Here is a 72,089-nt window from a genome sequence, read left to right on the forward strand (position 1 = left end):
TGCTTGCTCCCAAATGCTGTGCTTCTCCCACCCTGCTGTTCACTCCTTGAATGGGCCAGCAGCACCATCAGGGGCTCTGAAGCAGGACTTAGTTCCCAAAAACAATGGGGGAAGGGGTGGTGGAATTCAGGAGAAATGGGATCTGTAGCTCAGCTAGTAGGAAAAACAGATAAAGAGAGGACAAAGACAGGAAATTCAGGGGAGAATGTCTGCATGGTACCCAAAATTCACTGCACTTCCAATAACAGTTTTTTTTTTTTTTCCTCTGCTACTCTTTCTGTGAAGGGATCATTCAAGGTACTTTCCAGCAACTGTTTCAGATTCTTGTTTGAAGAGCTGAAGCAGTAGTGGCTATGTCAGTGGTGGGATGCCCCTTTTTCACTTTTCTTTTCTTTTTCCTTGTCCTAAGCCCAGGCACAATAGGTCACTCATATAACAAACAAAGAGTGTGGCTGGCCTGGGCAATTCCCAGGCTTGAGCTATCATTGTTTTGTAATAACTACTCAATGTTTCCTGCCCTTTGACAAAATGGATGTTGGTGCTTCAGGGGAAAGGCAAGTACCTACCAAACCAATGACACCTTTGCTCAACTTTGACCATCAAATTGGGTTTTTGTTTGTGTCCACGGTAAGGCAGTCAGCTTGAAAGCAGATTTCTGTTGAGTGAAATATTTTTCTCAAATCTTTAAATAGGCCAAAAACCAAGTTAGATGAACCAGATCATAGACTTGTTTCCATATGGGTAGAGAAAATATTTCCATTCTTCAATGACAGCTAAACCAACAGGCAGTAATCCTTAGGCAGAGGATGTTGTAACAGAGCAAACGAAAAACCCTCAGCCTGCTTCTTCTGGAACTGAGGGGTTGAGGAAGGAATGGAGAAAAAGATAGATTAAAGAGGACCAGTTTAGTTTATACCCTCTCTGGAGGCCAGCCTTTGAGCAGGGGGAAAGTTACTTCGGAAGCACCCGTATCAGCAAGAGGAGCCTGAGAATCTCCAGGTTGACAATCCACTTCTCTGGGTGCTCAGAAAGTTCCAGCCTTTAGCACAGCATCACATTCAAAATGGCACAAGGCAAAGGCTCGGAGGAGCTGAGGGCCACCGGGTAATAGGTCAACCTAAGGCAGGGCTGCCAGATGCTCGGGGCCTACAGGCGGCATACTGGAGTCTAATAGTTCCCATATACAAAAAAAAAAAAAAAAAGAATGCAGCCATGCTGAGAATGACATCAGCCAACAGAGACCTCAGATTAGCTCAAAAAGGACTTGGCGAATCTTGACATCAAGATCAGGAAAAATGGCTCCCAGAGAAGCTGCAGCCTGTCACCACGAGAGGCCAGGTGAGACCAGCAGCACCTCAGAGGGCACTCACGAAAGCAGGAGCCCAAAGCAGTCACTCTGTTGCGCAGACTGGCAAGCAAATAGAGTACACAAAATGGACCTGATTTCCGCCTCTGCCCCTGAGGTTGCTTATCAAACCCCAACCATGTATGACTGTTGTTCTGGCATAATTATGAATAGTGCGCCCTTTCTCTCTCAGACACACCCTGGACTGATCTGACCGGCATGGTTATGAAATAAATATAGGATAAGGTGCATAGTATGATTCTATTTTTAGTTAGAAAAAACTAACCTATAGGTGTAAGGTTTGTTTGTTTGGATGTCTGCAGAAAACATGTGTTGAAAGATACTGTTAACAGTGCTGACTTGGGGGTTTGTAGGGGCATGGAAATTGTTGCATTAACTTTACATGTATTACTTGTTGCTTGTGAAGAAAAGTGGATCTGCCAGAGGAAAGCAGAGTAAATCGTTCTCTGTGTTATTTGAGTATAGTGGGAGAAGTTTTGTGACTACGGCTACAGTTGAACTCTGATGAGTAATTTTGAAAGTTTCGTTACTCATTTCTTCCAATACACAGGAATCATGCCTTTCTTTTTTGAGAGCATGGCCTGCTCTGTTTCTCATTTTAAGTTTTGCTCTTGCTTCCCAAACGATGAGAGTGCAGCAGCACCCTATTGACCTGTAGATGGGGTACTGGGTGTGGGCGCTGTCCTTTCAGTCCTTGGGAGGCCAGGGATGACTTGGGTGGCTGCAGCCCCTGGCCAATCACTTCCATCTTGAGAAACTTCTCTGACCCAGTTGACTGGATAACGTTGTCATTTGCTATGTGTGCTCTAATAATGGTTGGACACACTCATGAGCAACGCTTTACGACACTGAGGTTGTGGGAAGTATCACCGCTCTCAACATTGCAATGTCAATAGAAGCAACATTGCATCAAAATCTAAGAGCACCTGGTAAAACCTCCTTCCTCATGTGCTCTTGAGAACATTTTCATGATTTCATAGCAGCAGGTGGACCTTGAAATTTTCCTCCTGCCCTTTCAGATAGTGGCCCACAGAGCTAATAATAAGAGGGCAGTCAGAATCTATCATTGACAATTGGGAAACTCTTAGAAGAAATAAGTTTTTTCTGGTGCTCTGCATTCTTCTCCCTAGGAGGAAGGTGTACTGGTGATATGGCACATTTTGGAAGAGGGAAAGGGGAGCTAACGTTTATTAAGGATCAACAATATGTGCTACATATGTGCTGTGTACTAGACTAGCCTCTCAGTTTAACCAATCAGCTACGCCATGACATGCTGTATTTCATCAGCCCTAAGACACAGTTCTCTTTTTTAATATTTTTTTTTACTGTACTTTAGATGAAGCTTTACAGAGCAAATTAGTTTCTCATTAAACGATTAATACACATATTGTTTTGTGACATTGGATGCCAGTCCCACAACATGTCAACATTCTCTCCTCTTCTTGACCTTGGATTCCCATTATCAGCTTTCCTGTCCCCTCCTGCCTTCTTGTCCTTGCCACTGGGCACCCCTCCTGCCTTCTTGTCCTTGCCACTGGGCACCCCTCCTTCTTTCTTGTCCTTGCCACTGGGCACCCCTCCTGCCTTCTTGTCCTGGTCACTGGGCTGATGTGCCCATTTAGTCTCACTTTGTTTTATGAGTCTGTCTGATCTTTGGCTAAAGGGTAAACCTCAGGAGTGACTTCGGTACTGAGTTAAAATGGTGTCCAGGGGCCATAATCTAGGGGTTTCTCCAGTCTCTGTCGGACCAGGAAATCTGGTCTTTTTTTGTGAGTTAGAACTTTGTTCTACATTTTTCTCCAGCTCTGTACAGGACCGTCTACTGTGGTCCCTGTCAAAACAGTCAGTGGTGATAGCTGGGCACCATATAGTTGTGCTGGACTCAGTCTGGTGGAGTCTGTGTTAGTTGTGGTCCACTAGTCATTTGGACTAATCTGTCCTTTGTGTCTTTGATTTTCTTTGTTCTACCTTGCTCCAGGCAGGGTGTGACCAGTGAAGTAGATGGCCACTCTCAAGCTTTTAAGACCCCAGATGCTACTCTTCAAAGTAAGATGTAAAACATTTTCTTCATAAAATATGTTATGCCAATTGAGCTAGATGTCCCCAGAGACCATGAGCTAAGATACACTTTTCTTTTCACAATTTGGCATTTCTGAAATTGAGAATACATTAAAATCAACAGCTTCTTACAATTAATTTTTGACAAGTATCAGTCATGACGCAATTGACATTGCCTTAAAATGTTAAAACAGAAGTGCTAGCAGCAAACTTACAGTGACTTGGGTGAGTGTCCTAGAGATAGTAGTGTAACACTCTTTTAAGCCATAGGAACCAAATGGTTATAGGCAGGAGGTGGGAGAAATGATGCATCAGATATGTTCAACAACATTTCTGAAGCAGGAGACAAAACTTGGTTGATTCTACATAATCGTAAAGCCAGCTTAAGGACCAGAACAAACGGTTTGGATTCTTAATGAACTATTTAAGAAATGCTGACTCACCAATGCTTTGAAAGCAATGCTGAGAAAAATTATCCAAAACTTGGACATAAGGCAAAGGGAGAGCATATCCTTTCAATGTCATTTTTGCAGTTGCTGTCAAATTGACTAGGACTCATGGTGACCCCATGTGCGTCAGAATAGAACTGTATTCCACAGAGTTTTCAATGGCTGATTTTTCAAAAGTAGACTGCCAGAATTCCCTTCCAGGGGGCCGTGGATGGACTTGAACTGCCAACCTTTAAGTTAACAGCTGAGCATGTTAACCATTGCTCCTCCCGGGGACTCCTTGATCCTTTATGGAATGTACTTTGTTTAACTTGCTGTCTACTACAAGGTGAAAGCTCATACTCTCTGAAGTTACCTGTTAACTTACAATTTTTGTCTGGTAGTGATGTTATTAATTTCTGCCTATTAGAAAAACCAATAAAGCCAAACCTGTTGCCGTTGGATAGGGTTTCCAAGGAGTGGTTGGAGGATTCAAACTGCTGACCTTTTGATTAGCAGCCAAGCTCTTAACCACTGTGACAGTATGCTTTATTGCCCTGTAGGACTTTAACCTGTTTTGTTCCTAACCTAGCAATCTTATTACAACAATTTTTTTCAATGCCCATTTAACCTTTGTTCCCCTAATTCTCGTTCAAATCAACTTTATCATCCTTCTGGCTACTCATTAATCTTTCATATGTGTTCATTCTATATATGTATGAGAGTCTTCTATTTTAACTTTTGAAAAGCATACACATCAAGAACTAAATTGAAAAGTGGTTCAAAAGAGTTACACTTTGACTGTAAAGAAGTTTTGGGAATATCTTAGCCAATTTATTTTACATTTACTTTCTTTTCATGTTTGTAAAAAGTTGATGATATAGTTAAATATATAACTAAGCCCAAAAAGGAACTTTTCAGTAAATTTAAAATAAAGACTCTAAGTCATAATAAATCCTTGCATCATAAATTAATTGGCAGCAGTACACAAGAGAGTCAAAGAAATGCAAATCCCACTGAAACAGAAAAGAAAACCAACTTAGTTGATCTTAGTGGGGATTGAAGATGTGTGGGCTGGAAACTTTGGTGGAACAGTGGTTAAGAGCTACAGGTGCTAACCAAAAGTTTGGCAGTTGGAATCCACCAGCCAGTCCTTGGAAACCCTATGGGGACTTCTACTCTGCCCTATAGAGTCAGCATGAGTCAGAATAGACTCGATGGCAAAGAGTTTGGTTATGGGTTTGGGCTACTAGACCAGATAATTTGAAGGGCACAGACTTATTGGTATAGTGACTAAATTGGTGGTGGAAATGGTTAATGTACTTGGCTGCTAACCAAAATTTTGGAGGTTTGAGTCCATCAGAATAAAGGCCTTGTGATCTACTTCCAAAAAATAAGCCACTGAAAAACCTATGCAGCACAGTTCGGCTCTAACACCTGGGGACAGCCATGAGTCAGAATTGATTTGATGGCAACTGGTACTGGTCCCATCAGTGTCACATGCAAGAATCAGCAAGGTGGCCCCAATACGCTGATGAGTAACCTCGAGAGCATTGAGATAGAAACACAATGGGCTTGGGTTGGGTTGACATAATAATTTCTTTATAGGATGAGCATCATTTGTTTTCCATTCTTTTTTTTTTTTTCATTGAAGTGAAAATATACACAACAAAACATATACCAATTCAACAATTTCCACATGTATAATTCAGTGATATTGGTTATATTCTTCAAATTGTGCAAACATTCTCACTATCCTTTTCCAAATTATTTTATCACTGTTAACATAAACTTACTACCCACTAAGCAAAAACTCCTCCACCTCCCTTCCTTCCAACCTGGTAGCCACTAATAATTTTTGGTTTCTATATATTTGCTTATTTCATATAAGTGAGATCATACAGTATTTGTCCTTTTGCAACTGACTTATTTCTTTTTTTAAAGTACCTGTCTTAGTCATCTAGTACTGCTACAACAGAAATACCACAAGTGGATGGCTTTAATAAAGAGAAATTTATTCTCTCACTGTCTAGTAGGTTATAAGTCCAAATTCAGGGTGTCAGCTCCAGGGGAAGGCTTTCTCTCTCTGTCAGCTCTGGAGGAAGGTCTTTGTCCTCAATCTTCCCATGGTCGAGGAGCTTCTCAGGCACAGGGACCCCAGGTCCAAAGGATGAGCTTTGCTTCCGGTGCTGCTTTCTTGGTGGTATGAGGTCCCAAACTCTCTGCTTGATTCTCTTTCCTGTTATCTCTTAAGAGATAAAAGGTGGTGCAGGCCACACCCCAGGGAAACTCCCTTTACCTTGGATCAGGGATGTGACCTGGGTAAAGGTGGTGTTACAATCCCACCCTAACCCTTTTAACATAATATTACAATCACAAAATGGAGGACAACCACAGAATACTGGGAATCATGGCCTAAGCAAGTTGATACATTTTGGGGGGGGGGACATAATTCAATCCATGACAGTATCTTATTGTTTGTTGTTTATATTTGATTGTCGTGATTTCTTAGATGCTGAAACGAAGAGCCTAGTTTCAATAGCAATTAAATTTTGGAAATTTATGGGGAAGTATAAAGCAGTATACAATTTCAGAGTAGCATTATTGTGAGTTTGCTATTTGGCTGAAGATAGGTTGCAAAACTAAACAATTTTATTTAATGCTTCTTACAGGCAAAGCATTCATTGCACATTTAGTTACTATATGTAAAACAAAGCCTGGCTATAAAAAATGGTTAAATTATGTAAAGCTTCATCAGAGAACTAATTAATTTTATTCTCTTAGTTTATTATTTCCCCTTCCATGTAAATGGATATTCAAAAATTACATTATAGACATTGATACAGAATTTGGGTGACATGGAATTTTAAACAGTAGCCCTTCATATTTGATGTTTGCAAAGGGAATGTTTTTGTATTTATAAGTAAATGACCCTATTTGAATGCTTAATCAGTGATTGAGAATCACTCAAAATAAGATCTTTAATTAAGAAGCTTTTTCTGGATATCTACCAAATTCAAATTTATTACTTTTTCTCTCATTTCCATAGTCAATTGCATCTGCAGACATGGATTTCAACCAGCTGGAGCCATTCTTGACTGCTCAGCCAAAAAGCAAGGTGGGATCATATCTGATCAGGTGCTGTCATTTCCAAATTCTGGATGAGTCAACAGACAACAACCTGAGAGAGCCTCGTGAACTAGAGCCACTGGGACAAAGGGCTTCAAATGAATTGGAGAGTCGATAGCAAGCTGTAGTCAAGGCATTTTATTGCCATAGTGGAGGTAGAATTAGGGAAAAGTGGACAGGCAAATTTTACTACAATCAATTTCCCTTAGTAAGTTATATTTTCCATCATTTATTAGAGAATGCTACCCAGTTTATTCAGATTGATTTTATCTAAGTCATCTTTGCAGAGAGAATCAGAATAAGCAGAGGTAATAGGGAAAGGCCCTCTTTCATAGATTGCCTTTTCAGAGACTCATTTGAAAATTTGGATACTCCCAATTGTGGACAGAGTCTGGAAACCAGCTTCAGGGTCTTTTTTTTTAGTAGTTTTATTTTTGTTGTTGAAAATATACACAGCAAAACATACATAAATTTGACAATCTCTACACGTATAATTCAGTGACATTAATTAGATTGTTCCAGTTGTGCAACTATTCTCACCCTCTTTTTCCAAATTATTTCTCCACCATTAACATAAATTCAACTGCCCCCTAAGCTTACTGTCTAACCTTTTGAGTTGCCTTTTTCAATTTGATCCCATATAGTTATTTAAAAGTACACAACGTTCAAGCCAGACATTCTTCACTAATTAAGCTACACTACTGTTTGGTTTAAAGAAGACCTCAGGAGATATTTTTGGTTTAAGATTTAAGGATTATTTCAGGGCAATATTTTTGGAGGTTCATTCACCCTCTACGGATCCAGAAAGTCTGGATTCCATGAGAATTTGAAATTCTGTTCTGCATCTTCTACCTTTTAATCAGAATTCTTCTACAGAATCTTTGATTGAAATGTTCATGATGGTAGTCCGGCACCATCCAATTCTTCTGGTCTCATGGCAAAGGAGGCAGTTGTTCATGGAGGCAATTAGCCACACATTCCATTTCCTTCTCCTATTCCTGACTCTTCTTCTTCCTCTGTTGCTCCAGGTGAATATTGGCCAATTGTTGTAACTTGGATGGCCGCTTGCAAGCGTTTAAGACCCCAGACACTACACAACAAACTAAAAGGTAGAAGAGAAGCACTAGAAGCAATATTCGGACAATTAACTAAGGTGTGCCCTGAAACCACAACTTAAACCTACAAACCAAGAAAACAAATCCCATGGTTGCATATAAGCAGCATCAGGAGTTGTTCTTCTTTGTTGTTGTTGTGGAAATACATATCACACAGCATTATCCAATTCAATTTTTTACAAATGTACAGCTTAGGTTAGGTGTCGTTGAGTTGGTTCCAATTCATAGTGACCCTATGTACAACAGAATGAAACATTGCCCAGTCCTGCACCATCCTCTCAATCGTTGTTATGCTTGAGGCCACTGATGCAGCCACTCTCAATCTGTCTATTTGATGGTTTTCTTCTCCTTCACTGACTCTCCACTTAACCAAGCATGATGTCCTTCTCCAGCGACAAGTCCATCCTGATAACATTTTCATTCAAGCAAGGTTTTCAACAAGCAAGGTTATATCACCTGCATATTGCAGGTTGTTAATAAGTCTTCTTCCAATTCTGATGCCACATTCTTCATATACTCCAGCGTCTCTGATTATTTGCTCAGCATAAAGATTGAATAAGTATAGTAGAACAACACAACCCTGACAAATACGTTTCTTGGCTTTAAACCATGTGGTATCCCCTTGTTCTGTCGAAATGACTGCCTCTTAGTCTATGAACAGGTTCCTCATGACCACAATTAAGTATTCTGAAATTCCCATTCTTCTCAAGGTTGTTCATAATGTATATCTTAGTGACATCAATTACATGAATCAGCTGTGCAACCATTACCCTCGATCAATGCCAGATTTCCCATCATCATAAGCAGAAACTCAGTGCTCTGTAAACAATGATTCCCTCTATCCCCCTCTCTTTCACTCCTGGTAACCACTAATAAACTTTGGTTCCTATACATTTGCCTACTCTTGTCATTTCATATCAGTGAGATCATACAATATTTGTCCTTTTGTGATTGACTTATTTCACCCAGAATAATGTCTTCAAGGTTCATCCATGTTGTAACATGCATCAGGACTTCATTTATCTTTCTGGCTGAGTAATATTCCATTGCGTGTATATACCACACTTTATCCATGCATTTATTGATTGAAATTTCAGTTGTTTCTATCTTTTAGCTATTGTGAATAGTACTGCAATGAATATTGCTGTATAGGTGTCTGTTTGACTTCCTGCTTTCACTTATTTTGGATATGTATCTAGAATTGAGATTGCTGGGTCATATGGTAGTTCTACGTTCAAGATTTTGAGGAACCACCAAGCTGTTTTCCACAGTGGCTGTACCATTTTACATTCCCACCAGCAATGGTTGAGGGTTCCAGTTTCTTCACAACGAGCCAACATCTAGTGTTTTCCTTTTTATTTTAATCGTTGCCATTTTAATGGAGATGGGATGGTATCTCATTGGGGTTTTGATTTCCTCTCCCTAACAAGGTTGATCATCTTTTCGTGTGTTTGTTGGCCACTTGAATATCTTCTTGTTGACATGTTTGTTCAAGTCCTTTGACTGTTTTTTGATTGTGTTGTCTTTTTGTCGTCAAGTTGTAAGGATAAGTGTCTTTAACATCAGAAGGATTCAAATTAATATGTAAATCAAGCCCATAATATTAGCATTATTTTTGTTACGTTTGGGGTAATCTGTGCTTATTTGACTTTTATATCCTGACAATGTAAAGACAGCCTGCTTTATTGAAGGGTCTAACTCATGAGCTTTGTGATTACAATTTAAAATGTGTTTTTGTGTTGTTTACACTTAAGGTTTTAAATTAAAAGGAACAAGATGATTTTCAATTTCAAAACAACATTGGGTCATCTCAGCAACTTAACAAACTGCCCTATTTATAAATTTCTTTTATCTGATTTAAAAAAGTTAACCGAATGTTTGGAAAGTTTTGACAGTTCAAACCAAACCAAACCAAATCAAATCCATTGCTGTCAAGTGGATTCTGGCTCATGGCAACCCTATAAGACAGAGTAGAACTTCCCATAGGGTTTCCAAGGCTGTAATATTTATGGAGAAGGCTTAGCGGTGCAGTGGTTAAGAGGTCGGCTGCTAACTAAAAAGTTTGCCGCTCAAATCCACCAGCCACCACTTGGGAACCCTACAGGGCAGTTCTACTCTGTCCTACAAGGTCACTATGAGTCAGAATTGACTCAAAGGCAACAGGTTTGGTTTTTTGGTAATCCTTACATAAGCAGACTGCCACATCTTTCTCCCATAGAGCAGGTGGTGGGTTTGAACCACCAATCTTTCTGTTAGCTACCAAGTGCTTAGACACTGTGCCACCAGGGTTTGAAAGTTAGATGTGCTTAAAAAGAAATCTGAATATCATAAATCTAGAAATGAAATTCAAATGTTTGAGGGGATCCTTTGACAAACTTAATTAGCTCCCTTACACATTTCAAGTGCATTTTTACATTTTTATTAATATATACAGTTTCTTTTAACTATTTCATGTTCTGGTTGACAAACTTTCCCATATAGTACTTAAACACAACTGTTGAGAATGTAATTTAGTAATAAAATAATAAGATTTAGAAGTTAACTTAAAAACTTAAAGAGCTACTTTATTTTTTTAATTTTGTAACTTAGATAAATTGAATATTCATTTACAAAATCAAATACTCCCTGAGTAATATTTTCTGTACATGAAAGGACTCTCCAGAATTCACACTGACACCCACATTCACATTTGAGTGGGACAAGCTTGGTATAAAACAGAGCAAGAAGAGGACTAACTTAACTAGCTTATAATGACTTAACACAATCCACCCCTTCTCTGAGCCTCCTTTCCAGGCAAGGGTCTGCTTCTTAGAAAACAAACTCGGGGCTTGGAATTGTCAGTCCCTTTTTAGGGTCCATATGAGTCAGAATTGACCTGACGGCAGTGGGTTTGGTTTGGTTTTTGTCTCATGCTGATTAAGAACTTCATGCAGGTGTAAAAGCAGGAGTGAGGAGACATTTAAAGGCAGTTAAGGAAAAATGGACAAGGAAAGAAATGGTTGAACTCACAGGTTCGCCATGTCTGGAATCATTCCAGGCACTTGATTTTTACCTCCAGCATGAGAAGTATTTCTTCCCTGTTTTTTCCCCTTTTATTCTTCTTCCACTATGTCTCCAAACACATGTAAGAGTTTGGAGCTTTTTGTTTAGTTGCTTATTTTATTTCATGTTTTTAACACAACTGCCTAGTGCTTAGAGCAGAGATTATTCTCCACGGGAGTTTCCAGTTTTACTGTCTACTCTGCCCCTAGGTCCCTGGATAGCACAAATGGTTTGCACTCTACTACTCAACTAAAGGTTGGCATTTGGCCTATGAGTGATTGGAGTACCAGAACAGGGAAGGATAATGGAAAATACAGAGAGAATTGTTGAAGATTTGTTGGCAAAAAACTTCCTAGATATCATGAAAGAGGAGAAGATATCCATCCAAGATGCTTACCAAGCTCCACATAAGGTAGATTTTAAAAGAAAGTCACTAAGACATATTATGATAAAACTTGCCAAAACCAAAGATAAAGAGAGAATTTTAACAGCAGCTAGAGATAAAGGAAAAGTCACCTGTAAAGGAGAATCAATAAGAATAAGCTGGGACTACTCAGCAGAAACCATGCAGACAAGAAGGCAATGGATTGATTTATATAAAAAACAGAAGGAAAAAAATTGCCAGCCAAGAATCTTATATCCAACAAAACTGTCTCTCAAATATGAAGGTGAAATTAGGACATTTCCAGATAAACAGAAGTTTAGGGAATTCGTAAAAACCAAACCAGAACTACAAGAAATATTAAAGGGAGCTCTTTGGTTAGAAAATCAATAATATCAGGTATCAACACAAGACTAGAACACTAGGCAGAGCAATCAGAAGTCAACCCAGATAGGGAAATAAAAAAAATAAATTAAGATAAAAAAAAACACTCAAAACAGGGACATAGCAATATTATTATGTAAAAGAAGACAACATTAAACCAATAAAGAAGGAGTAGGAAAAGTAGTCATAGATCTTCCATATGGAGAGGAAGACAAGGCGATTCAGAGAAATAAAATTTAGCTTTAAATTGAGAAAAATAGGGGTAAATAATAAGGTAACCACAAAGGAGAAAAACTATCCTACACAACAAAATAAAATACAAGAAAAAAAGACTCAGCAGAAACAAAATCAACAACAATGAATATGAGGAAAGGACAATATATAAAGATAATCTACTCAGCTCATAAAATTAACTGGGAAAAAGAAACTGTCAACAACATACCAAAAAAAAAAAAAAATCAAAATGATAGCACTAAATTCATTAAAAAAAAAAAATTACCTGCCCATAATTACCATGAATGGAAATGGACTAAATGCACCAATAAACAGAGAGTGACAGAATGCATTAAAAAAACAAGATCCATCTACATGCTGCCTACAAGAGACATACCTTAGACTTCAAGACAAAAGCAAACTAAAACTCAAAGGATGGAAAAAAGTATATCAAGCAAACAACAATCAAAAAACAGCAGGAGTGGCAGTATTAATTTCTGAAAATGTTCACTTTAAAGTTAAATCTATAAGAAAGGATAAGGAAGGACACTACATAATGATTAAAGGGACAATATACCAAGAAGATATAACCATATTAAATATTTATGCACCCAATGACAGGGCTGCAAGATACATAAAACAAACTCTATCAGCATTAAAAAGTGAGATGGACAGCTCCACAATAATAGTAGGAGATTCAACACACCACTTTCAGTGAAGGACAGAACATCCAGAAAGAAGCTCAATTAAGACACGGAAGATCTAAATGCCACAATCAACCAACTTGACCTCATAGACATGTACAGAACAGTCCACCCAACAGCAACCAAGTATGCTTTCTTTTCTAGTGCACATGGGACATTCTCTAAAATAGACCACATATTAGGTCATAAAGCAAGCCTTAGCAGAATCCAAAACATTGAGATATTACAAAGCGTCTTCTCTGACCATAAGGCCATAAAAGTGGAAATCAGTAACAAAAAACACAGGGAAAAGAAATCAAACACTTGGAAACTGAACAATACCCTGCTCAAAAAAGACTGGATTATAGAAGACATTAAGGATGGAATAAAGAAATTCATAGAGTCCAATGAGAATGAGAACACTTCCTATCAGAACATTTGGGACACAGCAAAAGCAGTTCCCAGAGGTCAATTTATATCAATAAATGTACACGTACAAAAAGAAGAAAGGGCCAAAATCAAAGAATTATCCCTACAACTTGAACAAATAGAAAGAGAGCAATAAAAGAAACCCTCAGGCACCAGACGAAAACAAATAATAAATATTAGAGCAGAACTAAATGAAATAGAAAACAGAAAAACAATTGAAAGAATTAACAAGACCAAAAGCCGGTTTTTTGGAAAAATCAACAAAATTGAAAAACCATTGGCCAAACTGACAAAAGAAAAACAGGAGAGAAAGCAAATAACCTGAATAAGAAATGAAATGGCGATATTACAAGAGACCCAATGGAAATCAAAAGAATCATATCAGATTACTATGAAAAATTGTACTCTAACAAATTTGAAAACCTCGAAGAAATGGTTGAATTCCTAGAAACACGCTACCTTCCTAAAATAACACAAACAGAGGTAGAACAGCTAAATAGACCCATAACAAAAGAAGAGATTGAAAAGGTAATAAAAAAAACTCCCCCCCCCCCCAAAAAAAAGCCCTGGCCTGGATGGCTTCACTGCAGAGCTCTACCAAACTTTCAGAGAACAATTAACACCACTACTACTAAAGGTATTTCAGAGCATAGAAAAGGACGGAATACTCCCAAACTCATTCTATGAAGCCACCATAACCCTGACACCAAAACCAGGTAAAGACACCACAAAAAAAGAAAATTATAGAGCTATATCCCTCATGAACTTAGATGCAAAAATCCTCAACAAAATTCTAGCCAACAGAATTCAACAACATATCAAAAAAATAATTCACCAAGAACAAGTGGGATTCCTACCAGGTATGCAAGGATGGTTCAACATCAGAAAAACAATTAATGTAATGCATCATATAAGTAAAACAAAAGACAAGTATCACATGATTTTATCAATTAATGCAGAAAAGACATTTGACAAAGTTCAAAACCCATTCATGATAAAAACTCTCACCAAAATAGGAATAGAAGGAAAATTCCTCAACATAATAAAGGGCATTTATACAAAGCCAATACCCAACATCATCCTAAATGGAGAGAGCCTGAAAGCATTCCCCTTGAGATCGGGAACCAGGCAAGGATGCCCTTTAACACCACTCTTATTCGACATCGTGCTGATTAGGCTAGATAAATAAATAAAGGGCATCCAGGTTGGCAAGGAAGAAGTAAAAGTATCTCTATTTGCAGATGACATGATCTCATACACAGAAAACCCTAAGAAATCCCCAAGAAAACTACTGAAACTAATAGAAGAGTTCAGAAGAGTATCAGGATACAAGATAAACATAAAAAAATCAGTTGGATACCTCTACACCAACAAAAAAGAACATCAAAGAGGAAACCACCAAATCAATACCATTTACAGTAGCCCCCAAGAAGATAAAACACTTAGGAATAAAGCTTACCAGATATGTAAAAGATTTATACAAAGAAAACTACAAAACACTTCTGCAAGAAACCAAAAGAGATCTCCATAAGTGGAAAAACATACCTTGCTCATGGATAGGAAGGCTTATCATTATAAAAATGTCTATTCTATCAAAAGTGATCCATAGATTTAATGCAATTCCGATCCAAATTCCAACGATGTTTTTTAATGAAGGGAGAAACAATCACCAATTTCATATGGAAGGGAGAGAGGCCCCAGATAAGTAAAGGATTACTGAAAAAGAAGAAAAAAGTGGGAGGCCTCAGTTTACCTGATTTTAGTCCAACAACTGGTACTGGTACAACAACAGATATACAGACCAACGGAACAGAATTGAGAATCCAGACATAAGTCCATCCACATATGAGCAGTTGATATTTGACAAAGGCCCCAAAGCAGTTAAATGAGGAAAAGTCAGTCTTTTTAGCAAATGGTGCTGGCATAACTGGATCTCCATCTGCACAAAAAATGAAACAGGACCCATACCTCACACCAAGCACAAAAACGAGCTCAAAATGGATCAAAGACCTAAATATGAAAAACTAAAATGATAAAGATCATGGAAGAAAAAATAAGGACGACATTAGGAGCCCCAATACATGGCATAAACAGTATACAAAACATTATTAACAATGCAGAGGAAAAACTAGATAACTGGGAGCTCCTAAAAATCGAACATCTATGCTCATCCAAAGACTTCACCAAACGAGTAAAAAGATTACCTACAGACCGGGAAAAAGTTTTTAGCTATGACATTTCCAATCAGTGCCTGATCTCTAAAATCTACATGATATTGCAAAAACTCAACTACAAAAAGACAAATAACCCAATTAAAAAATGGGCAAAAGATATGAACAGACGCTTCACTAAAGAAGACATTCAAGTAGCTAACAGATACATGAGGAAAGGCTCACGATTATTAGCCATTAGAAAATGCAAATCAAAACTACAACGAAATTCCATCTCACTCCAACAAGGCTGGCATTAATCCAAAAAACACAAAACAATAAATGTTGGAGAGGATGTGGAGAGATTGGAACACTTATACGCTGCTGGTGGGAATGTCAAATGGTACAACCACTTTGGAAATGAATTTGGCACTTCCTTAAAACGCTAGATATAGAACTACCATGCGATCCAGCAATTCCACTCCTTGGAATATATCCTAGAGAAATAAGAGTCTTTACATGAACAGATATATACACATCCATGTTCACTGCAGCACTGTTTACAATAGCAAAAAGATGGAAGCAACCAAGGTGCCCATCAAAGGATGAATGGATAAATTATGGTATATTCACATAATGGAATGCTATGCATCGATAAAGAACAGTGAGGAATCTGTGAAACATTTCATAACAGGGAGGAATCTAGAAGGCATTATGCTGAGTGAAATTAGTCGTTGCAAAAGGACAAATATTGTATAAACCACTATTATAAGAACTCGAGAAATAGTTTAGACAGAGAAGAAAATACTCTTTGATGGTTACGAGAGGGGGGAGGGAGGGAGAGTGGGAGAGGGATATTCACTAATTAGATAGTAGATAAGAACTATTTAGGTGAAGGGAAAGACAACACACAATACAGGGGAGGTCAGTACAACTGGACTAAACCAAAAGCAAAGAAGTTTCCTGAATAAACTGAATGGTTCAAAGTCCAGCGTAGCAGGGGCAAGGGTTTGGGGACCATGGTTTCAGGGGACATCTAAGTCAATTGGCATAATAAAATCTATTAAGAAAACATTCTGCATCCCACTTTGGAGAGTGGCATCTGGGGTCTTAAACGCTAGCAAGCAGCCAGCTAAGATGCATCAATTGATTTCAACCCACCTGGAGCAAAGGGGAATGAAGAACACCAAGGACACAAGGTAATTATGAGCCCAAGAGACAGAAAGGGCCACATAAACCAGAGATTACAGCAGCCTGAGACCAGAAGAACTAGATGGTGCCTGGCTACAACCGATGACTGCCCTGACAGGGAACACAACAGAGAACCCCTGAGGGAGCCAAAGAGCAGTGGAATGCAGACCCCAAATTCTAGTAAAAAGACCAGACTTAATGGTCTGACTGAGACTAGAAGGACTCCGGTGGTCATGGCCCCCAGACCTTCTGTTGGCCCAGGACAGGAACCATTCCCAAAGCCAACTCTTCAGACAGGGACTGGACTGGACAATGGGTTGGAGAGGGATGCTGGTAAGGAGTGAGCTTCTTGGATTAGTTGGACCCTTGAGACTATGTTGGCATCTCCTCCCTGGAGGGGAGATGAGAGGGCAGAGGGGGTTAGAAGCTGGTGAAATGGACATGAAAAGAGAGAGTGGAGGGAGGGAGCAGGCTGTCTCGTTAGGGGGAGAGCAATTGGGACTGTGTAGCAAGGTGTGTATAAAAGTTTTTGTGTGAGAGACTGACTTGATTTGTAAACTTTCACTTAAAACACAATAAACATTAAAAAAAAAAAAAAAGTTTGGCATTTAGAACCCACACACCAGCGCTGTGGAAGAAAAGCCTGGTGATCTGCTTTTGTGAAGATTTCAGCCAATAAAACCCAACGGAGCAATTCTACTCTGTAAGACATGGAGTCACCACAAGTCAGAAATGACTCAAAGGCAACAGGTTTGATTTATTATTATTATTATTATTCTGTCCCAGATTTTGCTGATCTTTCCACCCTCCCCCATGTGGAAGGGTCTGGGGTCCCTCAAGTTCCAGTGATGCTGGGGATACAACAGCTGCCTTGGGATCAGCTCTGACTCATGGCAAGCTCATGCACATCAGAACAGAACTGCAATCCACAGGGTTTTCAGCAGCTGATTTTTCGGAAGTGGACTGTCAGGCCTTTCTTCCAACGTGCTTCTGGGTGCACTCAACCCTCCAACCTTTCAGTCAATAGCCGAGCACTTAACTGTTTGCACTGCTCAGGGACTGTGCTGCTGGAGACTAAAAAGAAAAAAAAAAACCTGCTGCTGTCGAGTTGGTTCTGGCCCACGGCAACCCCATAGGACAGAATAGAGCTGCCCCATAGGGTTTCCAAGGAGCAGCCTATGGATTTGAACTGCCGACCTTTTCTTAGCAGCCATAGCTCTTAACCACTGTGCCACCAGGACTCTGCTGCTGGGGACAAGCAGCTAGAAACAAACATTGCTATCATTTGTGAAAGGAGCCCTGGTGACACAACAGTTAAGTGCTGGACTGCTAACCAAAAGGTCAGTGGTTTGAACCCACCCAGCAGCTCTGTGGCAGAAAGACCTGGCAATCTGCTCCCGTAAAGATTACATTAAAAAAACTAAACCCATTGCCACGGAGTCAATTCAGGCTCATAGTGAGCCTGTAGGACAAAGTAGAACTGCTCCATAGGGTTTCCAAGGCTGTTATCTTTATGGAAGCAGACTACCACATCTTTCTCCCATGGAGCAACTGGTGGGTTTGAAAGGTTAGCAGCTGAGCACTTAACCACCGCACCAATAGGGCTCCATTTATAACACCATACAGCCTTAGAATACCCCACAGACCAGTTCTCCTCTGTCACATGGGGTGTCTATGGGTTGAAATCAATTCACACAGCAATAACAACCATTTGTGAAGGCAAGAACCTCTCCGGTTGTTCTTTTTCTCTCTCTCTGTCTCTGTCTCACCCCCTTTCCTCTCTCGCCTTTCCTACCCACCTCTTTTCTCTCTCTTCTGTTTCCCACCCACCCCCTTTTTTCTGTTCTCTTTCCTTTTTCTCTGTTCCTTTTCCATAATGTAAACTCTGTCTATTCTATTAAATGGTTTCTCTTTGACTAATTCTGCCACTTAATTTTCCAACACTCACTCGTGCCTTTCAAAGGGTTCACTTGCCATTTTGTGTGATACTTCTCATGTTTTAATGAATATGAATGAGTATCTTGATGAGTCAAAGGGAAGAGGCCTGCACATATTAAAAACTAGCTTTGCCCTTAGAAGGTGGCTCGAGGCTTTGTGCTTTGTAAAAGAAGTCTGGGGTGCACATGCCTGACTGTCCAGCAAGCCAGATGGGCCCTGAGCTGGTGAGGGCTCGCTCTCCAGTTGGAAGGGACCTTCCGGCCAGGGGCAGCCCGCCACATCCTGGCCTCACCAAGGTCCTGCTCAAACAGAAAGGGGACCAGGCTTCCTCCCAGGGTGACAATCAGTGAACAATAAGACTGGGAAAAGCTGGGTCTATTCCAATTTGAGCCTGGACTTACAGCTCCAGAAGAGTCCAGAGGAAGGGGGTAGAGACAGGTTCCCTCTCTGAAGTGTTATCAGCACCTTGCCTCTGTCCTCAGCTCTGCTGCCTTACCAGGCTTTCCTCGTCCTCAGTTTCTTAAATCTGGTCCTCAGTCCCTTGTCTCAATGAGATCATTATTTTAATCATCAATATTGTTTCTTTGATGTTATTATTGTTAGTTTCTGTCCAGTGAGTCATCGACTCCCAGAGACCCTGTACACGAGGGAACGGAATGTTACCTGATCCTGCTCCATTCCCAATGGTTGCAGATAGAACATTGTGGTACATAGCGTTTTCACTGGCTGATTTTTGGAAGTACATCGCCACTTCTTTCTTAGTCTGGAAGCCTGTCTTAGTCTGGAAGCTCCACTGAATTCTTTTCACCGTTAGAGCAACACGCAAGCCTCCGCTGACAGTCAGGTGCTGTCTGCACATAAGGTATAACCTCTGGGCTTTGAACCTCGGTCTCCCCCATGGGAGGTGAGAATTCTGCCACTGAACCTCCACTGCCCTCCACTTTGGTGTTTAAAATGTACGTATATATATATTGTCGTCACGTCGATTCTGACTCATAGTGACCCTATAGCACAGAGAAGAGCTGCCCCATAAGGTTTCCAAGGATCGGCTGATGGACTCAAACTGCCGACCCTTTGGTTAGCAGCCAAGCTCTTAACCACAGCACCACTGGGGCTCCACTTTGATGTTACCAAACCTTTAAAAGACCTTTGGCTAGCAAGCTCAGATTTCAGAATCTGGCATCTCTACTTTGGACCATCAGTTGACAGGTGTTTAATAATGTGCACACTGTTTGGTAATCTACTTTTTCCCTTGATATTTTTTGTGAACATTTCCCCCTATTGTTTAGTACAGACTTCTAAATATTCTTTTACTAGTTGTGCTGTGATCTCCCATAATATATTTAACTAATCCTTGCTGTTGGGCATTTAGGTTACTTCCACATGTTCACTACTCCAAATAGTGCTTTGATCAATATGAGTGATACTAAATCTTTACAGTCACTGTTTTGAACATTTTTAAATCATATCTGTAATGAATGAACACACAGCTTGGTAAAAACTTAAAACATCACAGTTAAGACCAAAGCCCCCATTAACCTCCAGCTTCAATCTAATTTCTATCATGGAGGTAACTACTCTTATCAGCTAGCAAGCATCCTTGTTGGTTCTAATGTATCTAAATACAATACGGAGGGAGCCCTGGTGGCATAGTGGCTGCTAACTGAAAGGTCAGCAGTTCAAACCCACCAGCCGCTCCACAGAAGAAAGACATGGCAGTCTGCTTTCGTAAAGGTTACAGCCTGCTGGGCAGTTCCACTGTGTCCTACAGGGTCACTGTGCTTCGGAACCAACGTGATGGCAAAGGGTACATAAAACATGGAGTGCTGGGTAGTTTTTGCTTGTGAGGCTGAGGGCACTGCACAGTGTTAACATGCTCCATCACAGTGTAATCTGGAGGTGTTTCCACGTTAGCGCATAAAGATCGACATCTTTCTCTGTAGCTGCTGTGTAAGGCTCCACTGTAAGAACAAACAGCTGCTCGTTCTGCTATTTCCCTGTGATGGGTGTTTGGGCTTTCCTAGATTTTCTTCTAAGACAAACAATGCTGGATTACAGCTTCGTTTTGTAACACATGTGCAAATATTCCTCCGGGGAGATTCAGAGAATTGGAATCGTTGGGTCATTGAGGAGGCACTTTTAAAATGTTAGCAGCTCCTGCCAAACTACCCACCAACATGACTGCATGATCATGTCCACCAGAGGGCAAACCACGGCAACACTTTATATGATCAAACTTTGGAGTTCTGCTAATCTGATTAAAAATGATACTTAATTAGCATTTCCCTTCATTCTAGTGCAGTTGAACATATTTTCAAGTTTAGTGATCATACATTCTTATTTGTCTCCTTAGATTACAAGCTTGAAAGCTTAGTTGTTGGGTCAAAGGATATATTAATGTTGTTGTTGTTGGGTGCCTTCAATTTTCAACCTATAGTGATCCCACGCGACAGAATAGAACTCCCCGTAGGGTTCCTAGGCTGAAATCTTTACCGGAGGAGATCCCAGGTCTTTCCTATGATAGAGTTGTAGAGTAGCTGGTGGGTTCAAACCTCCAACCTTTCAGTTAGCAGTGGAATGCTTAATCATTAAGCAGCCAGGGCTCCTTATATAATATATACACCATGACTCCGTTGTAAATCTGTTCTGATGTAAGCCGAATACGTCATTTTTATTTTTTTTTTAGTTTTCATTATTGCCTTTTGTTATCAGAATCTTTGTAAATCTAGTCTTTGTCTTTGGGGGTTGGCATGAGGCTGATAAGATCAACAAGCTATGCACTGCAACACTGTATGTGGTACATTACTAACCATAAGATGTACAAAAAAACCCACAAAAGGACGGTTGTAAGTGCAGTTCTGGTGACTTGAATATGTTGTAAACCAAGAACTGCTTGTATATTTCCAAAATGCCCTTCTGTAATGATTGAACCAATTTATACTCTCACTAAAGGGCCCTGCTGGCACAACAGCTCAGAACTTGGCTGCTAACCAAAAGGTTGGCAGTTTGAATCCACCAGCTGATCCTTGAAAACCCTATGGGGCAGTCCTACTCTGCGCTATCAAGTTGCTATGAGTTGGAATCAACTTAATGGCAATGGGTTTTTTTGTTTGTTAAAGAGTGTATAAGCTCTCTTTCATACTCTGTGCAGCACTGTTCTTTTTTTTATAATTTGGTATCTCATTTATTCATTTATTTTAAATTTATTTATCAAGAGATAGATTGACTACTTTCTCAGAATTTTTGGTAATTTGTATTTCTCTTTTGTGAATGGCTTGTTGATTTATTTCTTCCATTTTTGTGTGGTTCTCTTCATATTTATTTTTGTACTGATGTCATAAGAGTTGTCACACATTAATGCAGTCCTCAAATGCTCATAAAAAGACCAGACTTAATGGTCTGACTGAGACTAGAAGGACCCCGGAGTCATGGTCCCCAGACCTTCTGTTAGCCCAAGACAAGAATCATTCACAAAGCCAACTCTTCAGACAGGGATTGGGCTGGACTGTAAGGTAGAAAATGATACCAATGAGGAGTGAGCTTCTTGGCTCAAGTAGACACATGAGGTTATGTGGGCAGCTCCTGTCTGGAGGAGAAATGAGAAGGCAGAGGGGGACAGAGGCTGGCTGAATGGACACGGGAAATACAGAGTGGAGAGGAGCGTGCTGTAGCATTATGCGGAGAGCAACTAGGAGTACATAGGAAGGTGTGTATAAATTTTTATATGAGAGGCTGACTTGATTTGTAAACTTTCACTTAAAGCACAAAAATTAAAAAGAAAAAAAAAAAAGAAAGAGTTGTCACAGATTAAGAATGCTAACCTACACCTGAGAGTTAAGTAAGGTCAAGGCAGTTCAGTGAGTGATTTCTCACACTGCGGTGTCATGCTGCCTTGGAAACAGCCCCTGGGAAAATCCCCTTTAGGGACTAAAAAAATAAAGAGCCCCTCAAACACATATAACATCAGAAGATGGTCCTTCTTTGGTTTCCATATTGTCCCTTAATGTATAAACCTGGCTGATCTAGCATCATCATAAAGCAGCAATTTACACTTAAGGCTCAAATGCCTGATTTGTGTTTGAGTGTGATTAAGTCCAGCCACTCACTGTTAAAGCTCAGTAGATAAAATATGCCTAGACATCTTGTCCCTAATGCTTGGGTGCTCCCTACAGGAGACAAGGCCATACCCAGCTTGCCAGAAACGGGCATGGCTTGAAGACCCAGGAGAGGCCCCAGTCCTGTCTCTGCTGTCACACCAGGGATAACTACAGCTCTTCATGTCCATCTTTTGACAGAGGCTCTTTCCTTTCTCCCCATTAGGGAGTTTGTCTTGATTTTACCTGTCTCTGGAAAGTCTATATTCTTTAGATAAAAGCTAACTCATTAAGGTGAAAAAATATCTGTCCTTGGTTTCACCTCTAGAACTAGAAAGCTGGTGGTAATGAGATAAACATATATAATATACAGCACTTATACTAAACTTTGGGCACAGTGGTGGTTCAGTGATTGAATTCTTACTTTCCGTGCAGGAAACTCAGGTTCGATTCCTGGCCAATGCACCTCAAGTGCAGCCACGACCCATCTGTCAGTGGGGGCTTGTGTGTTGCTATGGTGCTGAGGTTTCAGCAGAGCTTCCAGACTAAGACAGATGAGGAAGAAAGGCCTGGAGACCTACTTTCAAAAAATCAGTCAACGAAAACCCTGCGGATCACAATGGTCCAGTCCTATTGCGTAGGGGGTCGCCATGAGTCGGGGGCTAACAACCACAGTAACATATTAAACTTCAGGCAGACTAGCAAGAGTATTTACAGCAGACTCTAGTCTAGAATCAGACACAGCAAGCCCAAATCCCAGCTCCATCACTTACTGATATGCAGCTTTGACATATGGCTCAACTTTCTAAATTTCAACTTTCTCATCGGTAATATGGCAATAATGTTAAGATCTGCTTCCTAAGGTAGTTATGAAGGTTAGCTGAAATAGTCCACCTAAAGATTCTGGCCCAACAAGTATTTTATCCATAATATCTCTAATCCATATTTCTCCATCGTGTTCCAGGATAGAGACAGGATCTCCAGGAGCGAATTATTCTTTCCTTAGTAGCTGGAAGGGGCATATTTGGTAATGTAAATTTCTTCTAAAACACTGTAGTTATAAAGGAAACTAGTTTGATCAAAAGGGTTTTCTTGTTTGTCCTGGATATGACATCAGATTTTAAAAGACCTCACTGCTGGGGAGGAGTCTGGCAGCCACGGATTACCCAACAATGTTGCTATGGCTGCAAGGAGGAAGCAGAAAACAAGCCTCCCAGAACCGTTGACTGAAAGGGAGTCAACAGCTCCTGCAGTTAAATAATGACTAGTCTTATATCTTTGCAGACTCCAAGACATGAATGACTGCCAACACCTAGGTAAGCACAGCCATGGCCTTCGCAAGGAAATCTCAAAGAGCACCTGAGCACCCAGGGAAACCATCCCCCACACTCTCCACGTTTCACTGTGCAGGGAGATGTAGAAAAGGTCTCCTTTCTCAACACTGCCGGTGATTTTCTGTCACAAGGTTCACCATATTCCATGTCACGTTTATGTTTTCATCATGTTAGGGACAATTTTTCTCATGGAGTGAAGATTTCTGGATTAATTGTAAGAATCATGGAAATGGGAAAACAAATTCATGAAGTCACTGTTGCCTTGGCCACCCAAGTAGGGTTGTTCTCATTGCTCGATAGTTATAATCTGTAAAATGGGGTGTCAATATTTATTAAAGGATCATGAGATTTAGCTAGGCACATTTGGCTTTGAATTCTGTCTCTGCTCCTTAGAGACTGTGCGGCCCTGTTAGTCATTTAATATCTCTGAGCCTCAGATTTCTCATCTGCAAACTGAATATAATAATTCTATTGGGGTTTAGGAGCCCCGGTGGCACAGCAGTTAAGAACTACAGCTGCTAACCAAAAGGTCAGCAGTTTGCATCCACCGGTTGTTCCTTGGAAACCCTGTGGGACAGTTCTACTCTGTCCTACAGCGTCATTCGGAGTTGGAATCAACTCGACAGCAATGGATTTGGTTTTTTGGTACTGAGGTTTCAGCAGAGCTTCCAAACTAACACAGACTGGGAAGAAAGGCCTGACGATCTGCTTCTGAAAGTCAGCCAGTGAAAACCCTATTAACACAACAGCCCCGTGTGTTGTGCATGGGGTCACCATGAGTCAGCAGCTCACGACAACATTGAATATCATACTTATATGACAGGATACTTGTGAGGATTAGAGATGGTGTACAGAAAACAGTCAGCACAGAAAGCAGCATACGGTTGACCTTTGTGGTAAGCTGAATAATGGCTTCCCAAAGATGTTCACACCCTGACCCACAGAACCTGTGAATGTTATCTTTTAAGGCAAAAGAGACTTTGCAAGTGTGACTGAGGACCTTGAGATGCGGACAGTACCTTGAATTATGCAGGTGAGCCCAATGTAATCACAGAGATCCTCATAAGAGAGAAGCAGGAGGATCAGAGTGAGTAGTAGAAGAAGGCAATGTGGTCATGGAAGTAGAGACTAGAGCGATGCAGTCACAAGCCTAGGAATGCAGACAGCCTCTAGAGCAGGAATAGGCATGAAACGGATTCTCCCCTGGAGACTCCAGAAGGAACCATTCTTGCCAACACCTTGATTTTAGCCTCGTGAGACTCTTTTTGGACTTTTGACCTCCAGAACTGTAAGAGAAAATACTTCTGTTGTTTTAAGCACTAAGCTTGGGGGAATATGTTGCAGCAGCAATAGGACACTAATACGACTTTCTACAAATGATGGTTATTTTTATTATCAAGCACAATAAAACTCAGTTACAAGAAAATCAAAAGTTACGAAGTACAAAGTGAAAATTATATTGGTAATGCTTATATTTCATCCTGCTTACACACAAGTCAAAACTACTGCTTCCAAACTTTTAATTTTAATATTATTGTACCCATAAATGACAAAGCTGTACTGCCATTCTGTTTACCATTTTCCAAGAAGATATTTGTCCAAAGAGAGAGCATACTATAGTCCTTGACCCACAGGTAGATAGACTCCTGACCTCCCAGCATTCACCTAACTACTTGATCTGAGCACTAAGGTTGAATAGAGTAATGCATAGAGAAAGTAAAATAATGACATACTTAAGGGGACAGTGGCAGAGACCACCAGGAGTCCCTAAAATCCATTCTCCCCATACTCTATAAATATTTTTACCTGGGCACATGACCATCCAAATATGGACCACATTTCTCAATAGGGTGTAATTGAATTAGAAGTCAGTACTAGAATGATCTCTGGAAAATCTCCAAATCAATGGAAAGTAAATAGCACACTTCTAAATAACTCATAGGTCAAGGAAGAAATAAAAGGTAAACTAGGAAGTGTCTGGAACTGAATGAAAATGAAAGCAAGCATATCAAATTGTGTGAGATGCTGCTAAAGCAGGACTCAGAGGGAACTTTTTAGCACTAAATACCTATATCAGAAAAAAAAAAGTCTCAAACCATGACCCCAGCATCCACCTTAAAGAACTAGACAAGGAAAAGCAAATGAAACCCAAGTAAGTAAAAAAAATAGGATATAACAAAGATCTGGGCAGAAGTTAATGAAATAGAAAACAAAACAAAAAGAAATTCAATGACACCAAAAGCCGGTTCTTTGAAAAGGTCAATAAGATTCATAAATGTGAGCCACATGCCTCAGGAATAAAAGAGAGAAAGAGAAAAGACACATATTACCAACATCAGGAATGAGAGTGTCACATCATTACAGATCCTGCAATATACTAAAAGGCTGTTTAGGGAATATTATGAACAATTTTGTGCCAATAAATTTGACAACCCTGATGAAATTTACAAATTCCTTGAAGGTCACAAATGACAAATCTCACTCAAGAAGTAACAGATAACATAAATAGCCATATATCTACTAAATAATTGAATTTTTAGTTAAAAGCCTTTCCACAGGGGAAGGTCCAGTTCCAGGTGACTTCAGTGGTGGATTCTATCAAACATTTATATAAATAATAGTACCAGTTCTACCCAAACTTTTCTAAAAAATTAAATAGGACTAAATACTTTCCAAGTCATTCTATGAGGCCAGCAGGAGTCTATTACTAATCCAAAACAGGTCTTTACAAGAAAAGAAAACTGCAGGCAAATATCCTTCATGAACATAGATGCAAAATTTTTACAAATAAAAACTAACAATGTATAAAAACGATAACACATCATGACCAAGTGGGGTTTATCCCAGGAATGCAAGGCTGATTTAAGATTCAAATCAATCAATGTAATTCACCATATTAACAGACGAAAAAAATGGATACATGATCATCATAATAGATGGAGGTAACGCATTTGACAAAATCCAATGTCCATTTCTGATAAAAATTAGGAACACAGGGCTGACAAAGGGCATCTATGAGCTTAATTCGTCAGTAAAGAGGAAGATCCTCCGTGAAATTAATTGACACAGTGGCTGCAGCAATGGGCTCAAACATGGCAACGATTGTGAGGACGGCGCAGGGCCGGGCAGTGTTTCATTCTGTTGTACACAGGATCACTATGACTCAAATTAATCTTTAAAATTTCATTTTTGGCGACTTCCAATTTTCCTAGACTCATACTTCATACCTGTGCTGTTCCAATTATTAATAGATTTTGCAGCTGTTTTTTCTCATTTTGAGTTGTGCCACATCAGTAAATGAAGGCCCCAAAAGCTTGACTCCATCCATGTCGTTAAGGTTGACTCTACTCTGAGGAGGCAGCTCTTCCCCAGTTGTCTTTGGAGAGCCTTCCAACCGACGGGCTCATCTTCCAGCACTACATCAGACCTGTTCTGTTGCTATTCACAGAAGGTTTTCACTGGCCACTTTTTCCAGAAGTAGACCAGCAAGTCCTTATTCCTTGTCTGTCTTAGTCAAGAGGCTCTGCTGAAACCTGTCCACCATGGTCAAACACGTGCTGGCATCTGAAATACCACTGGCATAGCTTCTCGTATCACAGCAACACGCAAGCTACCACAGTGCGACGAACCGGTGGAGTAGTGGTGACATAGCAATGAATCGTGAGGGTGGTGCAGGATCGGCCAATGTTTCATTCTGTTCTACACACGGGTCGGAATCAACTTGACAGCACCTAACAACAACAACATGAGTTGGAACCGATTCAAAAGCACCTAACAACAACAACATGAACTTAATTTGTCATTAAGCTAACGACTGCTTAATGATAAAAGGCTGAAAGCTTTCCACCTAAGATCAGGAAAACAAAAGCAATAACCACTCTCACTCCTTCTATTCAATGTTGTAATGGAGGTCCTAGCCAGTTCAGTAAGACAAGAAAAAGAAATGAAAAGCATTCAGATTGGAATGGAAGAAATAAAACTGTCTTTACTCATAGAAAGCATGGTTATCTATACTGAAAATTTTAAGGAAATGACAAAAAAAAAAAGCTACAAGGGCAAATAAGTGAATTTAACAAGATTTCAGGATAAAGGAGCAATATACAAAAAAATCAATTGCATTTTTTATATGCTAGAAATGAACTGTATGAAATTGAAATTTAAAATGTAACATTTACAATAACAAAAAACTATGAAATAGAGAAAAATGTGACAAAAGATATGCAAGACCCTCACCTGAAAACTTTAAAATGTTGCTAAGCAAAACTAAGAATCACCTAAATTAATGGAGAGATATATTGTGTTCTTGTATCAAAAGACTTGATATTGTTATAAGCCATTTTCCCCCAAGTTAACCTCTAGATTCAATGCAATCATAATTAAAATTGCAGGGATTTTTTTTAGAAATTGACACGCAGATTATAAAATGTACATGGCAATGCAAAGGACCTGTAATAGCCAAAGTTGCTGTTATGGATTGAATTGTCCCCCCGCCCCCAAAAAAAATTCTAACCCCTATACCTGTGGGTATAATCCCATTTGGGAATGAGTTTTCTGTGTTACGTTAATGAGGAAATGTTATTGTGCAGTATCTTTTGAGATATAAAAGAGCAGATTAGGCAAGCAAGCAAACAAGCAAACACAAATGGAAGGGACGATACACATCACATGATTACCAAGGAATTTAGGAATAGCACTATTTTTTTTTTACTAAAAAGAGACAAGGACTTTCACTCAGATCAGGCTGAGAGAGAAAGGCTTCCTCTAGAGCCAGTGCCCTGAATTTGGACTTCAAGTCACCTAAACAGTAAGAAAATAATTTTTTGTTCATTAAAGTCACCCACATGTGGTATTTCTTTGAAATGAACTAAGTTGATAGACCTACACTACCTCATTTCAAGACTTATTATAAAGGAATCAAGACAGTGTTGTATTGGCATAAAGAAAGACAAATAGTTTAATGGAATAGAATAGAATCCAGAAATGGACTCACAGATATATGGTCAGTTGATTTTTTTTTACAAAGGTGCCAGGGCAATTCATGGGGTAAAGAAAATCTTTTCAACAAATGGTAGTGGACCACTTGGATAACCACATGCAAAGAAAAAAAAAAAAAACCTTGTTTACTTCACCCCACACATAAAAATTAACTTCAATTAGATCATAGACTAAATGTAAAACATAAAATTATAACCCTTCTAAAAGAAAATATTGGAGAGAATCTTAGTGACCTTGGATTTTTAAAGATCTCTAAATGTAGCACAAAAATATACACCATAAAAAACAATGAACTGGACTTCATCAAAATGACATCCACTTGCAAGCTGTTTAGCCTCTCTGCCTCTGTTATGCAGCAGAGTCAACAATTCCCGCCCCACCCATGTCATAGGCTGACCTGGGGCTCAAATAAAACAATGAGAGAGAGAAGATGAGCTTTGAATAGTGCTCATCACCACAGGCCTGGGAACCAGACTGCGCCATTCCCTTTGCTAGCTGGCACAGGAGCCCAACCCTGTGATGACTGGGTGACTGGAAGAGGGAAATGTGCCCATCCTTACACCATGAGGGAAGCAGAGCACGGCAGGGCAGGAGTGAGTTAAGGTGGAGGTGGGATGGGGGGGTCAAGAATTGAGAAGTTGGAGTTCCGCTACTCCTCTGCATGTCCTACGTGAGCAGACAAGGATCTGATTTCCCTAGTGATGCCATGGTTCGATTTATGCTACCCCAGATTCTTTCTCTTTCTCTCTGCCCCTGGCACCGGGACTAAGGTGAGGCAAGATAAGCACCAGATGCCAAACTTAGGGAGGCACTCAGTCTCAGGATTATGTAAACAATTTAACATTATGCCCTAAGCACCCCCTTGCCTCATCCCAGTCACATTCCATCTCTCCAAATCTGCAGCTCAGGAACTGTGACCACGTACCCCTACCCCCATACCCCTACCACCCACCCACAATCCCCCCATCCCCAGGTCTCTGTAGGAATGAGTGTCATTCCTCAGGCATTGAAAATATAGCACCTTCTTCCTCTTGATCTTTGCTAGTCCTCTTCTTCCTCCCTCTGAAACCCCTACCAGTAGCTCTAGTCACATGTTTGCTTTGGATTCCCTGGGTGGCACAAACAGTTAATACACTCGCAGCTAACCAACAGGTTAGAGGTTCGATCCACCCAGAGGCACCTCAAAAGGAAGTCCTGGCAATCTGCTTCTGAAAAATCAGCCAGTGAAAACATGGAGCCCAGCTCTACTCTGACACACATGAGGTCGCCATGAGTCAGAGCTGATGGCAACTGGTAACTGGGGTCTGGGAAAAAATGTCCCATTCTGTACCCCATCCCTGGGGATATCCAACACTAGAGAACCATCATGGCTTTTATGGTTATTATATCACACAGTTTTCATATCCCTTCAACACCACTTCCACATCCCTTCAACAATAAGAACAACACCACCACCAACAAATGAACTCTGAGTTAAAACTAAAACACTTAAGGTTTTTGTTGGTAACTACCCGGTGTGGGTGTGGACACGAATTGTAAAGAACTTCCTCCTGGCTCACTGGGGCAAAGATCTTGAGGAACAGCTTCCTGGGGCCCCCGACTGCTTGAGGCAGGAGTATTTTAACCAAACCATCCAGTTTTTCCTGACCAGCTCTCCTCACTCACCCTTGTTCCCTTTATGCTAAGCCCTGTCCAGAGGGCAGGAGTTTCTCTGGCTTTTATGCTTTCTCTGTGCCACATACAATTTTCTCATGTGACAATTATTACCTAGTATTATTTATTTGTTTGCAGACCTGTTTTACTTGAAAGCTGACACTAATCATGAATTCACTGCCTAAAACCCTCCAATGCTGCTTCCCTGCCCCCAGGATAAAGTCCAAGTTTCTTTACAATGGTGCCAAAGGGGCCGCTGTTGAAAGTGGAGCCTTCCTTTCCCTTCAGCCCCCTCTCTTCCAGTCCCTGCCTGCACTCTATGTTCTGTACATTAGCTCAAGCTCTTCAAGCTTCCCGAGGAGCCTTATTCTCTCTTGCCTAAGAACTTTCCCCATGCTGGTCCCCCTGCCCCCACATCTCTTCCCATCACTTTCCTTCCCATCACTGGGATAATTCTGACTTGTCCCTCAGGTCTCAGAAGCTAGCCACTGTTTGTAGAAATCTGTCACCAGTAGAAGTGCCTCCTAGGTGAGCACATACTCGACATCACAGGACATGGTGGGCCTGTTCACTAGCTCCATCCCCAGCTAGATCACAACCTTCCTGAAGACGGTGTCCACACTCCTATGCCGTATTTTTGGTCACTGCATCTACAGTGACAGCAACTGAGATATAATAGGAACTCAATATTTATTTATTGAAAAAATTGTACTCTGGGTAGAAAGAGGATGCGCTCAAGGAGGCCATCATGCCGTAGAGAACACAGAAGAGGAAAAAGACCATTCAAAGTGTGGCAAAACACAAAGCCAGAGACATGGACAGTCAGCCTCCTGGGGGTACCACACATGGAACCCAGACGGCATGCAATGTGTTGGGCAGCCATCCTGGAAATTTTTCAAAAGCCTGAACCTTGCAGTCTGAGTTAATCAAGCAGAGAAAGAAAATGAGAATGAACAGAGGAAACAAAGCCCAGTGGTAAGAAAGAAGAGGGACTATTCGTTGAGCTGTAAATAATTAGGTATCGAGATAAGACGGGGCCACACCACAAGGGACCGTTATGGATTAAGTTGTGTTCTCCCCATATACGTGCTGGAATCCTAACCCCTCTGCCTGCCTGTTTGGAAATAGGGTTTTCTTTGTTATGTTAATAGAAGTGTGGGTCCTAAATCTAATCACTTCTGAGTTATAAATAGAGCAGATTAGACACAGAGACACACATGGAGGAAGACAGATTCCATGTAAAGATTGACTATAAGCCAAGGCATGCCCAGAACAACCTACAAGGAAGGAATGACATGGCCAAGATCCTGACTTCTTGCCTCCAGAACTGTAAGAAAATAAATGTCTGTCTCTAAAGCCAGCCATTTGTGGTATTTCTTTTAGAGCAACACTGAGAAACTAAGACAGGGTCTTGCATGATCTGCTGAGTCTGGGAATCAGCAAATGGGTTTCAATAGAGGAGTGGCATGCAAGGCTGGGCTTGAAGTGTAGAAAGCTCTCTCTGGCAAAGGAAGGATGGGTTGCTAGGGGTGTGACGTGCCACTAGGATGCTTGCCACTCCTTGTGGATGTGGGAAGATGGGAAATCTCTCCTCACCTGCTCTCAGCCTCAAGAATGGGCATCATTGTGTGCTGGGCAGTGTGAGTAAAGCCTTTACAGTATGCACAGCACCCACAAACCAACTCCTAGCTTTGTCCACCAACCGGCATTGGTATCTTCTCTCCAGATGTGCTGTCCTCTTATGTTTAAGTCCAGACAATCCCCGCCCTCCTAGAATCTGCTTCTCATTCTCAGAAGTTGGGGAAGCCACGTGTTTTTCAACACCCCTCAGAACCACGAGCTCAAACCACGTAGTTCTGTGACACTGGGGAGAAGCTGAGGACATTCGTGGCGTGTTTGTTTTCCCAATCATATTTCCGAGGCTAATTAAAACAAAATAGTGCAAAGTTCTAAGGTCACAGCAGAGAATCAGGAAGCAGACAAGATCCTAAAGAAATGAGGCTGCCTGCAGACATTATCCTTTCCCAAGGGGACAGAAGGCAGAGCAGGGGTTCTCCCTCCCTCAGCAGGAGACACGTATATACAGGCCTGCTCTGTGTACAGGTACCTATTTGGATCCTGTGGCCCTGGGCTCATTATTTCTATCACCTCTTGGGGTGTGTTGTTGCCCTGAATGCTGTGCTCAAGACAGGAAGGAAAAGCAGTAGCACGTTCCATTCTGTGGCAAGCCAGAGGTGGGGAGCACACCAGCCAGGCCAGCTCAAGGCTCACCACCTCTTTCCCAGTTAGGTGGGCTTCTGTGTCCCAAACCCTGTTTAAGAACTGCCACCTGATCCCAGCCCGGCACTGGGCCCCATGGAAGTCCCTTGGGTGCACACCATCTTGGCACTGCAGGGTTTACAGTACTCACTGGCCTCCGCAGCCCCCAAATGTCAGAGGACTCATCTGCTGACCTTTAGATTATGATGAGGTTGGTGTTGATATCTGCATCACCACATTACACTAGCCCAGGGCTCATGAGAAGGGTCGTCTTCTGCAGGTGCTCCAGGGGCCTAGCAGGACAGCTGCACTGCTAGAGTTCACCACAGAGCTGGTTTCTCCAGGTGGCTAGAGCCCCAGTGTGTGGAATTTCCCTGCTGTCATGGGCGGGTTTTGCTGGGCATTTCTTTCACTTCCACTCTTAGATCTTTGGACAGTGTTACTATCCAGTATTGATGCAACAGAAACCAAACATCCTGTTTTGACTCCACTGAGGGTGCATCTTAGCAACAGGAGGTGTCTGGGCCATACATGCAGGAGTGAAGGCAAGCAGGGTGTGTGCAGAGGCACCCAGGCACACATCAGACCCCGGGAGTCTGTTGAAGTCACACCCTGATCACCTAGCACATTTGTGAGAATTCACCACGTCATGTCTTCTGAGGACCCTCCAACCAAAAAAAAAAAAAAAAAACCACTGCTGTCGAGTTGACTTCAAATCATGGTGACCTCATGTGTTACAGGGTAGAGCTGCTCCACAGGGTATTCTTGACTATAATCTTTATAGAAGCAGATAACCAGGCCATTCTTCTGAGGCACCTTTGGGTGGGTTCAAACCACCAACCTTTTTGGTTAATAGATTAGGGCAAATGCTTTATGCCATCCAAGAACCATCTAAGCCCTGGGAGATTTAAAAGGAATGGAGAAAAGGAGAATCAGTACTCTATAGGCCAATCTTACTGCTGCTGCCTGGATGAATTTGTGGGACAGGCATGTGAGCAGAGTGCTGAAAAAAAAGACTTCTAGTTCAACGTTAACAAGTGTATATTAAGCCCCTATTGTGTGCTGGGGTTGTGCAGGAGACCTGAAGACCAGTCAGCGTGCTGGGGCTGTGCAGGAGACCTGAAGACCAGTCAGCAGTGGCCTCTCAAGCCCTGTGTGTGGGGGAAAGGTGGGGGTGGGGGACAGGTGTTTAACATAAACTCAAAAGGCAGCATCATTACTGTAGTGAAGAAAATAAACACTGGATTTAGAGTCATGAGATCTGGATTTGAGTCCCGATTCTACTTCTTACTAGGTGTTTCTTCAAGTTTCCTCATCTTTACAATAGCAATCATAGCTCTTCCCAACATCACAGGGTTTACCCAGACTCACAAGTTTTAGGGGAGGTTTAAAAGAGAAAAAGTAGTGAAATCACTTTGTAAAAAGAAAAGTGCAAAGCCAACATAGAAGTTGCTGTTGATATGAAAGCTTCAACAGAAAGGCATGAAATCACAGCTCTTTAGAGTACTTAGTAATAACTAGGACAGGATGATTTAAGACACATTTCCCAGTGAACCTGGCCGGCATAGTCTGGAGAATGGGTGTCATGCACCCTGCTTGTGAGGGAGTGTTAAAAAAAAAAAAAAAGCTGTCCTCACATACCATTGCTGCCTTTGTCAATCACTCCAAAGCAAGAAGTCACCAATGAAAAGGTTAACACAGAGGCCAAAGCCCAACATGCTCCCACACCTTTCCCTCAACTTGCCCACCTGGATCTCTTATTTATTCCTATGCTGGTGGGCTAGGGAGGCTTACCCCTTGTCTCATCTCCACGCATGAGAGGAAGAACCCTGGGTTTAGAGTCCCAAAGCCCAAGTCTGTATCCCAGTTCTGTGTGCTACTAGCTGCGTGACTCTGGGCAAGTCACATAAACTCTCTGGGCCACAGATTCCATATCTGCCATTATAACGGGGATTGTAATGCCCACTCTGCCTTCCCCTCAAGGTTGTTTACAAATTCCACAAGATGACGTTAGTGGATTACTTTGTAAACTCTGAAGCTCCAAATAGCTATGGTCATTTCTTTAACTAAAGGACCTAGCTAAACCACTGGGGGCTACAAAGTGGGACAGATTTCCATCAATACACTAATTACAATCAGTCAGGTCCCCATCTGCCCACACAGGAAGTTAAACACCTCAAAGCATCTTTCTGCTACTTCTGGGAGTTCCCCTGACTGTGCCGTGTGTGGTCAGGACTAGGTCCCTTGTGTCTGAGCACCAGTCTCCCCTCCCCACTTCAAGCTCATTTCAGAGATGGCCACTCCCCTGGCACCAATAGTTCACCCACTCAGGCCTTGAGAAAGGGGTACCTGCTCCCCTCCACACAGCTAAAGTTGGCCTACAGCTTTCCCTGATCCTGGCTGAAGTACAGGGAAAGCAAAAGGGAAGCTCAAAACAGAGCGTGACTCAGAGCGGCCCATAGGGTCACTCAGATTCAGGCTCCCAGCTTGGCTCCATGGGCCAGGGGCACTCTCTGAGTTTGCCTACACAGAGCAGTTCAGGTCAATGCTCCAGAGACTCAGGCAGAGGAGTAGCTCTTCCCTGGGGTGTACATCCTGCCTCTATGTTCTTCGTTTCCTGTCCTAGGGCTGACTGCTTCACAGAGTGACTGACGATGGGAAAAGCCACTCCACCCAGGGAAATCCCATCCCTTACTCACAAACAGAGGCAAAACAAAGGTATGGCAGGTAGTGCACCTGTCCTGGGCGCTGCTTGAGGAGGGGCACTAACAAGCAGTTTCTATTGGCCATCGCAGCTTCCACCACCAGCTGCGAGAGATCATTCAACAATTTAAAAGTAATTGCCATAGGCACTATTTTCCATAGATAGGCTCCTGCCCACTGGCCTGAGCCACTGCTCCCAAACCCCAGGCCACATAATTCCGTCTGAACTCAATTGTCCAGAGGCTGCAAATCAGGCACGCTGGCAAGTTTCATTGGGCATATAGTTTTGCTTTGCCTTTCTTTTTTTAACGTGAATTGTTATCAATATTTCCATTAAGATAGTTCACATAAAAATCAAGATTTTTATCTTCTCTTAAAATACCAACAAGCCCTGATGGCACAGTGGTTAAGCACATGTCACCAGTCAGCTTGAGAGGAGAAACAGCTGTTCCCACTGAACGGCGCTCACACTCTCCTATCTGCCAGAGTGCTACCGAGCCTATTTCAATCACTGATAGTATTGCCTGGCCCCTGTAGGCATTTGAGTTGGTGGGAACTGCTTATTTATTGGACCCACCACCATAATAAATCCGGAGGAAGCTGGCCAAAGCCCATTCTTGTGACATCTTCTCCTCCAGCATGAGGTGACAATCTCGTCTGTTTGTCCTTCCTGCAGAATGCTGCTACCAACTTTCAAGTCTTAGAGACAACTACTCAAAGAAGACAGCAACCTCCCAACAAGAGGACTCAGAAGTTTACAGTACAGGCAGTAAGCAGGTTACAGTACAGTTCACTCCAAATCCATATGGAGCCAGGAATGATTTCTTCCCCTTGTACCATCCTCCACCTGTGCCACCAGAGGGTGACAGAGATGGTACCCTAGCACAAGCACACACAACAGCTGGCTGATGGTGAGGACCTAGTCAAGTGGGAACAGTCTGTCCCAAAGAAGAAACTTATTTTAACCTTTTTCAGGAAAAACCTGCTTTCAATTTTTAAGGCATCAATTTTCCTAAAAACTTCCCATAAAATTGTTACTTTTCAAATTAAGCTTTAGAAATTTATTAACATCATATATATCCTACTGTTTGGACAGACTGCAAAGAGGAGCATGATAACTGATAAATACTAAAACTTCAGGCCCAGCTAATCAAAGACAAAAAAGCGGGGAAGGGTGGGGGTGGGGAAGGATGTGGAATTTCCATAATACAAAGAATAGATGTGACACATTTAACATTGATGACTGAAGAATACCAGACAAGTTGTGGGACGACATCATTAAAAAGAAAGAAAAGAACAGAATGGAGGTTAGAAAAGACTCTAAAACTTACTCTTGAAAGTAGAGTACCTAAAGTGAAAGGAAGAAATGAAGTAAAAGAGCTGAACAGAAGATTTCAAAGAGCACACAATGTAAAGTATTATAATAAAATATGCAAAGACCTGGAGTTAGAAAACCAAAAGAGAAGAACACGCTCGGCATTTCTCAAGCTGAGAGAACTGCAGAAAAAATTCAAGCCTCAAGTTGCAATATTGAAGGATTCTATTGGCAAAATATTGAATGACACAAGGAGCATCAAAAGAAGATGGAAGAAATACACAGAAACACAGTACCACAAAGAAGTGGTGGACATTCAACCACTTCAGGAGATATCATATGATCAACAATTTATTTTACTAAAGGAAGAAGTCCAAGCTGCACTGAAGGCATTGGTGAAAAACAAGGCTCCAGGAATTGATTGAATACCAACTGAAATGTTTCAACAAATGGATGCAACACTGGAAGTGCTCATTCCACTACGCCAAGAAATTTGGAAGAGAGCTACCTGGCCAAATGACTGGAAGAGATCCATATTCATACCCTCTCCAATGAAAGGTGATCCAAAAGAATGTGGAAATTATCGAACAATATCATTAATATCACAAGCAAGTAAAGTTATGCTGAAGGTATTTCAAAAATGGTTATAGCAGTACATTGACAGGGAACTGCCAGAAATTAAAGCCAGATTCGGAAGGGGACATGCAACGAATGATATCATTGTTGATGTCAGATGAACCTTGGCTGAAAGCAGAGAATACCAGAAAGATGTTTACCTGTGTTTTATTGACTATGCAAAGGCATTTGACTGTGTGGATCATAAAATATTGTGCATAACATTGTGAAGAATGGGAATTCCAGAACATTTAATTATGCTCATGAGGAACCTGTACATGGACCAACAGGAAGTCATTCAAACAGAACAAAGGGGAAACTCCATGGTTTAAAATCAGGAAAGGAGTGCATCACGGTTGTATCATTTCATCATACTTATTCGATCAATTGGAGCCCTGGTGGCACAGTAGTTAAGTGTTCAGCTGCTAACCAAAAGGTCAGCAGTTCAAATCCACCAGATGCTCCTTGGAAATTCTATAGGGCAGCTCTACTCTGTCCTATAGTGTCACTATGAGCTGGAATCGACTCAACAGTCAACTGGTTTGGCTTTTTTGTTTGTTTATTTATTCGTTCAATCTATATAATGAGCAAATAATACTAGAAGCTAGACCATAGGGCTGCTATGAGTCAGAACCAACTTGATGGCAGTGGGTTTGGTTTGGTTTTTGGTTAGACTATATGAAGAAGAAAGTGTCATCAGAATTGAAGGGAGACTCATTAACAACCTGTGATATGCAGATGACACAACCTTTCTTGGTGAACGTGAAGAGGACTTGAAGCATTTACTGAGGAAGATCAAAGGCTACAGACTATATAGAATCTATTACTCCTCAACAAAAAGAAAACAAAAACCCTCACGACTGGACCAATATGCAATATCATGATAAATAGAGAAAAGATTGAAGTTGTCAAGGATTTCCTTTTACTTGGATCCATAATCAACACCCAATGAAGCAGCAGTCAAGGAATTAAAAGACATATTGCACTGGGCAAACCTGCTGCAAAAGACCTCTTTAAAGTGTTAAAAGCAAAGATGTCACTTTGAGGACTAAGGTGCACCTGACCCAAGCCATAGTATTTTCAGTAGCCTCATATGCACGCAAAGACTGGACAATGAATAAGGCAGATGGAAGAATTGATGCATTTGAATTATGGCGTAAGCAAAGAACATTGAATATATCGTGGACTGCCAGAAGAAAGAACAAATCTGTCTTGGAAGAAGTACAGCCAGAATGCCCCTTAAAAGCGAAGATAGTAAGGCTTCATCTCACGTATTTTGCACGTTATCAGGAGGGACCAGTCCCTGGAGAAGGACATTATGCTTGGTAAAATAGAGGGTCAGCAAAAGAGAGGAAGACCCTCAACGAGATGGACACAGTGGCTCCAAAGATGGGCTCAAACATAGCAACAATTGTGAGGAACGCACCAGGACCAGGCAATGTTTTGTCTGTTGTGCATGAGGTCACTGTAAATCAGAACTGATTCGACAGCATCTAACGAGAACAACATTACCTCTGGCACACTCTGGGCATGCCAGGAACCATGGAAAGAAGGAGCAAATACTTAACTTCCATTTGCATGGGTACGCAGTGTATTCTCTTTCTTGACCTCAAAATATCAAAAGAACTACAAAACAGCACCAGCTTTCAGAAATCTCATGTCACCTCCAATGCTGGGAAGGGCAGGTAGGCCCTGCTGCAGGTTTCTGTTCCTGAGGTCTGCTGAGCTCAATCGTGGGTGGTAGGGAGAGGCACTCCTACCTCATTTAACATTCTGGTCCAAGTTGGCACATAACTTTTTTTCTAACATCCTCCCTGTCATGGATTGCATTATGTCCTGCCTCTATGATGTTAATCAGGGAGGATGGGTGGCGGTTGTGTTAGTAAAGCAGGATGCAATCTACAGGATTGGATTGTGTCTTGAGGCAATGTCTTGAGACATAGAAGAGAGAAGTGAACAGAGAGACAGGGAAACCTCATACCACCAAGAAGACACTGCCAGGAGCAGAGCACATCCTTTGGACCCGGAGTCCTTGCACGGAGAAGCTCCTAGTCCAGGGGAAGATTGATGAGAAGGCCAAGAGAAAAAGCCTTCCCCTGGAGCTGACACCCTGAATTCGGACATTTAGCCTACTTTACTGTGAAGAAATAAATTTCTGTCTGTTAAAGCCATCCACTTGTGGTTTTTCTGACTAAGACTGCCTCACCCAACCTACCTTCCCACTCCACACAGCTAATACAACACTGAAGCATTTAACTGAAATGTTTCTGAAGTTATGGGATGGCAGAAGGGAAATGAATGCACAGAACATTTTGAATGCCCTAAAATACAACCGTATTCATAGCTTCCTAATCTTCAGTGTAAGACCCCGGCTGCCTCCAAGGTCATGAAGTCTTGTTTAACTTCCACCACCTAGAATCCTTTCAAGCACCTCTCAATTTCTCAAATTTCAGACCCATGAAATGAGGCTCAGGAAAATCTCATGATTCCTTCTCAAACTGGCCTAAGGCCTACCTTCTGAATTGTGGTTCCCCGTCTAAGGACGTGCCACTTCCCAATAATTTACAACAGCAAAGTCCATCCATGTCAAAGAAGACCAAGCCTGCCACTACTGGCCAAGGCCTTAATACTCTCCCCATAGCAAGATAATCACATCCAATGACAAAACAAGCTATTTGTACCAGAGACGCATGTGTATAAAGCCTCACCTGCCCTGCTCAATTAGAAGCATATATTCTGCCCACACCGGTGGGTATATCCAAGCTTTAGTATGGTTGGAGGTCTGAATCAGCCACTGGCTTCTTAGCCTCCAAAGAATTTTTTTTTTATCAGATAAGCTTTGCAAAGCCCTGTGCCCTCATCATTCTTGAAGTCATACTCCCCGGTGACATAAACTGGAATACACTAGAAAGAAAGAGACAGGATCTACAGGATGAAGATTTGAGTTCAGCGTCCTTCTCTGCAACTTAAATTCTCTAAAGTTCACTTTCCTCGCCTGTCTGCTCTTCCTAACCCATGTGAGGATCAAATGGGAGAATAGCAGTGAAAGTACTGTACTATAACTTCTCATCAAAGTCAGTTATTATCACCGAGCATGCATGAAGCTCCTGTTAGATGACTTATAGTAATTATTGAGAGCAAATGGGACATAAACATCATCCTGGCACTCATACTCTCTACACAGAACAATCACGATTGTGAGGATGGCAAAGGACTGGGCAGCGTTTTGTTCTGTGTTCTGAGCCTATTGTTACAGTCACTGAAGACTTGTTGAGGGTCTTTCCTCTTTTCCACTCACCCAAGCATGATGTCCTTCCCCAGGGACTGACCCTCCTGACAACATGTCCAAAGTATGTAAGATGAAGTCTCGCCATGCTTGCTTCCAAGGAGCATTCTGGTTGTACTTCTTACAAGACAGATTTGTTCATCCTTTTGGCAGTGCATGGTATATTCAATATTCTTTGCCAACACCACAATTCAAAGGCATCATTTCTTCTTCGGTCTTCCTAGCTCATCGTCCAGCTTTCATATGCATATAATTCGATTGGAAATATCATGGCTTGAGTCGGACACACTTTAGTCTTCAAGGTGACATCTTTGCTTTTTAACACTTTGAAGAGGTCCTTTGCAGCAGATTTGCCCAATGCAATGCATCTCTTGATTTCTTGACTGCTGCTTCCATGGGTGTTGATTGTGGATCTAAGTAAAATAAAATCCTTGACAACTTCAATCTTTTTGCTGTTTATCATCTTATTGGTCCAGTTGTGAAGATTTTTGTTTTCTTTATGTTGAGGTGCAATCCATAGGCTGTGGTCTTTGATCTTCATTAGTAAGTGCTTCAAGTCCTCTTCACTTTCACCAAGCAAGGTTGTGTCATCTGCATAACACAGGTTGTTAACGAGTCTTCCTCCAATCCTGATGCCCCATTCTTCTTCATATGGTCCAGTTTCTTGGATTATTTGCTCAGCATACAGACTGAATCGGTATGATGAAAGGATAGAACCCTGACACACACCTTCTCTGACTTTAAACCAATCAGTATCCCCTTGTTCTCTCCAAACAACTGCCTCTTGGTCTATGTACAAGTTTCTATAGCTGTGGCATAGCTTGCAGCATCACAGCAACATGCACAGCCCCACAGCATGACAAACTGACAGACACATGGGAGAGAGAGTTGTCATCTAGTCGATTCTAATCCACGGCAACCTCATGTATGTCATGTAGATTGTAGGACTGTGCTCCATATGGTTTTCGATGACTGGTTTTTTGGAAGTAGTTTGTCAGGCTTTTCTTCTGTGGCTTCTCTGGGTAGACTTGAATCTCCAACATTTTGGTTAGCAGCTGAGCACATTAAGCATTTGCACCACCCAGGGACTCAGATTATTCATTAGGGAAATGCAACTCAAAACCACAATGACATGCCACTACACTCCTAGTAGGATGGTTATAAAAAAGAAAATAACAAGTATTGACGAGGACGTGAAAAAATTGGAACCCTCATCCATTGCTGATGGGATTATAAAGTGGTACAGCCACTGTGGAAAACAGTTTGGTGGTTCATTAAAAATGATCCAACAATTGCACTCCTAGGTCTATACCCCCAAAATTGAAAACAGGTAAACAAACACTTGTATGTGAATGTTCATAGCAGTACTATTCATAATAAATAAAACTTGGAAACAACTAAAATGTCTATCAATGAATGAATAAACAAAATATGGTATAGTCATAAAAGATGGAATATTATTCAGTAATAAAAGGGAATATAGTACTGATGCATGCCATGGCTAAACCTCAAAAATATGCTAAGAGAAAGAAGTCTGACACAAAATGTATGATCTATTTTATATTAAAAATACAAGAAATTTTGAGACGAAGATTTGGTCTGCTTTGAACAGATTTTCCCAATTTTCAAGCCCAAACATACTTTTCTTCTCCTGAATTGATGGTGCATTGACTTAGAAAAGATAATGACAATATTTAGGAAAGTAACACTGGCTGCCAGCTTGGGTCAATTAATTGGAGAAGTCCCTTTAAGAATGAAATGAAATTCATAAATATAGGTAGATTATCACTATTTTTAATTTTTTTGAAATTAGATGTGTTGAATAAAAAGCATGAGGCTTAAAGTCTGAGGAGCTTCTTTCAAATCCCAGAGCTGCTTCTTAGCACCTGTTGGCTTTGAGCAAGTTATTTATTCTCTGAACTTCAGTTTGTTCATCTATAAAATCTGATTACTATAACCCTGGCCCACAGTAGTAATTCAGCAAATCTGGAGTCATTTGATAATGACTGGTTGACAGTCACTGAACTGAAAATTGATTCCCAAACCCAGGCTCAATAGATGCAAAGATGAAAAACAACAGAGTTAACAGAGAATCATGTGTTAATGGGATGAGAGAGTAAATGGAGAAAGGGGATTGGTCCTAGAAAAATGGAAAGAGTTTTAAAAATAGTGGGAGCCTTCTGATTTTGAGGGCCTAGTCTTATTGAAATATGTAAGCCTCAAAATACTTCCCCAACCTCATTATCAGTGAAGGAAGGAAGTTATGTTAAAGAGACTAAGAGAGAAAATTCATGCTCCAGTGAACCTGAATAAATCTACAATTTCTACAACACTCAGGGTGACCAGATGGTTAAGGCAAAGTGGAGTGGATGCTCCTGATGTCAAGAACTATTATACCTCACTGTCCTGACCTTAAGATGGCTCTGGGTGAACTCATAAGATGGATATTTTGGCAGACCCAAGTTCAACTATGTGAACCTAAGAGAGTGTATAGCTTATTGTTTGTTGTTCTGCCCAAGGAAGAGTCAAGCTGTGTACATGCACAGCCACCATGATTCTCCAAATTCCAGTCTGCTAATGAACACAGGAGGGATTGTGAAAGGCTGAAGAATGAGAGTTTTTTTTCTTCTCTTGTCCTGCACAGTTGTCAGCATACTTTTAAGTGAGAGGAAAATGGCAGCATGTGTTTTGATTCCATGACTGAAAATAAAATGATACACATGCTCTATTTTTGCCCTAGAATATAGAGAAGCCCTGAAATGTGGAGAGGGGATTTTTTCTTTTCTTTCTAAATTCCTAACTTTAGCCCAGTAGTCCCATCTCAGTACTCAGTGAGTCTTTCTTAGCTGAGTCATAAAGTGACCTCTAAACTGTCTCTGAAGGTAAGAAGTTACATAACATCAGCATTATATTTTTTAAAAAGCATTTTAAGGAGCCAACAGCCTTTATTCAACAAAGATTTGATAAGTATCAATCCCATACATGAATGTTCTTATGCTTATTGCAGTTGATTTTTCAAAAAAAAGGATGATATAAGGTCCCTATCCTCAGGGACTTTAAGATGTATTTGGGGAGTCAAATGTAAAAATAAAATGAGGGGAAAAAGGGAGGCAGGGCCAAGATGACAGAGTACTCAGGCACTTCCAGTGGTTCCTCTTACAACTAAGACCCCAAAAAACAAGTGAATCGATTATATATGGCAATCTAGGAGCTCTGAACATCAAAGGCAAAGTTAAGGAATCAGACTGAGTGGCAGGGGGAGGGAGAGATGGTTCAGAAACAGCAAGGAGTTGCCAGACCTGACCTGTCAGAAACTGGAACCCCACAGGCCAGATTCACTGGCACAGCATGCATGCAGTGAGACAAGCAATGGCGTTGGGACTCGTTTTCCACATCAGGGGAGATGGAGTGGTAGAGAGTTCAATCATGCCTCTGGGGTCAGAGAAGAGCAGCACTCTTGGCATAAGATAAGTACTTGTGTCTAATCTACAGCATGGTCCAAAAAACATTGCTTTGGAAAAAAAAACTCCTTCCCATTTAACTGATCCCTCTCTGCTCTGTACCGGTCCCGAGCCGACTTCAGTAATAGTCACTTTCCCTGGGGTGGAAGCAAGACCTATTGTGGGCCCTGAGCCATCCTCCCAGCCTTGGAGAAGGAACAAATTAGCAAACGGGGGGGGGGGGAATAATCTGCCAGCTCCCCTAAACTGGGAACTTAGGGAAGAAACAGCTCCTTTTCCTAGGCACAAGCATAAGTGGTTCACGGACTTTGAATGCCTTTCACCCCGCATTGATCTGTGTGGGTCCATTTGAACAGCACAGGCTCTCATTAGCACAGTACAACAGGATATATACCTGAAGTCTAACTTCAAATGTTTCAGCTATATGGTAGAAAGGTAGGTTTGTGATATTCGACATCCCTCTGCCTATAAAGCAGAGTCCTCACCTACCCACATCAGGGGCCTGAGGACTGGTGGCATCACCCACGCCACCTAGCCACCCTCAATAGGGGTCCAAGGATAAGTGGTGCCTCCCAGTCCTTACAGCCAACAGCATTGGGTGCCTTCGTAGGCTGGGTTCTCTACAGAAGCAAAACCAGTAAAGTGTATAAATATATATAAAGAGAGATTTATATCAAAGAAACAGCTCATGCAGTTGTAGAGGCTACAAAGTCTCAAGTCCATGTATCAGGACAGAGGCTTCTCTCAATTCACATAGCCACCGGGGCTGGTGAACCCAAGATTGGCAGGTCAGAGAGCAGGACTTCCACTCTCAGGGTGTGAAGAGCGATGAATTTCAAGATCTGCAGATAAGTTGACAGCTGAAGTCCCAAGACCTATAAGTCAAACAAATAGGAGGCAATGCAGGATCCAGAGTGAGCAAAAAAGCCAGAAGGTCTGCTTATATTTGGATGCAGGCAACATCCCCAAGGAAATGCCCTTTCAACTGATTGACTACTCACGGCTGGTTCAATCATGGGAGTGATCACATATAAACACGGAGAATCACGGCCTAGCCAGGTTGACACACAATCTCAACCGTCACAGGAGCCCATGGTCTGGCTGCAAAACTGACTCACCTAGGCACTCTAGGGAACAGGGACACGCTTTCCTCGCAGACACTCGGGGGTGGTTGTCAGGCTCCTGCCTTGCTCAGCACATAACCCCCTACTGTAGCCAGATGCCTCTGCATACACCAATCATCCCTGCTCATGTAAGACTGTAGGTGAGAACGTGCACCACACACTTGATGGCTGACTACCTGGGCACCTGAGCTGAATCCATACAAAAAAAAATAAACAGACTCCTGGGCTCATATACCTAGTAACAGCTCTAACCACCTGCTAACAGAATGTTAGAGCTTCAAAGTCACCAATAATCAAACTAGCTCACTCGAGCAGCCTATTTGGGCATATCAAAACAAAACAAAACAGGAAGCCAGGAAACAGTAAGTAAGCAAACATAAAATAAATAAATACAATAACTTATTGATGGCTCAGAGACAACAGTCAACATCAAATGACGTCAAGACACAGACCATGATGGCTTCAGCAAGTTCCCAAAGCAGAGAATCAAGAAATCTCCAGATGAAGAGAATTTCCTGGCACTAACAGAGGTAAAAAAAAAAATAAAAAAATAAAAAAAAATTTTCACCAGTGGTAGAATACAAAAGATTAATATAAAAAAACTCTTTAAGAGGTCAGGAAGGAGATCAGGCAAAACTCAGAACAAGCCAAGGAATGCACAGACATAGCAATAGAGGCACTCAAGATTAGAGAAGAGCATAATGACAGATTTAATAGGCTGCAAGAATCCACAGAGAGATAACAAACAGAAATTCAGAAGATTAACGATAAAATGTCAGAATCACGTAACTCAATAGAAGTAATAGGAGAACAATTCAGGCAATGGAAGTCCAGATTAGTGTGATTGAACATAAAGCACTTGACACAAACATATTTGAGGAAAAATCAGATAAAAGAATTTAAAAAAAATGAAAAAACTAATAACTATGTGGGATTCTATGAAGAGAAATAACCTATGAGTGATTGGAGTACCAGAACAGGGTAGGGGATAACAGAAAATTCAGAGAGTATTATTGAAGATCTGTTCACAGAAAACTTCCCTGATATTGAGAAAGATGAGAAGATATCTATCCAAGATGCTCATTAAAACCCAGACAAGGTAGATCCCAAAAGAAAGTCACCAAGGCATATTATAATCAAACTTGGCCAAAATCAAAGATAAAGAGAGAATTTTAAGAGCAGCTAGGGATAAACAAAAAGCCGCCTACAAAGGAGAGTCAATAAGACTAAGCTCAAACTATTCACCAGGAACCATGCAGGCAAGAAGGCAATGGAGTGACATATATAAAGCCTTGAAGGAGAAAATTTGCCAGTCAAGAACTATATATCCAGCAAAACTGTCTCTTAAATATGAAAGTGAAATTAGGACATTTCCAGATAAACAGAAGTTAAGGAGTTTGCAAAAACCAAACCAACATTACAAGACATACTACAGGCAGTCCTCCAGTTAGAAAATCAATAACCTCAGTTGACAACCTAAGACTAGAACACAGGACAGAACAACCAAACATCAACCCAGATAGGGAAGTCACAAAAATAAATCAAAGCTAAAACAGGGAAATAGAGATGTCTTTATGTGAAAGATGACAACACTAAATCAAAAAAGAGGGACTAAAAAATGTAGCCATAGATCTTTCATATGGAAAGAAAGTCAAAGCAATATAAAGAAATATAAGATTGACTTAAACTTAGAGAAATAAGGGTAAATATTAAGGTAACCACAAAGGAAACTAACAATCCTGTACATCAAAATAAAAAACAAGAAAAACCTGAAGACTCAGCAAGTACAAAAGCAACAACAATGAAAAAGGGGAAAAGACAATATATAAAGAGAAATGACTCAGCACAGAAAATTAACTGGAAAAAAGAAACTGTTAACAACACACACAAAAAAAAGACATTAAAATGACAGCACTAAACTTATACTTATCAATAATTACGCTGAATATAAATAGACTAAATGCCCCAATAAAGAGACAGAGAGTGGCAGAATAGATTAAAAAAAAAAAAAACACAATTCTTCTATATGCTGCCTACAAAAACCTCATCTTAGACCTAAAGACACAAACAAACTAAAACACAAAGGGAGGAAAAAAATACATCAAGCAAACAACAACCAAAAAAGAGCATGAGTGGCAATACTAATTTCTGACAAAATAGATTTCAAAGTTAAATCACCACAAAGGATAAGGAAGGACACTATATAATGATTAAAGGGTCACTATACCAGGAGGATATAACCATAATAAATATTTACCCACCCAATAACAGGGCTCCAAAATACATAAAACAAACTCTAATAGCATTGCAAAGCAAGATAGACAGCTCCACAATAATAGTAGAAGACTTCGACATACCACTTTCAGTGAAGGACAGAACATCCAGAAAGAAGCTCAATAACGACACAGAAGATCTAAATGCCACAATCGGACAACTTGACCTCACAGACACATACAGAACACTTCACCCAACAGCAGCCCAAATATACTTTCTTTTCCAATACACATGGACCATTATCCAGAATAGACCACATATTAGATCATAAAGTAAGCCTTCACAGAATTCAAAATAAAGAAATATTACAAAGCATCTTTTCTGACCATAAAGCCATAAAAGTAGAAATCAACAGAAAAAGCAAGGAAAAAAAATCAAACATATGCAAACTGAACACCTTGTTCAAAAACAACTGCATTATGGAAGAAATTAAGGATGGAATAAAGAAATTCAGAGAATATAATGAGAATGAAAATACTTCCTGCCAGAAACTTTGGGACACAGCTAAAGCAGCGCTCAGAGTTCAATTTACACCAATAAATGCACACATCCAAAAAGAAGAAAGGGCCAAAATCAAAGAATTACCCCTACAACTTGAACAAATAGAAAGAGGGCAGGAAAAGAATCTCTCAGGCACAAAAAGAAAAAAAATAACAAAAACGAGAGCAGAAATAAATGAAATACAGAACAGAAAAAAATTTGAAAGAGTTAACAAGACCAAAAGCTGGTTCTTCGAAAAGATCTACAAAATTGATAAACATTGGCCAAACTGACAAAACAAAAACAGGAAAGGAAGCGAATAACCCAAATAAGGAATGAGATGGGCAATATCACAACAGATCCAACTGAAATTAAAAGAATCATAACACGATACTATGAAAAATTGTACTCTAACAAATTTGAAAACCTAGAGGAAATGCACAAATTTCTAGAAACACACTACCTACTTAAACTACCTTAAACAGAGATAGGACAACTAAATAAACCTATAAAGAAAAGAGATTGAAGAAGTAATTAAACTCCCAACAGAAAAAGCCCTGGCTCTGACAGCTTCACTGGAGAATTAACACCACTACTACTAAAGGTATTTCAGAGCATAGAAAAGAACAGAATACTCCCAAACTCATTCTATGAAGCCAGTGTAACCCTGATACCAAAACCAAGTAAAGACACCACAAAAAAGAAAATTACAGACCAGTATTCCTCAACAAACAAAATTCTAGCCAAAAGAATTCAAGAGCGTATCAAAAACGTAACTCACCATGAACAAGTGGGATTCATACCAGGCATGCAGCAATGGTGTAACATTAGAAAAACAATCGGTAAAATCAACACATAAGTAAAAGACAAAAGGCATTTGATAAAGTCCAGCACCCATTCATGATTAAAAAAAACTCTCCGCAGAATAGGAATAGAAGGGAAATTCTTCAAAGTAATGAGGGCGTTTATACAAAGCCAACAGCATCCTAAATGGAGAGCGTCTGAAAGCATTCCCCTTGAGAACAGAAACCAGACAAAGATGCCCTTTATCACCACTCTTACTCAACATTGTGCTGGAAGTCCTAGCCAGACCAATTAGGCTAGATAAAGAAATAAAGCGTATGCAGATTGGTAAGGAAGAAGTAAAAGTATCTCTACACTGGGTTTTTTTTTATGATCTTATACACAGAAAACCCTAAAGAATCCACAAGAAAACTATTGGAACTAATAGAAGAGTTCAGCAAAGTATCAGGATACAAGATAAACATAGAAAAATCAGTTGGATTTGTCTACACCAACAAAGAGAACATGGAAGAGGAAATCACCAAATCAATACCATTTACAATAGCCCCCAAGAAGAAAAAATACTTAGGAATAAATGTAACGAGAAATGTAAAAGACCTATACAAAGAAAACTGCAAGACAGTACTGCAAAAAGCTAAAAGAGACTGACATAAGTGGAAAAAACATACCTTGCTCATGGATAGGAAGACTCAACATTGTGAAAATGTCAATTCTACCCAAAGCGATCTATAGATACAACACAATCCCTAACCAAATTCCAATGGCATTTTTTAATGAGATGGAAAAGCAAATCACCAATTTCATACAGAAAGGGAAGAGGCTCTGGGTAAGTAAAGCATTACTGAAAAAGAACAAAGTGGGAGGCCTCACACTACCTGATTTTAGAAAATATTATACCGCCACAGTAGTCAAAACAGCCTGGTACTGGTACAACAACAAATACATAGACCAATGGAACAGAATTGAGAATCCAGACATAAATTCATCTTCACGTGAGCAGCCGATATTTGACAAAGGCCCAAAGTCTGTTAAATGGAGAAAAGACAGTTTCTTTAACAAATGGTGCTGGCGTAACTGGATATCCATCTGCAAAAAAATGAAACAAGACCCATACCTCACACCATGCACAAAAACTAACTCAAAATGGGTCAAAGGCCTAAATATAAAATCTAAAACAATAAAGATCATGGAAGAAAAAATAGGGACAATGATGGGAGCTCTAATCCATGGCATAAACAGTATACAAAACATTACTAACAATGCAAAAACAATGGGAGAGAAAACAGACAACTTGGAGCTCCTAAAAATCAAACACCTATGCTCATCCAAAGACTTCACCAAAAGAGTAAAAAGACAACCTACAGACTGGGAAAAAAATTTTGGCTACAACAAATCCAATCAGAGTCTAATCTCTAAAATCTACATGATATTGCAAAAACCTAACAACGAAAACACAAATAACCCAATTAAAAAATGGGCAAAAGACATGAACAGACACTTCACCAAAGAAGACATTTAGGCAGCTAACAGATACATGAGGAAATGCTCATGATCATTAGCCATTAGAGAAATGCAAATCAAAACCACAATGAGATTCCATTTCACCCCAACAAGGCTGGCATTAATCCAAAAACCGCAAAATAATAAATGTTGGAGAAGTTGTTGGGAGACCAGAACACTTACACACTGCTGGTAGGAATGTAAAATGGTACAACCACTTTGGAAAGCGATTTGGCACTTCCTTAGAAAGCTAGAAATAGAACTACCATATGATCCAGCAATCCCACTCATTGGAATATATCCTAGAGAAATAAGAGCCTTCACAGAAATAGATATATGGACACCCATGTTCACTCTCAGCACTGTTCACAATAGCAAAAAGATGGAAACAACCAAGGTGCCCATCAGAGGATGAATGGGTAAACAAATTATGGTATATTCACACAATGGAATACTACACAACAATAAAGACCAATGATGAATCCATGAAATATCTCATAACATGGAGGAATCTGGAAGGCATTATGCTGAGTGAAATTAGTCAGTCGCAAAAGGACAAATATTGTATGAGACCACCATTATAAGAACTCAAGAAAAGGTTTAAACACAGAAGAAAACATTCTTTGATGGTTACGAGGGTGGAGAGGGAAGGAGAGTGGTATTTGCTAATCAGATAGTAAACCAAAAAAACACCAAACCCACTGCCATCGGTCGATTCTGACTCGTAGCGACCCTATAGGACAGAGTAGAACTGCCCTGTAGAGTTTCCAAGGAGTGGTGGTGGATTCAAACTGCTGACCTTTTGCTTAGCAGCTGTAGCAATTAACCACTACGCCACCAGGGTTTCCAATTAGATAGTAGTCAAGAATTATTTTTGGGGAAGGGAAGAACAACATACAATACAGGTGAAGTCAGCACAATTGGACTAAAACAAAAAATAAGAAGTTTCCTGAATACAACCAAACACTTCAAGGGACAGAGTAGCAGGGGCAGGGGTCTGGGGACCGTGGTTCCGGGGGACATCTAGGTCATCTGGCATAACAAAGTGTATTGAGAAAATGGTCTGCAACCCACTTTGGCAATCGGCATCTGGGGTCTTAAAAGCTACCAAGCAGCCATCTGAGATGCATCAATTGGTCTCAACCCACTGGAGCAAAAGAGAATGAAGAACACAAAAGACACAAGCTAAGAGACAGAAAGGGCCACATAAGCCAGAGATTCCATCAGCCTAAGACCAGAAGAACTAGATGGTGCCCAACTACCACCAATGATGTCCTGACAGGGAACACAACAGAGAATCCCTGATGGAATAGGAGAAAAGTCAGATGTAGACCTCAAATTCTAGTAAAAAGACCAGAGTTAATGGTCTGACTAAGACTGGAGGAACCCCAGAAGCTGTGGCCTCCAGACTCTCTGTTAACCCAGAACTAAAACCATTCTCAAAGCCAACTCTTCAGACATAGAATGGACTGTAAGACATAAAATGATACTGGTGAGGAGTGTGCTTCTTAGCTCAAGTAGACACAGGAGACTATGTGGGCAGCTCCTGCCTGGAGGAGAGATGAGAAGGCAGAGGAGGACAGGAGGTGGTTGAATGGACACGGGGAATACAGGGTGGAGAGGAGTGTGCTGTCTCATTGTATGGAGAGAAACTAGGGTCACCTAACAATGTGTATATAAGATTTTATATGAAAAACTGACTTGAATTGTAAACTTTCACTTTACCCAAAAAAACAAAAAACCCAGTGGCCTTGAGTCGATTCTGACTCAAACTTTCACTTGAAACACATATTAAAAAAAAAAAAGAAAAGAAATAAAATAAAATAAAATAAAATGAGAGCCACCCACAGAGTACAACTATATTATTTGTTTTCAGATAAGATTAAGGAAGAACACTGGCATTCAGGGAGCATCTACTACAGTCCATGCACTGTCCTAGGCACTTTCATCTACTCCTTTAATTAAACAGCTCTTAGAAGGTGAAGACATTATCCACATTTTACAAAGGAAAGCTCTAGGCTCAGAATGCTTAAGTAACTAAGATAAGGGGATTCTCTCCCTGAGTTTCTGATTCAAAATCCAGGAACCTTTCCCCTACATCAAACCTAATGGTAAATACCACACCTTTTAATGAGAGAATGCTCACTGTGCTTTGATGCATCTAGGCAATCTTCTTGGCTTTCCTGACAGTGCCTCTCTCAGCTGGGTAAGCATAAGGTCTTATAAGCACAACTTATTGTGCACTCCATCGGTGTAAATCCTAATCACGAAGTCACCTCTCCCTCCCTCCCCCACCCCCTCAGGGCCTTTAAAGAAGAGGTAACTGCCCTCCTAAGGACATGTATGGGGCAGTGGTCGTTCAGTGGTAGAGTCTTGCCTTCCTGGACAACGTACCTCACGTGCAGGCTTGTGTGTTGCTGTAACGCTGAGCAGACTTCAGCAGAGCTTCCAGGCTGAGACAGACTAGGAGGAAAGGCCTGCTGATGGATCACAACAGTCCATTCTGCTTGTGCAGAGTCCCCATGAGTGAAGGCCAACTCAAGGGCAACTAACAACAAGGAAACATTTACTTTGCCACTAACAAAGAGCAAAGGCCCTTTCTGCAAACTTTGCTATCCAGTGACGCCTTCATGGAATCATTTAGTACACGTGTGGTGTTTATGTTGGTTTTGTTTTCACCGATGGTCACAGATCTTGGTTCAAAGCCAAAAGTGAAAAAAAAGTTAGGTTTTTCAACATGATTTTTCTTCGTAGTGGCACGGGACTGTCAGCTTCCCATACTGTTTCATGGTGTACACATACACACCACACACATGCATTTATGTGGATTTACGAGTGCTTACCAGACAAGCAGAAGCTTTACACTGACAAGTTAGTGTAGACAGTGATTTGACTATTCTACACATCATGCGGATAAAGCTTAAAATAGCCCATTTAGACAGAAAACAGTCTAGAATTTTAATGAGTCTAGGACTCCTGATTGTCTTGTTTTATTCTTGAGGTTCCCAAAAGTAATTTAACAGCATAGTTAAGTAAACATTCCTTACTTAAAAATAAAGTTCACTGACTCAGAAAAATAACCAGTTGCCGTGGAGTTGATTCCAACTCATGGCGAGCCCATGTGTTAACTGCGGGGTCTACTCTACTCCATGAGTAGAACTGTGCTCCACAGTGTTTTTGATGGTTGATTTTTTGGAAGAAGACTGCCAGGCTTTTCTTCTGAGGTGCCTCTGGGTAGACTCGAACTTCCAACCTTTTAATTAGCAGCCGAGCACATTAATGTTTGCACCACCCAGGGATCCAGGGCACAGACATATAGAATTGTTTAATTGTGTGAATGGGATGTAAGATGTGAGCCCAAAAGGGCAGGGAACCACTCTCTGGGGGCACTGAAAGATGTTTAAGGAACAAGCAAATAAAATAGCCTCAGTGCAAAAATAAGTTGGAGTGGAGGAAGTTGTCTGTGCCTTTCTTTTGAAATGAAAGAGAACATTCTGGGACCAGGCCAATGGGGAGAACTTGGGGTTTGGTTGATTGCAGTGCTATCAGCCCTGCCTGAAGTATCTTTCAAAGCTGATTCACTCACACATGTTAACACATAAATACAAACACACACATTTAAAAAATGGTTCCTGGAGCGCAGCAAAGTCTTTTTAAAACATTCCTAGCTCAATACCACATACTTGGTTTTATAAGTTCTTCTAGTAAAAGAACAGAGTTAGCTTATGACTTCAAAAGCATTTTAATGATGAGTTACTAATATTTTTTTTTTACTAATATTCAGAAATACAAATGGTCACAGAAATGTAGTAAACAGCACTTCTGCTCAAGGATCCTTAATAATGGATTTGTGTTTCTTGTGCCTCAGAGGTTCCTGGAGCTCTCTAATCTAAGAAATAAGAACATTCAAATGGGGGCATATGTGCATCGGGCGGGGGGGCTACGAAAGGTGGGTTATGGGTCTCCTCCCCTCGAATTCATTACGAGGTAGTCTGTTACCATGAAAGCAGATCTCAGACAGAGATCTGCCATAAAATAAATATTCTGAAGCCAGCAGGCATAAACAAATTTGTACAACCAGTTCTGTAAACTCAGTGAAGTACCTGTTCTCTGCCCTTTAGGCACTCTGACAAACACCTTGCACAATAGATGCACTTGAGAAAGCTGTGGCAGTATTCTAACAGCAAGATTCAGTGTAACATCCGGCCAGAGTTAGGCACGAGAATACCATGAGCTGTAGATGAAGGTCCTGTTTCAAATTCTAAACCTGAGACAGCATTCCAAAGGGCGTAAACTATCGACTGGACTTTCTAGAATGTTAAACCCTGGTTCTATAAGGTCAAGGGTGTCTGATACGGTATTTCCAACTAATCCACATTTCTTAAACACTTCTCATTTCACCAATCAAAATCATTTCCAAATCCATTATGCTAAAAACAAAGCTGTTGGTGTTTGTCAGAGTTGAAGCTAAGCTAAGTGCCTATAGCTGCCTCTGCAGAAGAAACTTCCAAAATAGTGTTTTAAATTTCAGCTAACCACCCTTGGAGTTCATATTCACTCCTGAGCAGAGCCCTTCAATAGTATCTAAAAGTCCCCAGCATGCCAATCAAAAACCCAGCAATACATATCACACTGCCTATGAGTAAGAATTGGCTCGGCGGCAACAGGTTTAGTTTTGGTTTTATGTCAAAGTATTTTAAAGTTAATTGCAGACAGTATAACATTTTGGTCAGGATCTTTTATTGTTTCCAACCAGCGCACAGCCTAGGGACTCAGGCCTACCCCTGGGCTCCAGACTTTACAGAACCCTCTGTCTTTCCTACCCCCATGGTCTGGAGTTTTAGTCAGAACCTGCCCGTGGTCAGTGAAGCCCTTCTGTTCTTGCATGTGCTTTGGACCAGCCCTATTTCTTGAGTGATGGTATAAAAAACCAAACATATTGCTGTCGAGTTGACTCTGACTCATAATGACCCTATAGGACAGAGTAGAACTGCCTCACAGGGTTTCCAAGGAGAGGCTGGTGGATTCAAGCTGCTAACCTTTTAGTTAGCAGCCAAGTTCTTAACACTGTGCCAGCAGGGCTCCATGGTGAATGTATAGCCAGGGTTAAAGCAAAGCTCTTTACCAGGCTCATCAGCAGAATTAGGCAGAGAACATATTTTTGCTTCAAGTAACCAACTAGAACATTTTCCCCATAACTCTTAAAAGCTCTATAATGCTTTTCAATTTGCTATGAAAGTCACATCTACAAAGAATGTCAGCCCATTTAATGTCAGCTAAAAAACCACTATAAATTCTGCATTCGAAGGGCCTTCAGCATCCATTCAAGACTGAGTAACATAAGCTGGATTTACCCTCCTGTCTGGGAAAAAAAAAGCAAAATATCTTAAAAAACAGTTTTCAAGATACTAGACATCAGGCAATGTAGGGCGGTGATCCCTAAAAAGATGGGAAACAAATTGTATGATAGCTATGATTGTCCAAGTTTACTACCTTGAGAGAGCTTTGGGGCTACAGTGTAGGGAGAGGGAGCCAGATGGAGCCCATGGTCTCTCTTGAGTTGAGGAGACAGACCTGGGGGTCAGAGAAACAGAGGCAGCTAGATTTCACAGATGGGTTACCAGAGAGGAGAGAGTAGCATACACAGAGAGTCCCACAGTTCTACAGAGGGTCCCCCTCAAGTATTGAGTACTGATTTGTGTATGCATGAGAGGAAACTAACCTAAAGGCAAAAGAATCACCTGAAGGATTAGAGAGACACTCAAATATGGTAGGAAATAGTGCATGTTCCCACCATCCAGACTGTTAAATATCCTGATTCATAGATCAATGAACACAGTACACAAAAGGGGCTTCCCTTAGTTGTGCAGAAAAATTACCCCTAGGCTGAGCACTGCGCTAGTTCCACCTAACAGGTCTTAAAAGCAAGGCTTTAAGACTGAAAAAATCCAAATGCTTCCAAGTAGCTGTATCCTAGAATAAAGCTTAAAAAATTTACATGAATATAAAAATATCCAGCATCTAACAAAATGAAATTCACAATGTCTCACATCAAGTCAAAAATTATCTGTTATGAAAAGAAGCAGGGAAATGGGGCCCATAATGAGGAGAATAATTAAATGAGTTATTCAATTCCTTATTATTTGAATGAATTGCAACTAAGGAAGAACTGATACAGGTAATAGAATAAGCTAAAAAAGGACATGAAAAAAGTCCTGCATTCCATATGTTCAAAAGGTTAAATGGAGGCATGGGAGATTTAGAAAAAACCCAAATTGAGCTTCTAGAGATGAAATCTACAATGTTTAGATAAGAAATACGTTGGATGGCAGCATCATTAGTCATTATGGAAACGCAAATCAAAACCACAATAAGATAACACATCTTACCTACTAGGATAACCATTATCCAAAAAAAAGGAAAAAAAACAGATAACATGAGGAGAAACTAGAACTCTCATGCATTGCTGGTGGGAATGTAAAATGGTTCAGCTGCTGTGGTGGTTCCTCAACAAGTTAAACATAGAGTGGTTGGCCGAACATGGCACTATAGAAAGGAGCACCAAGCAGCAAAGACCCAAAAAACTAAGTAAAACAAATGTCAAATGCAAAATTCAATCCTGGAATCCTAAGCATCAAATGAAGGGATAAAGAACTCGATCAAGCACCAAAAGGAATAAGAAACTGACAGAGAACAGAGAACCAGGAGAGCTTTGGAGTGGAGTTCTCCTATCAGCTAATGTGGCACGGATTCGCCATCTTAAACTACAGCTACCAAAGAACACAGACAGGAAGTACGAGCAGGCAACTTCACAGAGCTCCCAACAGGAGACAGGGCACCCAGTAACCAGAGATACAAGCTTTCCCACTCCCCACCCTTCTTCCCTCTACGTGGCCTCTGCCACTTTGCAATGGGCCACAATCACTTGGCCAGAGAGACACCAGCTCATTGCCATCTGGGGCTGTGTTCTCTTGGCCTTTTTTGTTTCTTCTCTCTCTCTCTTCCTCCCTTCTGGATAGGCTGTGCCACACCACTCAGCTAGAAGGCATGGGCACACGGCCTCAACAAGTCCGTGCTACCCCAACCGGTCAGCTCCCTCAGCACTGTGTTTTGTAGTTGTTTTGTTTTGTTTGTTTCTTCTCTCTCTCTCTCCCTTCTTTCCTTTCCTGTCTCCCACCCACCTAGCCCCATGCACTGTCCCTGTTCCTGCTTGAAGGGCCTTACCGCATTGCTTGGCTAGAGAGCCACTGGCGCACTACCTCCCTGAGTCTGCGCTATCCCCACCAACTCTCAGGGCCATATTTTTTAGTTTGTTTGCTTTGTTCTTTCTTTTGTTGTTTGTTTCTTCTCTCTCTCTCCCTTCTTTCTTTTCCTTTCTTCTGCCCACCTAGCTTTGTGTACTGCTCTGCCCCTTCTCAAAGGGCCAAGCTGCACTGCTCAGCTAGAAGTCACTGGCACACCACCTCCTCAGGTCCACACTACCATCACCGACCAGCTCCCTCAGTGTCATTTTTAAATTTTGTTTGTTTGTATTTGTTGTTGTTTCTTTCTCTCTCTCTCTCCTTCCTTCTTTTTCTTTCTCCTACCCACATGTGCCACCTCCCCCCTTCTCAATGGGCTGCGCCATACTGTTGGCTAGAAAGCCTCTGGGTCTGTACCACCCCCACAGTCTGGCTCCCTCAGTGCCATATTTTTATTTTCTTTATCTTTCCCCTTCTCCCTTTTCCTTCTCCCTCCCATCTAGGTCCTGTGCTCCCTACGCCCCTTCCTGACAGGCTCACAGATTACTGGTCTGATAGAGACCAGAGAAACCCTGAGAGCAAGGTCATTGGAAACCTTTTTACCTCAGTGCTGAAGACACTCCTGAGGTTCACCCTTCAGCCAAAGATTAGACAGGCATATAAAACAAAACAAGACTAAATGGGCACACTGCCCAGGGACAATAACGAGAAGGCAGGAGGGGACAGGAAAGCTGGTAATGGGTACAAAAGGGGAGAATGTTGACGCCTTGTAGAATTGGCAACCAAACTCACAAAACAATATGTGTGTTAATTGTTTAGTGAGAAACTAACTTGCTCTGTAAACCATCTAAAGCACAATAAAAATAAACAAACAAAAAGTTATACATAGAATTACTATATGACCTAGCAATTCCATTTCTAGGTATACACCCAAGAGAATTGAAAGCAGTGACTCCAACACTTGTACACCAAAATTCACTGCAACATTATCACCATAGTCAAAAGATAAATGGATAAACAAAATGTGGTATATATTGTGGTATATATATATATATTATATATATATATATATAAAATGGAATATTATTCATCCACAAAAAGGAGTGAAGTTCTGACACATGCTATATCTTGGATGTACCTTGAAAACATTGTACTAAGTGAAATAAGCCAGATATAAAAAGATAAATATTGTATGATTTCACTCATCTGAAATATATAGAATAGGCAAATATGAGGGACAGAAAATAGATTAGAGCTTACCACAGGCTGAGGGAGTGGGGTGTTATTGCGTGATGGTACAAAGAGTTTCTGTTTGGAGTGATTTAAAGTCTTAGAAATAGATAGTGGTGACTGTTACACAACATTGTGAATGTAATTAACACCACCAAATTGTACACAATGGGTTCAAACATAGTGACAATTTGGTTTGTTGCCATTTATTTATTTAGGCTTGTATATATTTACCATTACAATTTTTTTTTAAACACACTTGTTATTTGTTGGGTTTGTGTGTGTGTGTGTGTGTGTGCCACCGTCAAGTCAATTCTGACTTATAGTGACCCCATAGAACAGAGTAGAACTGTCCCATAGGGTTTCCAAGGCTATAAATCTTTACGAAAGCAGACTGCCACATTTTTCTCCCAAGGAGTGTCTGGTGGATTCGAATCACCGACCTTTCAGTTAGTAGCCAAGTGCTTAACCACTGTGACACCAGGGCTCCTTTATTTGTTTTTAGAAGCCCTGGTGGCATAGTGCTTAAGAGCTCAGCTGCTAACCAAAAGGTCAGCAGTTCAAATCTACCAGCCACTCCTTACAAACCTTTTGGTTCTACTCTGTCCTATAGGGTCTCTATGAGTCAGAACCAACTCAGCGGCACCTAACAACACAGATGCCATCAAGTCAGCTCTGACTCATAGCAACCTTGTGTATAAGAGAACAAAATGCCACCCAGCCTTGCACCATCCTCAGAACCATTGTTATGTTTGAGTCCATGTCGCAGCCACTATGTGTGTGCATTCAGCTCATTGAGAGGCTTTCTCTTTTTCACTGATCCTCTACTTTACCAAGCAGGATGTTGTTCTCCAGTGCTTGGTTCTTCCTGATGATGTGTTCAAATAAGCAAGACAAAGTCTCACCATCCTCGTTTCTAAGAAGCATTTTGGCTGTACTTCCTCCAAGACTGATTTGTTTGTACTCCTGGCAATCCAGAACCAACTTCGCCAACACCACAGTTAGAATGCATCAATTTTTCTTTGGTCTTCCTTTTTCATTGTTCAGCTTTCACATGCATAAGAGGCATCCGAAAATACCATGGCTTGGGTCAGGTGCACCTTAGTTATCAAAGTGACATCTTTGCTTTTTAACACTTTAAAGAAGTCTTTTTCAATAAGCTGTTTGATTTCTTGACTGCTGCTCCCATAGGTGATTGTTGATTCAAGAAGAATGAAATCTTTGACAACTTCAATTTCTTCACCATTTGTCATGACGTTGTTAAGGGGCCTAGTTGTGAGGATTTAAGGTGAGTTTGAACTGCCAACCTTTTGGTTAGCAGCTGAGCTCTTAATCACTGTGCCACTAGGGGCACTAAAGATGACAAGACTCATTGCTGTCAATTCAACTCATAACGACCCTATAGGACAGAGTAGAACTGCCCCATAGGGTTTCGAACAGGCAGTTGGTAAGCTCAAACTGCCAACCTTTTGATTAGCAGCCAAGCTCTTAACCACTGTGCCACCAGGGTTTCTAAATTAAAACGACAATGAGATATCACTACACACCTATTAGAATAGCTAAAATCCAAACAATACTAAATGCTGGTGAACTGTGCAGATAGACGGTAGTGTATACATCTAGTAAGCAGCATAATAGAATTTGATAGTCTGTCTAATATATCCACATATCAACATGGGCGAATCCCTGTGACTGGTCCCTACTAAAGGGACAGAGGACTGATTAACCTTTATGAAGCACCTGCCACAAGCCAGGCACTGTGCTGTGTTCTTGACACGTTACCTCCTTAGCCTTCCTAAGTAGACTGAACAGTAGATATTGGCATTCCCATTTTACAGGTGGACTGTGGTAACATTAAATCTAATGTTATAAATGCGTCTGGACAAGGAATATGAATCCAGACCTGAATCCAGGTCGACTTACTCCAAAGCCATATACTTTCCATGACACCAGCAGCTTCCCAAACCATTTTGGGAGTTAAGATGTAAGCATCGAAAGATCAGAAAGAGGGCTAGGCATAATAGGACAAGAGGCAGATCATTGGTGTGGACATAAGTGTGTAGAAACAAGAGGAGAAGAGAGATCCATGGGACCTGGGATGACCAGCCCAAGTTACAATTGTCTTACACCTTCTGTCCCTCTTTTTTGCCAGTGTCTCCCAGAGATCGAGAGAGCCTGAGACACTTTTTTTTTTTTTCCAGAACCCAGTATAAGTCTGAATTTAGGATCCCAGCCAAACGTTCCTGCTGTTCTCCCCCATGCTGGGCCCTGTTTCTGCCACTCCTCCCCCCGTACTTCAATTGTCTGGGCTACACGGGGCAAGCTCCTTTTTTTACATGCAAGGCCTCCACTTTCCAACTGTTTTAAGTGCAGCTGGACACCGTACTTTTGGTGTTCCTAAAAGTACCTCGTTGTGCACCCTGGAGATGGTCTATAAATCTTCTGATCAACTAAAAAAAAAAAAAGTTAAGCTTTTAAAAATTTCCCAGCATTTTTAGAGAAGTGTGACCACTAAAGTCAATTTCAAGGGGTACACTTTGGGATCTTTGAGTAATGTTTTGAACAACCAGAAAGGACTAGGAAGTCAGAGGCATTGAACAAAATAAGAGAAGTAGACTACAAGTAATTAGGGATTTTTAAAATCTTGTGTCATGAGACAGTAATTCCTGCCTAGGCAGCTTGTAGTTATGCCCTCACCCCATAAACCCTATTCTCCTCTAAGGAGAAAAAAAAGAAAGAAGTCCTGTACTACTGGGAAATTACTAGCTAAAAATTCCTTCTATCTCAACACTCTGTCCTCCTAACCTAGTTCTATGAAAAATCTCAGTGGTCAAAAGCTCTGCACATTTAAGCCAAACAGCACTCAGGAACAGAAAGAGAGACTTAAGGAAAAAGAAATGATCTAAGCTCAGAAACCACCATCCATCTGTTAGTTTGTTGTTCTGAGGTGGCTTCCATGTTGCTGTGATGCTGTAAGCTATGCCACTGGTTTCAAATACCATCAGCATCATCCATGGTGGACAAGTTCCAGCAGACTTCTCAGACTAAGACTAGGAAGAAAGGCTAACAATCTATTTCTAAAAGTTAGTCAGCGAAAACCCTATGGATCACAACAGAACATTGTTCTAATCACTTGCTTTGGGCATGTCATTAAAAAACCAGAAACCAAACCCACTGCCGATTCATAGCAACCCTACAGGACAGAGTAGAACTTCCGCATAGAGTTTCCAAGGCTGTAATCTTTATGGGGCAGTTCTACTCTGTCCTATAGGGTCGCTATGAGTCGGAATCGACTCGACGGCACTGGGTTTTTGTTTTTTTTTTTAAATCTTTACAGAAGCTGACTGCCACATCTTCCTCCCACAGAGCACCTGGTGGGTTTGGACTGCTGACCTTTCAGTTAGCAGCCAAGCATTTTAACCACTGTGCCTCTAGGGCCCCTTTTGGACATGTCATCAGGAGGGATCAATCGCTGATGAACGAGACCATGTTTGGTGAAGAGAATCAGTCAGGACATGGGAAATCCTCAGTCAGATGGATTGACACAACAGCCTCCATGATGAACTCAAACATGCTGGTGATCATGAAGATAATGCAGGACTGGGCAACATTTTGTTCTGTTGTATACAAGGCTGTCATGAGTTGGAATCCACTGGATGGTAGCTATCTATCTATCTATGCTTGTAAAATACACTGCTTTAGTCAAGTTTTCTATTTTAGGTAAATATCATATCTAGAAAAATACTTTTAAATACCATTCTATGAACAATGAAGGGATTTCCTCTTGGTGAGGATTATTATTTTTTTTTTTTGCTGCTTTTGGTATTTCACTCCCACTATATTTTCAGTAGGTGATCAGAAAAGGCAGTAATGGTGCTGGCAGAATTTCCCTCATTTTACACAGGTACAAGACTGAACATCCCACAAGAGTTTTAAAAAAAAAACTTTCCTAGTGAAGCTTTTTCAGGGGGGTTTAAAGACAGATTATTTTCTGACTCTCAGTGAACTCCAAACCTAGTGGCGTGGAGTCAGTTCCAACTCATAGTGACCCTATAGACAGAGCAGAACTGCCCCATAGAGTTTCCAAAGAGCGCCTGGCAGATGTGAACTGCTGACCCTTTGGTTGGCCGCCACAGCACTCAACCGCTACGCCACCAGGGTTTCCAGTGGACTCCACTGGCGTTCTCAGAATGTTGCTTTCCTTTCTTCAGTTGTAGTGCCTCTTTCGTCTGTGAAACAGCAAATGCCACTTCAGAAATTACTTTCTCCCACTGTCCTGAGTCTTCAGCTCCGAGTGGGCGTGGATGGACGGCAAGAGCATGATGCCGTGTCTCTCCTGGTGAAGGGTCTGCGTGAAGGGTGAGACTTCTATTGACTCAAGAATCCACCCAGAAGCTTGGGAAGTGTCTCTGGTGAAGTGACACCAGCGCTCCCTCTTTCAGCTTATTATGCTTGACCACACTATATAGGAAGGCAGTCACAACTTTAAGAAAATTCAAACCTAAGCGTTCTGCCTACATTTAAATCTTAGTTATCTGAAGTCCTATGGTGGGTATCCCACCCTGAACTTTCCCCAGCAGCATTAAGAATCGCATGAATATTCAGACAGGGACCCACTACATGTACCTCAGACCCCCCTCTCTGAGCCAGAATCTTCCCAGTTGAGCTGTCCTCTGCTGAGAAAACCTGTCCAGGGCTGGATCTTGAGTCCCACACCTACGCGCCTATCTGTTGTCTACCTGTCTAGTGATAAGTTCTCCAGGCTTTCTGACAGTGTCCTTGGATCTCCTCAAATACCACTGGACAGGATCTGGGGAACATGCCACCATAATGGATGAAAGAGCTTGATAAAGGAGCAAAGAACTTTTCATTGAAGTCTTTGCTCTTCCATAAAATTTCCAAAGTGAAGGTTTTCTCTTCTGAAGCCTGCCCGACCAGGCATGTGTGGACTGGTCACACTCAGAATCCAGACAGCCAGGAGCAGGTTACAGTGTCTCCACCCAGAGAGGAAGTGGGCTTTTTTTTTCCCTTTATAATATACACAAGATTCACCATTTTAATCATTTTTAAGTGTACAATTCAGTGATATTAATTACATTCACCATGTTGTTATCATCACCACTATCCATTTTCAAAACTTTTTCATCACCCCAAACAGAAGCTCACCAAAACCAAAAAAAAAAAAAAAAAACCAAACCCATTGCAGTTGAGTCTTTTCCAACTCATAGTGACACTATAAGACAGAGTAGAACTGCTGCATAGGGTTTCCAAGGAGCAGCTGGTGGATTCAAACTGCTGACCTTTTGGTTAGCAGTTGAGCTCTTAACCACTGTGCCACCAGGGTCAACAGAAACTCAGTACTCATTAAAAAATTGTTCCATTTGCCCAGCCCCCGGTAACCTCTAATCCACTTTCTGTCACTCTGCATTTGCCTATTCTAGACTGACTTATTTCATTCAGCATAATGTTTTCAAGGTTAACCCATATCATAGCATGTGTCAGAACTTAATTTCTCTTTATGGCTGAATAATATTCCATTGTATGTGTGTACCAACTTTTGTTTATCCATTCATCTGTTGATAGACAAGTGGGTTGTTTCCACCTGTTGGCTATTATGAATAATGCTGCAATGAATATCAGTGTACAAGTATCTGTGAGTCCCTGCTTTCAATTCTTTTGGGTATATAGGTAGGAATGGAACTGTTGAATCGTTTGGTATATTATATTTAACTTTTTGAGGAACCAACAAGCTGTTTTCCACAGTGGCTGCACCATCTTACATTGTGATTAAACAATGCGCGAGGGTTCCAATTTCTCCACCTCACCGACACTTCTTATTTTCCTTTTTTTTTTTTAAAATAATAGCCATCGTATTGGGTATGAGAAAATGAGTTTTAAGAGTCTATTAATAGACCTCTGTTGTAGTCCTGAGCTTCACTAGATAAATTCTTTTTCTGAGTATACTCCAAATAATCACTCCAAACAAGCTAAGTAAAATCAGACACTTAGCCCAAGGAGATAGCAAGAGTTTCTGGTAGGCCAAGAGGTTAGGATTAGCTATGTGATGCTTCAAAAATTATTATTCCGTGACTACTTACAGACTCAATCCCTTCCCAAGGCTTCTCCCCACTCCCTGCTAAAGTGAACCCGTTGCTGTGGAATTGACTCCAACTCATGGCAACCCCATGTTTGTCAGGATAGAACTGTGCTCCACAGGGTTCTCAATGGCTGATTTTTCATAAATAGACCTCCAGGCCTTTCTTCCGGGGTGCCTCTGGGTGGACTTCAACTTCCAACCTTTTGGTTAACAGCTGAGCATGTTAACTGTTTTCACCACACAGGGACTCCTGCTGAAGTAAATCATGTATTTATTTGCTGGCTGAAATTCTCTCTGTCCCAATTTCAGAGTCCTCCCCTCTCAGTGTTAAAAGTTGTATCAACAATCTTATCTTGTGGCAACCATTTTTAGAAACATATAGGTCCTTTATTCCTTTCTCTACTACCTGTCTCCACACTGTACTTAGTGTGCTTTGTGCCCACTTCCCAAGCTTTTCTCTTGAGGATCATCCTGGAATATGGTACATGGAAAACACTGCCTGATAGTTCCGGTAATGGAGTAGCATGAGTGGAGCTCAGGGGATTGTGGAGATTGTTCGCCTGTGTTGTTGACTGAAGGTCAAGGTCCACTGCACTTCATGCCACTCCTTTGGAACACACAGGTCAATAGCATTCTCACCACACCAACTTAATATCTGATACCTTGGAAGCAAGTTAGGTGTGGCAACACAGTGATTTGCTGAACCAACTGGCAAGCAAATATTTACACCTGCAGGCTCTACTCCACAAAACAGGGCTGGAAATTTACACACAACAACCATGGTAATTCTTTACTCCACTTGCCTTTAACAAACCCCCATTTTAACCAAGTTTAATCCCTCCTCTTTTTAAAATCTTCCAAAGAAGGACTCATAGCTGCCCTTAATAGAGTTCTGTAATGTGTAGTTTAAATCCAATTAGCTTGCGTATCCAATATGTGCTTTATTGGCATTTACAAATCCATTGCACGTAATTCATTTTTCATTTTCATTTCTTGGATAAGTGAATGCAAAAATTGCATAGGTGTTTCCCATTTCCAAATCTCTTTCCAAATCTTTTTATAATCCTGACAGAGTATGCACCAGGTCTTATATGGCCTTTAGATTTTCCCTGCCTGTAACTCTTCTCCCTTGGGAAAATTTCAGTGAATGGTCACATTAACTTTCTTCTTGTGCAGAGAAGGAGGAGCTCCCTGTTGTCTGAAAGAACTACGTTCATGACAACTCCTGTAACACCTCACCTTCCTTTTACAGGTTGAGAGTTCTCAGGTTCTCTCATCACCTCTGCGGCTTTCCTTTGAACAGCCTTGAGAGTTTGTCTCTCCACAGACATGACATTCTCTAGCAGGGGTGGTCTAGGCCCTAACACCAAGCCAGCACATACAAGCTCCATCCCACCAGGGGCATCATCTTCAGACTTAGAGGATGGTTTTGAAGGGAGTAGAAGAGAAAGAGACACATAGTGAGAGACAGAAAGAGAGAGGGATAGGAGAGAAAAAAAGAAAAAATTAATTTTACAGGGCAACCAATTGGATGAGAAATAAAAATAAATCAAGAGTGGCTCCCAAATGTTCTTCATCCTACTTTGATGAGTAGCATCTGGGGTCTTAAAAGCTTAGAAGCACTCATCTGAGATACTCCACAGGGATCACAATAGAGGATCCCAGACAGAGCTGAAGAAAAATGTAGAAGAAAACTCTAACTCACACACACACAAAAAAAAGACTTACTGGTCTGATGGAGCCTGAAGAAACCTTGAGAATATGGTCCCCAGACACCCTTTTAATTCAGTACTGAATTCACTCCTGAGGTTCACCTTTCAGCCAAAGATTAGACAGGCCCATAAAACAAAACAAGACTAAATGATCACATCAGCCCAGGGGCAAGGGCAAGAAGGCAGGAAGGAACAGGAAACCTGGTAACCGGGAACCCAAGGTCAAGAAGGGGAGAGTATTGACATGTTGTGGGGTAGCAACTGATGTCACAAAACAATATGTCACAAAAAAACTAATTTGCACCATCTGGATAATCCAGGGCAATTTCACCATCTCAAAATCCTAACTTAATCAATCAGCAGAGTCTCTTTTGGTATATAAAGTAACATATTCACGTTACAGATATTAGGATGCAGATGTCTTTGGAGCTGGGGTGAGGGATGACATTATTCTATCTACCATACTGTTGTTATTTAACTTTCCATGTTTCATGCTTTGGCACCCCCTATGGTTAAGCGCTCAGCTGCTAACCGAAAGGTCTGTGGTTCAAAACCAGAGAGAAAAAGATGCAGCAGTCTACTTTCGTAAAAATTACAGCCTTGAAAACCCTATGGGTCAGTTCTACTCTGTCCATAGGGTCGTTGTGAGTCATAATTGACATGACAGCAGTGGGTTTGGGTTTTTGGTTTATTGAAACTCACTAGGTTTGGAAGCTCACTGAAGGAAGGGACTACTTCTTTCTCTTTTTATTGCCCACTACAGATAATCAAAGGGTATTTTACATTAATTTTCTTTCCTGACTCTTGATTTGAGTAACACAGATGTGTATTTCCAGAGTTGAGACAACCACGATATGTCGCCTTTTTGCTAGGCATTGAGGATACAAAGATGAATAAAATACTGTCCCAATTTTTAATAAATTTGTTTTGCAAAAATTTCAAGATGACTAGTCAAAATCCAGGATATAGTCTTTTTTAAACATGAATAACATAACATAAGCATGAATGATATTCTCTCTAAAATTTGAATAAAGATACAGGAAACTCAAAGAGGTAGGTTGGGGTCAAAATGAAGTGTGTGAAAATGTAATCATATAAAAAAGAGGATCTGAAAGATAGCAAAGTATACTGTACCTCAATATTCCAGAAGAGCAAAAGCAATGATTATCTTATTTAAAGTAAAAAAAAAAAATTTTAAATGTAGGGAGTCTGCTGAGGGGACACCAATACAAGCAGCCTTCCTGGTCCTTTGCTTTGTCAGTCAAATGCACAAAAAAATTCTGGCTCCACTTACATGTCAAGCTTACCACCTTCTCCTACCACTCCCTGATCAGCTCACCTAATATCGTAGGCACAACGATGTGTTCATAGTTTCCAAACTTCTCTGCCTCTTTGTGCTGAAATGTGCAGTCTCCTCTGTCTAGCTTGCCTTCCTGTCTGCCTCCGTCTGTTGACAAACTTCTCTTCTTTCCAGGTTTAGCTAACATGCAACCAGATTCATCCCAATGAGAAAAGATTTTTCCCTGCTTTGACCTCCCAGGGCATTTCATTTACAGTTCTTTCATGGCACCAACCACATGTGGCTCCAAATTTTGCAATAAAAATCCTCTTCAGGCCTGATAGCAAAAGCAGGTATGGAAGGTTGAATTCCCCAGAGATGGCCACAAATATATGTCCCATCCAAGCTCTTCTAGAACACTGCCTTTACTCCGTCAAGACATAGAATCTACTTCCATTTCCCTTGAGCCAGAGCAAGCTTATGACTCCTTGCAACCAGTAGAATGCAGTGGAAATGACGCTGCATGACTTCTATGGCACAAAAGGCAATTAAGCTTCTGCCTTGCTTGCTAGAGTACTTGCATTTGGAGGCCTGAGCCTCTGTGTTGGAAGTTCAACTACCCTGAGGTTGCCATGCTGTGAGGAAGCCACATTCCATGAAGAAACCTTACATATATGCTGTAGTCAGTAGCTCTCATCTTTAAATTCTCCCAGAGACACCAGACATGGGAACAAAAGGATTTTCGGATGATTTTATCCTCCAACCATGTGTCACCCCCAGCTGTTGAGTCTTCCAGGCTAAGGTCCGAACATCATACCAGAGATAAACCATTTCCGCTGAGCCCTGCCCAAATTCTTGGCCCACAGAATCCTTGAGATCAATGAGATGGTTGTTTTACATTACCAAATTGTCAGGTAACTTGTTAACCAACAATAGTAACTAGTAATAGTAATTGGAAATTATGCAGCAATAATTTCACTGAATTCATTTTACTGAATCAGGGTTATGATTACAGCCATGATGTTGACAGCACAACTCAGGGGGCTTGCAGGACCATGTTCTCTCCAAAGGCTGTAGGCAAGATTCTTTCTGTGTCTCCTGGTTCTGGTGGCCCAAAGCATTCCTTGGCTTGCAGCTGCAGCATAACTCCACCTCTGCCTCCATCTTCACATGGCCGTCTTCTCTCTGTCTCCGTGTCTCTTCTCTTTTATAAGGGTACCACTCGGATTGGATTAAGACTTACCCTATTCCTGTACGATGCCCCCAGGTGGTGCAAACAGTTAACGTGCTCAGCTGATAACCAGAAGGTTGACAGTTTGAGTCCACCCAGAGATGCATGGGGAAAAATCCTAGTGATCTACCACCAAAAAATACCTAAAAATGACACTCGTGGTGTTGTCAACAGTTGGAACTGACTTGACAGCAACTGGCTTCTACTTCTATATGACTCCATGTTAACTAATAACATCTTCAAAGACCCTATTTCCAAACAAGTTCATGTTCACAGATAGAGATACCAAAATATCTTTTGGAGGACGATCCATTACAGCTGTTTTACTTGAAGCTATATATATATATTCTGGAAGTAAATGTACCTAGAAGAGAAAAGTAAGTGGAATTTGGGTGCCTAGAGATCACTGAGCATAAGCACAACCCCCACATGTCCCCCAGGGTGCACTGCCCTCCTGGTGTGGAATGAGCCATCACCGAACTTATGGCAGACTGTCCCCAGCAGGAGGAAAGCAACAGAGGAAACTTATCAGACAGGTTAGGAATTTCCAGACAGCCCTGGGAAAACCCTTTCTGTTGCTTCTTATCAATGTCTATGTTATATCACATTGTGGGTAAGACACACACACTGTACAGCTGACAGTGGACAGGACTTCCTGGTGATTGGATAAAGTAATTGTGGCTGGGAAGAGAAAGGAAGCGCGTGCTTCCGGTGAGTTTTGCCTCGTGTGGCTAAAATGTGAAGAACTTGGCATATTTCCCAGCCCAAGAACCCTATATAACAGTCTGATAATGGAAAGGAGAATAATCCCCACCAAAGTCACTGAAGTAAAAGTGAGCTGCCTTATTCAAGGACCCTTCCTTGTACGGGGAGGGGTTGAAATGAAAAACAAACCACAGTACAGTCTGTAATATTATCTTCCCAGTTAAGTAGAGGTTGTTTAAGACATTAAGGAATCCAAAGGATTATTATTTGAACTATTTTTTTTATTATTTTTATTGCGCTTTAAGTGAAAGTTTACAAATCAAGTCAGTCTCTCACACAAAAACCTATATACACCTTGCTACATACTCCCAATTGCCCTCCCCCAATGAGACAGCCCGCTCCCTCCCTCCACCCTCTCTTTGGTGTCCATTCCACCAGCTTCTAATCCCCTCTACCATCTCACCTCCCCTCCAGACAGGAGATGTCAACATAGTCTCAAGTGTCCACCTGATCCAAGAAGCTCACTCCTCACCACCATCCCTCTCAAACCCATTGTCCAGTCCAATCCCTGTCTGAAGAGTTGGCTTTGGGAATGGTTCCTGTCCTGGGCCAACAGAAGGTGGGGGCCATGGCCACCAGAGTCCTTCTAGTCTCAGTCAGACCTTTAAGTCTGGTCTTTTTATGAGAATTTGGGGTCTGCATCCCACTGTTCTCCTGCTCCCTCAGGGGTTCTCTGTTATGTTCCCTGTCAGGGCAGTCATAGGTTGTAGATGGGCACCATCTAGTTCTTCTGGTCTCAGGCTGATGTAGTCTCTTGTTTATGTGGCCCTTTCTGTCTCTTGGGTTCGTAATTACCTTATATACTTGGTGTTCTTCATTCTCCTTTGGTCCATGTGGGTTGAACAATTGATGCATCTTAGATGGCTGCTTGCTAGTGTTTAAGACTCCAGACACCACTCTTCAAAGTGGGATGCAGAATGTTTTCTTAATAGATTTTATTATGCCAATTGACTTAGATGTCCCCTGAAACCATGGTCCCCAGACCCCTGCCCCTGCTATGCTGGCCTTTGAAGCATTCAGTTGAGCTATTTTTTTTCTGTGCTTAAGATATCTGAACCGTTTTGCATAGACCAGGATGGGAATATAAAGTTCTTGGCTTTTCTTTCCCAATTAATTCATCAATTAATAATTACAGAGCAGGTAACTCCAAAAATGTTCTTTTGGATAAAAGCCAAGAAAGAATCTTCAAACTTCTGTATTAAATGTAAGTTCCTTCTCTATTGGCTGAGCTTAACCTATATTATAAGCTCACTCAGTATTCAAGGCTCCAGACTTAAATTTTAAATATAAGGCTTCCTTCTTCTTGTGTTGAAATGTGTAAATATGTACTGAATGTTGGTTTAAGGTGCCTTGGTGTTAACGTAATCACCTACCACACACCCTTATTTATCTGGTTCCTTCATAGCCACATTGCCAGCTACCTGTGCTGACATTCTTGGAAAAGTCAATTACAAATCATCTTCTATTAGTTAGGATAATGCTAGTTGCTGTAATATATTAAATCCTCAAACCTCAATGGCAAAATACTATTGAAACTTATTTCCCACTCGTGGAGGGTCCAATTGGCACAAAACAAAAAAAAAAAAAGTGAGCTCCACCTCCACACAATCACTTGGAGACTCTGGCTGACAGAGGCCATACCATTCTCAATGCACGACTCTCAAACGTGCCCCTGGCATTGACATCCAGCCAAAAGACAGGATAGAGAGAGCAAAGGATTATGTGGGAAGTTTTTATTGGCCAGGCCTAGAAGTGTCATATATCATATCTGCTCACCTTCCAATAGCCAGAATGCAGTCATATGGCCCATATTAGATGCAAGTGTTCCTGGAAAATGTCACCCCTGGTTGAGCAGTCATTTCTGAGCAGCACAAAAAAGGGAGGGTAGCTCTTTGGTGAACAACGAAATCTTCTGCCTCACATTTCCTTTACACTATGGATTCTACCCCTCCCAAGCCTGTGAGATGCTGCCACAGATTATTAGATTAAGCCTAGTCCCACCAGATCTAAAACATCACACTTGGATGTCTTGGTGTGTATTACATTCAGTTTGGAGCTATAAGAATTTGGAGATGATCCCTCACATGAGGATGGGGCATGGATGGGCAAGGCTATGCCAGACCAGCTCA

Source organism: Elephas maximus, chromosome 21, assembly GCF_024166365.1.
Source record: "Elephas maximus indicus isolate mEleMax1 chromosome 21, mEleMax1 primary haplotype, whole genome shotgun sequence".
NCBI classification, from domain to species: Eukaryota; Metazoa; Chordata; class Mammalia; order Proboscidea; family Elephantidae; genus Elephas; species Elephas maximus.